This window comes from Canis lupus, chromosome 38 (assembly GCF_003254725.2).
Source record: "Canis lupus dingo isolate Sandy chromosome 38, ASM325472v2, whole genome shotgun sequence".
In the NCBI taxonomy this organism is placed as follows: Eukaryota; Metazoa; Chordata; class Mammalia; order Carnivora; family Canidae; genus Canis; species Canis lupus.
This window is the reverse complement of record NC_064280.1, coordinates 16,748,322-16,819,850: the sequence shown is the minus strand read 5'-3', so window position 1 is coordinate 16,819,850 and position 71,529 is coordinate 16,748,322. Positions and strand designations below refer to the sequence as shown.

Below are 71,529 nucleotides of genomic sequence, written 5' to 3'. Positions count from 1 at the left end.
GCTGTTATGAAGTTTATGAGGATTAATTGAGTTAATTTATGAAAAGCCCTTTGCAGAATATCTAGATAATGCTTAATAAATAACAGCATTAAAAAGGCAATGATGATGATGAACTGACTCAAATTAAACAAAAAATCCAATGAGAGCCAGCTTACGATCAATTATTAATTATGGTAATAATTCATTTAATTAGAAAATACTATTGAAGTTTTAGTATATGCCAATATCGCTGCAAGGGAAAAGCAAAGGTGGTAAAAAGCAGTCCCTATCCCTGCTTTCTTGAAGTTTATCATGTGGTGGGGGAAACAAATAGTAATCAAATAATCACTTTGAGATGAGCATGTGAAGAAAAGGTTGGGATCCAATGCGGAGCAAAGGAGACTTAACATCATTGGAGATTAGAGGGTTGCAGAATAGGACAGAATGTGCAAAGGCTCATCTGACACAGTGAAAGAAGCCTAGTATGGTGAGGTCACCATGCATGGTGAGGCCACAGTGCATGGACTGCATCCTGGAGTATTTGTATCCTCCTGTCCACTCCAAGTGAATAACTGGGTGAAATGACTGGTTTGGCAATGTTCAGGAATAGTTAATAATTTCCTGACAGCTAGGTTTAATCAACCAGTAGATTTTTGTTCTTGTTACTCAGTAACACACCAGGAATCACAGAGGGAGCAATGATTTTGCCAAAAAACCAAACCAAACAGACACAAAACTTTAACAGAATATTTGATAACAGGACACCCACCCTGGTTTTCCCAAGTGAAACATATGTTTCACTTGTTTGCATCTGCTCTAAGTTCAGGGTCTGTTACAGATGCTTCTACCCGGAGAGCAACACTTCAGACTGGAACCACACTCTAGCTTTACCTTAGAAACTTCTCCCACCATCCTCCCAGGACAATTTTATTTACTGTTATCCTCATGAGCACTGCAGGAAAAGGAAATAGACTTTTCTTTGGGGGATGATATTGAAAACATTGTATGTTTGCACAGACATGCATGCGCGCACACACACAAACACACACATTTCTAAAAAAATGAAATGAAAGAAGGTTAAGAACTATTACTATGGATTATAAAACCAACCAAACAAGCAGTAACGCATATGCAAATCTGCAAATTTGAGTATTAAACAGTGGAGTCTTAAAAAGTGATATGGTACAAATTCGAAGAGGTGATATTATCATGGAAATCTACTCCGTGCTGCCTCTCCTCAGCGAGGAACAAAAGCGCAGCCACTAGCAGGTCAACAGGAAAAGCTGCAGAAGGCAACAGGGCTGTGGTGCGACATTACCAGGTGGTTAGAAAGTGGCTCGCATTGTATGCTATGAGAAGCTATATCTATTTATTTTTGTTTTTTTCAAATCTTTCCAGAGGATGAGAAAATGAATTTAAAATTACTTTGGAGGGATGCCTGGGTGGCTCAGCAGTTGAGTGTCTGCCTTCGGCTTAGGTCATGATCCTGGGGTCCAGGATCGAGTCCCACATCAGGCTCCCAGTAAGGAGCCTGCTTCTCCCTCTGCCTGTTTCTCTGCCTCTTTCTCTCTCTCTCTCTCTTTCTGTGTGTGTGTGTGTGTGTGTGTGTTTCTCATGAATGAATAAATAAATCTTTTAAAAAATTAAATAAATAAAACTACTTTGGAGAACCTAATTCTGTTCCAGGAGGAAGAATATGACAGTGGGGGAAATGAAGGGACTTGTGTAGAGAGTAGATCTTATCTTTGTAATGATCTATAAAGGAAACTCTGAGAAAATGCCATGTACCATCCTTAGATATTTGGAAATCAGTTTTTGAGAAGTTCAAAGAAAAGATGATTGTGATGTTACTGCCAGAGAAACTAAAGGGAAATCACCAGGGTGAGAGCCTTGATTATTGACAGTAGAGTCCTGGTGATAAGGAATAGGTGCAAGGTAGTTAGAGAAGTAAACTGCACTCTGAGGGTAGGACAGAGCATGATCTGTTACCTACGAGGGGACAGCGGTAATAGGGTGGGGGGATGAGGGGATATGGATGGAGAGGAGCCCATGGAAGCCACCCAGGAACACGGGAGGTGACAGTGCTGCAGGTTTTCAGGATAAGTTATTATCCTGAAGTTACAAGCTATTACAACTTATTTCAAGATAAGTCCTGGAAGTCTCTACAGCATAATGTCTGTAGCTAATGATACACCATTGTCTACTGAGAACCTCCTAATAGGGTAGATCTTATATTGTGCTCTTATCACACACTTATCATGGAAAGTGATAATAACGTGGACAGGGAAACTTTGGGAGGTAATGGATATTTCTATAGCCTTGATGGTAGTGATGGTTTCATGCATGTTTATGTATCTCTAAATTCATTAAGTTGTATACATCAAATAAGTCCAGCTTTTTATTATCAATAATACCTCAATGCAGTGGTTAAAAAAAAAAAGAAGAAAGCATGATAATTTTTTTTAAAAAAAGAACAATGCAGTCTGGTATAAAAGAAGAATGCCCATGTGGTATGAGAAATACTGTATAGTAGTAGGAGTAAACAATTGCCAAAAGATAGAAGTTAAAGTTGCAGGTATCTGGAGATGGAAGGTTCTAGAAGGCAGAGAGGCAGTTGGCAAATGAGGAGTTGGGGCAGTCCCCCAACACCTGGGTTAAGGCTGTGGGCAGGCCCACTGACTGGGAATCAGGGTTGAGAGCAACAGCTCTGGAGTCAGATGGGGCACCTCCAGATTTGTGGGTCTTAAAACTTATACAATTTGGGGATTCAATTTAAGAACAACAGTACATAATTGCACACACGAAATACACAAGTGATTTCATTTAGAATGAGAAAACCACAATGCCTTACATAATTGGGAAAGTGGGTTGTTCACAGATTTCACAAAATACAGAAAAATAATGCAATTTCACAACTGAACTTGACTCAACTCTACGACCTCCAAAGCAAATTGCCTGAGATCCATAATCTCTAAAATGCTTTCTTTTTATGTGTTTTGGCTACATATTCTTTGATCACCTTTTCATATTACAAGGACTTTACAATATTAGTTTCTATAGAGTGGAAAGATAATTCAGTCTTTCCTCTAAGATGTCTGATCAGACATTTTTTAAAATAAACTTTGTTTTTTGGAACAATTTCAGATTTGCAAAAAAAACTTGTGAAGACAGTAAGTTGTTCCCATATACATGATACCCACATCCCTCTTTTGGGAGCCTCTTGCTTTAATATGGTACATTTGTAACAATTAATGAAAGGATATTAATGCCTTGTTGTTAACTAAAGTCAATATGTTGCTCAGATTTCTTTGGTTTTTGCCAAACATTCTTTTTCTGTTCCAGGATCCCTTTCAGGACACCACATTACATGTAGCTGTCAGGTCTCCTTAGGTCTTGGCTGTGACAGTTTCTCAGATTCCCCTTGCTTTTGAGGACCAGTTTTGAGGGGGACTGATCAGGGGTTTTGTAGACTGTCCTTTCATCGTGTTTTACCTAATGTTTGTCTCATAATTAGACTTGAGGTTATAGGTTTTGAGGAGGAAAACCACAGAGACCAAGTGTCATTTTCATCACGTATTGTCAAAGGTACATATCCTCCCCTTCCCTCCCTGTCCTCATTCTATCCTCTTTGAAAGAAAATCACTATGTGTGGCCCCCCACTTAAGAAGCAGAGAGTTATGGGGTACCTGGATGGCTCAGTTGGTTAAGCATCTGACTCGGGATCTTAGCTCAGGTCTTGATCTCAGGGTCATGAATTCAAGCCCCATGTTGGGCTCCATGCTAGGTGCAGAGCTTACTTAAAAAGAGAGAGAAAAAAAAAAAAAAAAGAAAAAAAAAAAGAAAAAAAAAAAAAAAAAAAAAAAAAAAAAAGAGAGAGAAGAAGCAGGGAGTTACCCTCTACCTTGAGGGCAGGGCATCTACATAAATCATTTTGAAACCTTCAACATGAAAGATTCATCTCTTCTCCCCCGACTTATGTATTTATTCAATCATTTATTTGTGTCATCATAGGTATATGGTATTTATTTCAGACTTTGGACTATAATCCAATGCCATTTAATTTATATTTAATTTTTTTTCTTGCTAAGATTGTTCCCACTTCAACCATTAGAAGCTCTTTCAATTGGCTCCTATGCCTCTTTGAAATACCCCTGTCTTTATGATTATGATTAAATACTTTGTTACTTTCCGACACTGCAGAATGCTCCAGGATCATCTTGTATACATCCTTCCCCAGTCCTAGAAGAAGCTCTGGCTCCTTTTTTTTTTTTTTTTAGACTGGTATTAGAAACCAAGATCGTAAGTACCAAGTGTACTCATTATTGCTAAGATGCACTTGCTCTAGGCTCTCAACTAACAAAATAAGGAAATACAGATGTACACACTAGCCTATATATATATATATATATATATATATATATATATTTTTTTTTTATATATAACCAACTGTATCTGTATTAAGCTGAACATTGGTTTGTACTTATGTCTCCAACCCTAAACTATTGTCTCATGAATCATCATTCTAACCTCTTCTCCATACTTATGTAACCTCCCACATCAATAGTGAGAAAGCTGGCATCCACTATCCACCATCTTTTGCTTGCCTAACCAGTTCCAGATATGCAGAGAATTGTTACCACTTACCCCTGTGGGATACAACTTTATCAGAAAGGGAGACAGAACATAAAGACTCCTAACTCTGGGAAATGAACTAGGGGTGGTGGAAGGGGAGGAGGGCGGGGGGTGGGGGTGAATGGGTGATGGGCACTGAGGGGGGCACTTGATGGGATGAGCACTGTATGTTGGTAAATTGAACACCAATAAAAAATAAATTTATTAAAAAAACAACTTTATCAACTAGAGTATAGTGCTTATGTACAGCTTGATCTGGCCATGAGTCCCTCACACTCCACTTATTCCCAAAGTTCCTTAGGTCAGCGCCTTTTTCTTCCATCCCTTTCAAGATGGTTGTTTCATGCATTTTTAATGCAGTTAGATTGTTTTGTCATGTTCTGCATTCCATCCTAAGATCTCCCAGCCTCCTAAATGGTTTTTACAAATTTGTGTGTGTTAAAGTTCACTCTTTGTGCTGTGAAATGCATAGAGCAATGGATCCATGATTACAGGAACTTTGTTTTTGCCTAATGATGGTGCAGAGAAGTTTCTTTCAGATTTGTTACTTATTCTTAGCAATGTCAAATACATTTTTAGGATCATCATCAAAATTGGGAAAACTCTATTGAGGTTTCATAAATGAGCTATAAGATTTGGAAGGACTTTCCACGACTTCCATCTGGTGCCGTGCATTTCAAGCCCGGTTTCTTCACACCCACATATTTCTGATGCCGCAGCCCTCCCTATTTGTGTCACAACAGCAAGTGAGCCCACATAGTGGGCAGTGGAAGTATTCTTGGAAATCAGTCTTGCTTTGGAATAGCTCATAGTGTCTTAACTATACATGTAAGTATTTGGAACCACAGAGAACACTTGTGGTGTTCAATACATAACTTTTGCAAATTTGTCAAAAATATTTGACCATGTGGACATAATCCTATGCCCCTTAAAAAATGAGGGGCCCCAGAAATTAAATTTATTGGCTTCATGGCAAATCTACCTCTGAGTCAGATAGACCATTCATTCATTCAACAGATATTGACTGAGCACCTAATATGTAAAAAGCTGTGCATTCAATGACAAATGAGACAGAGTCCCTGCCCTTGTGCCCTCATCAAAAACTCATGCCAGTAGAAAGAAACAGTACAGACTATCAACAAATGAACAAGTGATTTCAAAATCTTATTTGCCAAGAACACAATTAACAAGGTGCTCTGATACAGAACAAGAAGAGTACCCAGTCTAGAAAAAATTTCTAGTGAGGTGACACTTAAGCTCAGACGTGAAAGAAGAAATGGAGTCCGAAATGCAAAAAAGCTGGGGAAGAGCCTTCGGGAGGAGAAATGGCAAGCTGAAATATGGAAGACTGGAAGGAGGTCAGGCTCCTCTGGGAAATGACGGGGCTGGAATTTAATGACAGAAGAGGAAGGACTATGATTGAGACTGCGCAGTGAGATGGGCCAGACTTACAGCACCTTGCTGTAGACCAAGAAAGATCAAGTTGTCTTCAAAAGGCAGACAGCACTGAAGTTGTTTAAACATGGGAGTGACTGATTGAGACTCTCTCTCTCTTTTTTTAAATTTTTTATTTTTTTAGAGAGGGGGAGAGAAAGAGAGAGAGAGAGAAAGAATCTTAAGCAGGTTCCAGGTCCAGCACAGAGCCCCACATGGAGCTTGAGCACATGACCCCAAGATTATGACTCAATCAATTGAACCACCCAGACACCCCGAGACTCTCTTCTATCAAAGAAGAGTTCAGTATGGGAGATAGATCATAGATGCAGAGAGGAAGTAAGAAAGGAAGCAGGGAGACCGGTTTTCTGGGTTGAGAGGTGGCTTCACGGTTCCCAGACCCTGGGTAAATTCTTTAACCTGAGACTCAGTGTCCTAATCTGTGAAACGGAAACACACAGTTCTAATGCCTCTCAGGATTCTTGTGAAGACTGAATGAAGCCACGTGAGGACAACATTTATATAACACCGTGGCTGGCATACTGTAAATGCTCAAAAATTGTTAGCTATTATCACCCTTGGTATTGTTATTGTTAGGAGCAAAACACGGCGTCGTGCTGGGAGAGGACTGGAAGTTGACAGAGCAAGGATTGAGAGAGAGATAAGGGGTCAGAGCCAAAGCCCAGTTGCATAGATGCAGCCTCTGTGGGGGCAGGAGCTGGACCCACTGTTCTGAGCAGCGTAGGTGATCCGGGGTGTGAGCAGGGTGGTATCTCCTGCTCCCGGTCAGAATGATGCTGGAAACCAGACTCACAGTAACACAGCAGACGGCCCAGGGGCTGAGGGTGGGTGCAGCAAGAATCCGGGTCTCTCAGTCTGTCCTCTGCCTGCCTACGGTGTTTCCTGATGAGACGCACACCACCTGTGACACAAAAGAGTGACCGGAACTTGGAGACCTGAGAGGGGCCAGTCTCAGGCCTGTTTTCAGGTTTTTTCTCACCACGCCAGGCACACCATTGAGTGGGCAAATGAGCTAGAGTCTAACACCCAAAATGATCTGAAGTTGAGGAAAATAAACATTTAACTTTTATTTATTTCTACTGCTGTCGTGTTCACAGCAAGAGCAGCCAAGCAAGGAAGTAACCACTTGAACCTCTTCAATAATCATTTCTAAGTCAGGCATTTGGAGTCCCATCTTGGGCAGAAGATGCTAAGAGACCCCGGGGTTCTTTACCTGCTGTCGGGTGTCCTCTCCAGGAGAGACTATGCCCCATACTGGGATACACCAATGAGCAAGACCATAGAGTTGCTACCGACACAGAGTTTACAGCCCAGTGGTGACAAATTATAAAATTACAAAACAAGAGAAAGGCTGTATGTTCTCACAGTCTGAGGGACGGATCCTTATCCAGGGGATGAGGAGGGCTGGTCAGGAAAGTTGCTTAAGACAAGCAGACTTCCCCCAAGCTCTCTTTCCTGAGAAGCTTAGGGGACTCTCCTCCTTTTTCTCCTCCAGGACCTCCTCTCCTATTCCAATTCCTCGTCCTACCTCCCTCCAAACCTGGCCAAACCCTGTCCTCCCTTTGCCTCCATCTCATCCAGTCCAGCCCAATCCTGAACCCACCCCTAGAATCTGTCTCCTTCTCATACGGATTATCTGACCCTCCCTCAACTTCTCTAATTTGTATCACCATCTTCTGGAAATAACATTTATTTTTCCCCCTCTCGTACCATAAAAAAAATGTGTTGAGTATTTAAAATAGGTACCATGCGTTGAGCAATGTTTCACATTTACTTTTCACTTCTACCTTATGAGATACGTTCTGATGTCTTTCTGACTTTGCAAATAAGAAAACTGAGCTGTAGGGAAATTAAGTAACTTGCCCAAGGTTACACAGGAAGTTGAAGTTGCCAGACTTGACAAGGAGTCGGTTGATTCCCAAGGCCATGTTCTTAACTATTATGCCATCCTGTCTCCAAGCGATTGCGATTCGCCCTATAACTCTGGATGACCTTCACCCAGGTAGAGGGCATTTCTGACCTCATAGGGGCCCCGGAGAGGGCAGCTCTGTTCCCTGCCACCATGGAAGGGGTGTTTTTTACACCTTAGAGGTAAATGGAGACGTTCAGCAGAAAGAAGAACAACTCCAAGAAGACCTAGAAGATGGTCCCGGGAGCTAGACTCACCCATCTGACCTGCTGAACTGGCGGGCTGGTTGCTCAGGTCAGGAGAAGCACTAGGCAAAGCCAGGTTGTCTTTGGTGCCAGGACAGCAGGGCAAGGGTGGGTTGTAGTTGTGTAGCCACACTCCTCACAAGGAGAAGGAACATCTGTGGAGGTGGATATTGTGACAGAGGTGAGCCAAGGCTAGAAATTCCCTTTCTGAACATTAATTTATTTACTTAGTCATGAAATATATATTGTGCTCCTCCTGTGTTCCAGGCTGAGTCTAAGTACTGGGCATCCGGGACTGAACAAAATAGACAAATGCCCCTGCCCTGGAGAGGTTTGCTTTGTGTGCCTCTTGTGGCAAAGTGAATGACTCTGTGACCAAAATGCATGTGATATGGGACACCAGCCCTGGAGATCTGGTGTTGTCAAGAGCTGAGCTGTCAAAAGAATGGATCAAGCAGCAAACATTCACTGTAGGAAGCTTCTTTGCTTCGTAGCAAAAGTCTGGAGTCTTTTCAAAGAGGCACTAGAGAGAGATCTCTGAGTATGTCTGTGCAAAGTAGAATCTAAATCATTGAAAGGACACTTATGCCCAACTTTTCAGAAATTCACCTTACATAGAGAGCAGGATGTTCCAATGAGCAGGTACTAATAAGGTGGCCTCATTTCTATGTCTGATGCTTTAATACCTAGTGGAGTAACTGGTTCCACGAGTTTGTTAGTAAGGCTAGTCCAAACGTTGCAATTAACGAACCATCTACTAATGACAACCAGAAACGATCGTCTTTATTTTATTTTTATAAGATTTTATTTACTTATTCATGAGAGACACAGAGAGAGGCAGAGACACAGGCAGAGGGAGAAGCAGGCTCACCATGTGGAATCTGATGTGGGACTCGATCTCAGGACTCCCGGGATCACGACTTGAGCCGAAGGCAGACACTCAACCACTGAGCCACCCAGGCATCCCAGTGATGGTCTTTAATATTAACTTTGTGACTCATCTTTGTGTGTGTGTGTGTGACCTTGAATAAGTCATTTCACTTTTGCAAATTCCACATTCCTTTCCTGAATAAAAGGGGAGGGGGTGCATTAAACCATTTCTAAGATTCCTTCCCACCCCAACAGAGTATTTCTGTAAGGTTTCATGACAAAAATCATTCCAGGGGATTAGGATGAATGGATGAAAAGCATGCCAGATGCAGAAGGGAAAAGCACCAAATCCACCAGAGGGTCCGCTCTGAGAGCCTGGATCTGGGCATCCTTCTGGACCAGGAGCATTGGACGAGTGATTATGGAGACTGGAGGCATTGCTCACTCTGGGGAGGTTTTGTTTTCCTCCCCGAGGTCGACTGACATGCTGTTGGTGATCATTTCTATAAATGCCCGAGGTAAAGCAGCAGCACACGTATGGGGCCCTTAGAGAATGAGGTAGTCTGCTAGAGCGAGGTCCCAGGAAGCCCAAGCTTATTTCTGCAGGCACCAACACTCTCTTCTAGCATCTCACCTCTTTTCCGCAGGGCCGGGATGAGGAATACCTACTACTGTTCTGTGTTGAGCTACAGCAATACTCTGAAGCTCGTTCACAGGGGGTAGGTCTGGGCCCCAGACAACCAGGCACTATTTATCTTTAAGGCTATTATGAGTTTGTTTGTTTGCTTGCTTGCTTATTTGGTTTTGTTCTTTGCTCTGCAATCCACTCTCTCATCACCCTTGCTTTTTTGTTTTGCTTTGCATTTATGTGTTTATTTTCCACCTAACTGCTTAGTTGAGGTCCCTGAAGGCACCCTGTGCTTCCTGAATGTGTGTTACCTGAGCTTCATCGCAGCGTGTTTTTCTCAGAATGAGGCTTTTTAAGCTTTCTATCAGGATGATCTACAAGGCTGATCTTCATGTGGTTACAGGGTATAAAAAAGTCTGTGTTTAGAGATCAAGACTTAATTCATGAAATAAATAACTGTCTGCTTTAATGAGTCTTTCAAAGAGGGAGCCCTGGGTGCTGGGGGGCAAGAACAGGAGGGAAAATCAGATGTTGTCCAGCCAGGAAGAGTTCTTGCTCTGTGAAATGTGAAAGGCTGCCTCCTTCCTTGAGCTTCCTGCTTTCTTATCTGTGAAATGGGAATAGGAACATGCACCTCAGAGCTGTTGGGAAGTTCAAATGTGATAAAGTATCTGAGAGTACTTTGCAAAGGTCAGCACGAAATAAAATTGTAACCATTATTATGAGACAGCAGTGCACTGTAGTTACTCGTGGGCGTATCTCATCCTGTAAACTATAAGCTATTTTAGGACAGAAAGTTTGCCTTATAACCAAGGGTGACCTTCAAAATATTTAACCACTGGTACAGCATCAGCCAATTAGACGCTGCCCATAAACAGCCCGAATGCTTAGGCTAATGTTTGGATCAGGCCCTACTCGAACACGTGGGAATCCCACAAAGGGACTGGTATAGCGCCTTGGCATAAGGGATGCTCAGTGAATGGATTTAAAATATTATTTGCTTTGTGAGACATCTCTCTCTCTGTTTCCACAGGTTTCTTAGGAGCGTGTGATCTATCTCTGCCCTACTTGACTCTCCAATAGAATTTTTTTTTTCCCAAGTTCGGTTCCAGGTACTAATCCCTGAACACCTGAAGCCTCCTTTCTTTTACTTGAGTTACAGATTCATTAACCCAGACTTTTTAGAAATGTTATTATTAGAACTTTAATCACCCATGTCCTCCTTTTAAGGTCTTTCTAAAATTACTTTCTGGCAATAATAATTATGTCAATCAGGGGCCAGCCAAATATAGCTGTGGCCCTTGAGCCAAATCAAGACGGGAGTTTCCAGCTATAATCTATTATTTGGCTCTAAACGCTTGTGCTAGTTTGCCCCCACTCCTTCTCTGTCCTAACCATCCTTGTTTCGGCACAAAGTGACAACACAACAACGTACCAAGTGGAGTCCTATTCTACCAGGGTAGAACGTCGACCTGAGTCTTTCTTACCATCTACTGCTATGTTGGAATCTGGGGCCAGATTCTGCAAGTCATAAGTTACAGGAATGTAAAGGAAACTATGAGACTTTAAGTAATAGGGCAAAGGCCAAAATGTTAGTGGGGTTGGGGGGTTTGGGGAGGTAGTGATATTTGGGGCGGAAGAGAAAGAAACCAGGAAGCTTAGAAATAAAAAGTAGCTGACAATATGCACAGGTAGTAGGAGTTTCAATCTGAAAGATGGTCTTGGCCGAAGCCTCTTTTGATAGGATCCAGGAGACCTTTCCAGATTCGGTGAGAGAGGCCACAGCCCGTGGAAGCACTTTAAGGACTGGCCTTCCTCGTTCCAGTGCCCACCCCTGTTGCTGGAGTTCTGTGACCCCATCTCCAGGCAGTATTTTATGACCTTGCTTCATCACCTCTGCTCAGTACGAGGTCAACTAAGTTGTCCCTTTCTGCCTTGACATCATTCATTCATTTAGGAGAGAGTGAGGATGGAGAGAAGAGTGGATGGGAGAGCTATATGTAGAAGGGAATATCCACCAGGCTGATGAAAGAATGGTCAAGTTTGGAGAGCAGGATGGGAGATAAAACACCCTCCCTGACATTTCTGGCTTGGAAGACTGAAGGGAGACACAGACTCCCTGAGGAAGGCAGCAAAGGAGCAGAAGCAAGTTTGGGAGTAAAGGTGATGAATTCAGCATGGTGAGAGGTGTCTGTCTGTGGGGTATTGGAGAGTAGGAGACTGTACAGATCAGTGGTTACCCCCAAAGTGCCTTCTCTGTGTGCCATGATGAGGAAAGGAGTCCTGCCAGAGGTAAATTAATGCTCTCCCTCTTTCAGATGGAGGAAAAAATTCAGTGGAACTAAACAGCGTGCTTAGCAATGTTGTTTGTTTGCATTCGGACACCAGCTCTTTCTCTGAATTTAGATCATCAGCAGACAGTGTGTGGTCCAGCACTGGTCTTCCAGAAGCCTGGGTCTGGGTTGTAAGCTCAGGAGAGCCTGGGCTGGACATCCAGCAGAACACCCGCACATGATGCCCTCCTCGCTCTCCCAGGGGGGCCTGCCTCCTTCTTCACTCTCAAACCCCCTCAACACAGAACTGAATGTTTATCACATTCCCACTTAATCTCAGAAGCTAAAGTGCCCCACTTCACTTTCTTGAAGCTGCCGATCGCCCCTGTTCTGCTGACCCAGTCATCCATCCTCCTGCAGGACTTAGGGGTCACAGTGGCTCTCCTCCCCTCTTGTACTGCCTGCACCTCATTTCAACCAGCAAGTCAGCTCAGCCTCCACTGGCTCACGTCTTCTGTCCTAAAACAGAACAAAGGAAAAGCCCCCTGGTGCTACTGCTTCCTCCATGGAGCTCCTGGCTCTCTCCTCTTCTTCCTCTTAATCCCCTGAAAGACCCTCCTCTTAATCACCTGAAAGACCTGAAAGACGAGTCCTTGACATTGTGTCCACTGCCTCACCTCCACGGCCCCGTGGCCTCCACCTTGCTGCCTCTCTGCGATCTGGTCCCAGGTGGCCCCTCACTTCTCCGATTGCTTTTCCACAAGCTCTTCTCTGTCCACTGGTGCATAATAGACAGGACCAGTGTCTTCCTTTCCAGAGGGACTATTGACAGTGTGTTCCTGGGTAAGTTGCATCAGCTCCGGCTTCCAGCATCTTCTGCAAATGAAGAGGTTTGCGCTAGGGCTCTTGCAAGGTCTGTCCCAGGTACTGTTTGATTCCAGAAATGTTTCCTGAATGCTTTTTATGTGGAAAGTATTGATTTAGGAAGCATCAAGAAGTTTGAACTGCATGCAGAGTCGAAGTTTACCAACCACGGGCAACGTGACAACAATTGAACCAGTTTCTGCAAGTGCTTTGTGGAACAATGGCAGTGTGCTGGGGGGTTCTCCAGAGACACAGAACCGACAGGACGTATTTAGATATATAGAAGAGGAGATTTACCATAGGGTTGGCTCACGGGGTTATGGAGGCCGAGAAGCCCCACAAAGTGTGAGGTGGAGACCCAGGAAAGCTGGTAATGAAATAAAATTCAGTCCAACTTCAAAAGCCTAAGAACCCACCTCGTGGTGGGATGGGGAGGTGGAGAAGTCATCCCTGGTGTAAGTCCTGGAGTCAGGAGGCCAGAGAACCAGAAGCTCTGATGTTTCAGGGCAGGGGGAGAGAGAAATTAGCTCTTTTCCACCTTTTGATTCTTTTTGGATCCTCAACAGATTGGATAATACACACCCCTGAGGGCTTTTTTCCTAGCTGCTGATTCAAATGCTAATCTCTTCTGAAAACATTGGTCACAAACCACACCCAGAAATAATGTTTATCTGCTATCTGGGTGTCCTGTCCCAGTCAAGTTGACACATAAACTTACCCATCAAAGGGCAGCATATAAATAAGCCAACAAATAAATATGATCCGGGCTGCTCGTTCTTATTTAGCCGGTGGGCAGCTGTTCACTGAGCACCTACTCTGTCGGGCATAATGCTCGCTGCACAAATGTCATCATTCTTTCTAATCCTCACAAACCCCTGGAAGCAAGTGCTTTTATTCCCACTCCAAAAACCAAACCAAGGCTCAGAAGGGATCAGGAGTGTTCACACGTGAAAACAGGAGATGCTGGGATTGTACTTTGTGGTCTATTTATTCATGTACTTTCTGGCTTAATGTCTGTTTTTTAAACTTTAAGCTCTTTAGGGAAGGGAAGGTGTTAACTTTTGTTCACCACTGAATCCCTAGCACCTAAACGACACAGAGTAGTTTATGGATTAAGTAATCAACACATTGATCAAATTAAAATCCAGGGTCTCTTGGTTCTAAAGCCCATGCTCTTTTTGCCAAGAGACTTGGTCCCTTATGAAGAATCTCTGTATGTCACAGGCTTTTTGGGGAACACAAGGGAACCCCATCAGTGAATTTTTGAGAAGGTTTCTATGTCATTTCGGGCTAGGCCTTGCCAGACAGCACACACCCTGACTGATAGGACCCAAGATGGCCAGGTAGTCAGATGACCCATCTTTAAGGGGTGGAAAGAGGGATGCAGAAACAAACACTACAGCAATGAGAGCCGTGGAGCTGGATTCAGGGGCACCTGAGTGGCTCCGTACGTTGAGCATCTGACTCTTGATTTTGGCTCAGCTTATGATATTGGGGTCATGGGATCTACCCTGTGTCCAGCTCTGTGCTGGGTGTGGTGCCTGCTTGGGCTTCTCTCTCTCCCTCTGCACCTCCCCCCTTTCCTTACCACCCTTATCCCACTCCTGCATTTTCTCTTCCTCTAAAACAAACAAAAAGATGAATTCAATGCCCGGTGAAAAAGAACCAAAAGAGTAGAGAATTCAGTCCCTTACAAAAACGTCTAGGGCAGGCTCTGTTGACCTGGAGCAGCACTCTCCAACAGACACTTAATGTCAGCCACAAATGCAAACAATATATGTAATTGGAAATTTTCTGGTAACTCCATTTAAAGAAAGTAATTGTAAGTGAAGAAAGTGAAAGTAATTGTAACGTATTTCATTTAGCTCCATATTTCTAAAGTGTTATTTCAACATGTGATCAGATGAAATTATTCAATTATTTTATGCCTTTTGTCCTGCCGAAATCTTCAAAACCTGGTATGTATTTTATACTTAAGAGTCAATGTTAGGAATCCCTGGGTGGCTCAGTGGTTTAGCGCCTGCCTTCGGCCCCGGGCGTGATCCTGGAGTCCCAGGATCGAGTCCCGCATCAGGCTCCCTGCATGGAGCCTGCTTCTCCCTCTGTCTGGGTCTCTGCTTCTCTCTCTATATATATCTCTCATGAATAAATAAATAAAATCCATTAAAAAAAGAGTCAATGTTAATGCAAACTAGCTCCAGTTGAAATGCTCAAACAGCCACACGTGGCTGGCGGCTACTGAATTGGGCAGTCTGGGTCCAGATGTGCGATCTGTGGACCGGCTCCATCAAAATCCCAGGGAAGTGTGTAGAGTGGCAGGTCCCACCCCTGACCCAGTATTTTAACAAGAAGCCCTGGTGATCCGCATAAACTTAGAGTTGGAGAAGCTCTGGTCTAGAGAAAGGCTTCCCAGTCTACTAGAAACTGGGGAGGATGAAGCGGAGTTGGTAGATTTGAGATCAAGCTCCTCACACATTCCTGTAAAGAGCCAGGGAAACAGAAAACACGACGCAGCTGCAGAAATAGAGCACACTTTTGTCTTCCATGTGGTTTCGTGAGCTGTGACGTCTTCATTTTGAGAAGTCCACTCTTCACGCCCTTACGCTGAGATCTTATAATGATCCAATTGCGCTTGTATTACCTTGGAAGCGCAAAAGTAACAAGAATTAAGTAACTGCAATATTAATTCTGTGATTTAAGATGGCTCTTTCTTAGTACATGATAGAAAATTGGGAAAGCAATCTGTACTTACTATGGAAACTCCTGACAGGCTCCAATTTCAGGATGTTTGGATAAAGATTAAATATGCATCTGGGGGAAAGCAAACATATTCATATCTTTCTTCCTTCGGGCTAAATGGACGCAAATCAGGGGATCAGAAACATTAACTTGGAGTTATTTTTATCTTTCCAATCTCTAGATTGCTTTAGACTCCCAAAGCCAGAAGCCACACTGGATTTTCTACATTTTCCTAACAAATTGTGGAGGGTGGGGCAGGGTGGGGTGGGATATTTGTTTTCCCTCTGCATCAGTTATCCTATCTTAGATTATTTTTTTTTTAATTTTATTACTTATTCGAGAGAAAGAGAGAGAGAGAGAGAGAGGCAGAGACACAGGCAGAGGGAGAAGCAGGCTCCATGCAAGGAGCCCCATTTGGGACTTGATCCCAGGTCTCCAGGATCACATCCTGGGCCCAAGGCAGGTGCTAAACCACTGAGCCACCCAGGGATCCCCTTAGAATAAAATTTTAAAAAAGATTTTCTATCTTAGATTTATTGAGGGTGTCCTTATTACTTTTTCACTAGTTTTAAACTCTTGGACATTAAGGTACTCAGATGAAGATGCACTCAATTGTGTCTTTAGTAATTCAGGATAGGAAAGGAGATGTGTTAACATGTGACAAAATGTTCATTTCCCAGGCTTTCCTCTTCTTTGTCCATAAAAGGAAAGAAAGGTATATTGATCAGGGATGTTCAGAGAAATAGAATCAAAAGGTATATGTTTATATATATAGAGAGATTTATTTTAAGGAATTGACTCATGTGGTTAGGAAGGCTGGCAAGTCCAAAATCTGCAGGATGGGTTGGCAGACTGGAGACCTAGGAAGAGCCAACATTGCAGTTGAAGTGTGAAGGCCAGCTGTTGGTAGAATGCTCTCTCGCCTGAGGGAGATAAATCTTCATTCCATTAATGCCTTCAACTGATTGGATGAGGCCCGCCCACCTGCATTATGGGGAATAATCTGCTTTACACAAAGTCCATCAGTTTAAGTGTCAGTCTTGTCCCATCCACATAGAAACATCCAGAATCATGTTTGACTATCTTGGCACCAGAGCCCAGCCGAGTTGACACATGGAATTAATCATCAGAGGTGAAGATCACAGTAGCTTAAACACCAGAGGGAAAAAGCCTTGCATCCTCGTAGGACAGAGGCACGATCTGCTCCCTATACTTGGGATCAGGGAAACTTGTCTTTGGAGTTGTCCTGGGTTCAAATACAGTGGCTCTGGGCATGCACTTGAACATCGCAAAATGTCCCTTGGGTCAGCTTTCCCAGAGGGCAGGGACTAGCTGCTTACATTTTCTAGGCCCCTGGGCCGGGCACAGGAGCTGTGTGCTGCTGCCTGAGTCAGAGCTGTCCCTCGGAGATACCTCGAGACCCAGAGCCCTACCGCTTGCTTCCCACCCCAGGTGGGAGGGGACCCTGTATTGGCCGGGGACTACCAGATTCCACGTCAGTGCTCCCATGTTTTGGCTGCAAAACATTCAAAACTGCTTGCTATGGCCAGATTCTCTTGCTCATGAAAACAAAAATGCCTGGAATCAGCAACATTTCCTCTCCTTGTCCACTCTTTGCTCTCTCTCTGCCCAAGCACACACTCCCCAAACCTGCAGTCAAAAATACAAGCAAAAAAATGATAAACAAGACAAAAATCTCCAGCCATCTCTGTCTTCCTTTTGCCTTCTCTCCTTCCTTCTTTTGGTCCTTTTCCTCTTCCTTCCACAACTAATTCTGATGATTGGAGGGCAGGAAGTGGGGAAGCAGAAGTTTGACCTTCAGGAAAGGAGTCCAAAATGCTGGGCTGGCTGGAAGCAACCATCAGTGGAATATGCTGGGTGATCTGGACAGGTAAAATGTCTAAGTCTCCAATTTTTTCATCGAGGTTCTGGAGAACTCATGTATTACACGAGGCTTGGGACGATGCATGGAAAAGGAAATCAGAATCTGCTGGCTCATTTCTGTTCCGTGAAGAATATAGAGAAAACACTTCATTGGACTAATCCAATTTAAAGTGATCCTAGTTCCTAGGAATAGGCAGTGCAAAAGGAAGCATTGGTGGTGGCTAAAAATCCCCTGTGAATTGTGCATCTCACTGTGCTCCTTAGAAAGGGGACTCAGTTGCTCAGCCACACATGCCTGCTATGTCGCAGGCTCCGTGTGTTGGCAGATGAATGAAGCACAGTGCCACCTCTGGTGGCCACCTTCTGATCCAATCTATTTATCTTCTTTAAATTGTAAATTTTTTTGTGAACTGGAAGTTTATGGCATCAATATATTTTTCTTCCCTAAGATTCCTACTTGAACTACAAATGTAGCCAACACCAAGAGGGATTTTACTCTTACTTGTGAATAACTTGCAGTGACTCGGCCTGACCTGACCTGACCTGCATTCATTTGAGCATCTACTACAAGCCTGGGTGTTCCAGTGGGCTTAGTTCTCAGCCCACGGTGGACACTTCAATTCACCCAGAAGGGGACCCTTCTACCACATTTGTAACATTCTTAGTCCTTGCAGACCTAGAATGTAATTCTGAAGTGGTTGCTTTATCCATCACATAAATCAGGGGCAAAACTGAACATCCCCCATGGGGCACCCAAGGGGACATGAGCCACCTTCGCAGAACACTAGAAACAGGATTCCTCAGGTCATTGGTCCCCATCTAGTCCAGAACCGGAGCAGCAAGTTTTTTTTTTTTTAATATTTTATTTATTTATTCATGAGAGACAGAGAGAGAGAGAGAGAGAGAGAGAGAGAGAGAGGCAGAGACACGGCAGAGGGAGAAGCAGGCTCCATGCAGGGAGTCTGATGTGGGATTCGATCCCGGGGCTCCAGGATCATGCCCTGGGTCGAAGGCAGGCACTAAACCACTGAGCCACCCAGGGATCCCCGGAGCAGCAAGTTTTTAAGACCACATCACCCATTCCTGGCAGGATGAAGGACTTGTGGGCTTCCAGACACAGGTCTGGATGAAATGCCTCTTTCTGGAAAAAAGCTATCCATCAGCATCAGTGATATGCCGGAAAACAAACACTGGCTGAGCTGCCCCTCCCGGAGAGGAGCACATGGAAACGGATGCTGTTGAATGCTACAAAAAGGAAGATGTTGAAAGAGAAAAGGAACATGCCTTCGTTCTGCTGAAACTTGGTGAACAAGAAGGGGGAAATTTTCCAGAGCCTGGAAGACGATCCCAGTGCACAGAGTGCTGACAGATACAAAATTCGAGCACGATATGGATCATAATGAGATGGATGGTAACGAGAAAGATGTTATTTGCATTGAAGCCAGAAGAAAAAGAAATTGGAGTTAAACCATGAATGGGAGAATATGGCCAGCAGAGGGATGCGCAAGCAATGGGGCTCCATGGGGCTCCATTTACTTGGTAAATATCTGCATTAGTAATTCAGAAGAGGGCTGGATTTAGGGACTTTGGAGGGGCCTTAACTTCTCCCTGTGGCAGGAGGCCCAGATCAGTAGCTTCAAAGGCATCAGATGAGCCCTGGTGTGCAGGGAGAAACATAAGAAAAATGCGTAAGAAAAATGCTCAGTTCGTTCCTCTGATCGTTTATTCATTCACCGGGCACTTGCTGAGCTCACTTGTCCCAGGCGCTGGGAAGGGATGGTGAACGAGTTGAGGTCTGGGTAATGCAGCTGCCCTAGGCTCTTCCATGCTGCCTGCAGCAGTGACCAAAACACGGACCAAGTTTAGAGCACTACCTGGGAGCATTCTGGAAACAGGGGAGGTTTTGATCCCATCCCAAACGTGGAAGATCCAGCAGGGAGGGAGGCCATGTGAGGACCTAAAGGACTCCGAGAAGTTTCAGGAGAAAGCAGAGGAGAAAACCCCAGCAAATTCTCACAAAGAGGCAATTAAAAATATGCTGGCAGTCTGGAGGCGGAGGGGGATATGATAAAAGTTTATAAAATCACAGAGAGAGTGAATTAAATCACACAGAATGGTTAAAAGCAGATGTTCTGGCGCCGGATTGTCTGGGTTCAAATGTTGCCTCTGCTGCTTTGTAGCTGTGTGACCCGGGGCAGATTCCTAACCCGTCTGTATTTCTGTTTCCTCATCTTTCAATTAAGGCTAATAAAAGGAGGCTTTCTTACAAGCGGGGATGTGGGTGTGAAGCTTTAGATGAGTTAATGTGCATAGATCACTCAGGGCAGTGCTGGGCACAGAGCAAAACAAAACCTGGTACCTGTTATTACCACTTTCCCAAATACCAGATTTGTAAAGGTGGTTCAGGCCCTATTTAATTGTTATTTATTTATTTATTACTTATTTATTTATTATTTATTTTTAACTTAATTTATTTCTTTTTTCAGGCCCTGTTTAATTGTAAAGATAAGCACGGCACATGATGACACAGGGGGCAATGAGAAGGAGCGTGCTCCATCTGGGAGCAGCACAGGCATAACCCGCTAAAGGGTCCTGAGGATGTTAGGCTAATTCCTGGGCTTAGGTGTGAGACCTGACCCACGTCGGAGGGGCTTTACCTCTTGTCTCCGCGGCCCACCAGGTACCTTCACAGCTCTCAGTCACAGCCTCCTGCGGTTGTGCCACTGTGGGTCTGACGGCATTTGCTAATGAGAAAAGGATTGCTCAGCCTGGCAAAGGGGGAGATGTTAAGTCTTTGATGTAGCAACACGTGGTAATAAGAGGCCATCCATCGAAGAGCAACACCTTGCTGGAAACCAATCGCCAGTGAATTCTTTGGTATTTTTATAAAGAAGAGAAGCTTGTGTCAACGATCCACACACTCGGGGCCTAGCCAGAGTTGCCTTTTGACAAAAAGCAGGAGGCATTTCTGAGGTCACAAATGGAGGGGACGAAGAGCTAACTGCTTGGAAAGGGGATTGGTTCCCCTCAGTTGAGACAGGGAGTTTATTGATTTCCCAATGGGTCAGTCACTTCCTCTTCTGTAGATGCTACGCTGGGCCTTGACGTGAAGTGGTCAAGTCCTGAGGTCAAGCATGGCTTCTTTGGCCAGGTCATCTCCATTCCCTAGGCCTCAGATGGACTTACCCGTAAAATGGTGCATCGGGGTTAAAACAAAACAAAATAAAACACCAACCAGAATCCTTTCTTCAAAGGAAATCTTACCTCAGGGTCTCAGGAATAGAAGAATACATCTCAAGTCGGGGGTGAGGGGTGGGAGCATGGTCTCAGAGCTCCTCTAGCTCACCACCAGGACTCTTGTTTTACTCGTCCCCTGGCAATGGTGTCTCCACTCCCTGTGGCTCATCCTAACACAGTTTGAAAACTATTGGCCTAGATAAGCTCTAAGTCCCGTTCAGGTCTAACATTCTGTGGTTCTGGTGCCTTTGGCACCAAAGTGACCTCAAATCAAAGGAGCTCTAGAACAGCACTGCTCACAAAAATATGTAAAGTGCAGAAGCCTTTTCAAAGTTCCTAAAAGCCATAGTCTAAAAAGAAAAAAGAAACAGGTAAGATTAATTTCATTAACATATTTACCGGGACATATCCAAACAATTCAACATGTAATTGATGTAAACATAATTGAGATATTTCACATTTTTTTACATGAGGTTTTTAAAATCTCGTGTGCAGATTAAACCGACAGCACATTTCAGTTCCTATTTGCCACATTTCCAGTGTTCAGTAGTCAACACATGGCAAATGGCTACTGCACTGGAAAACACAGATACAGACCTTACGTGGCTCAGAGCCTTTTCTAGTCACAGGTGCAACCTACTCATGGCTTTAATGAGAAACATCTGCAGGCCCCCTGTTTCCAAACTCATGGATAGTGAGACAAGCAGATGGCCGGCTTCTGTCTCCACCACCCCACTAAACAGGGCAGTGTCACCTCTTTTTTTTTTTTTAAGATTTTATTTATTTATTCATGAGACACAGAGAGAGAGAGAGAGAGAGAGAGAGGCAGAGACACAGGCAGAGGGAGAAGAAGGCTCCATGCAGGGAGCCCAACGCAGGTCTCATCTCCGGGATCAGGCCCTGGGCTGAAGGCGGCGCTAAACCACAGAGCCACCCGGGCTGCCCCAGTGGTCACCTTTTTTTAATTAATTAATTAATTAATTAATTAATTAATTAATTAATTAATTTTTGGTCACCTCTTTTAAGGGATCTTTCTCACTAGGCTTTCTCTGGGCCTGGAAAGTGCTTTGGGATGTTTCCCCAGGCTGGCCTCAATGACCTCAGGTGCTCCACACGTCACTGTTCTATCCCTCAGCTCATGCCCCACTTCTTGTGGATTTATTATCACCTTTACAACCTGTGGTTTATTATTTCTAAGTTTCCTTTCAGCCTTTCTCTGCCTTAATTCTAGTACCTCCAAGAATCCACCTTGACCTTGAGGATTATTTTGAAAACCCAGCTCCCCTAGCCATCCTACCTTCTGCCATCATGCACGTGAAGGAAGTCATTTAATTAATATATTTCTCAATTGTTGGCCTAAATTATATCTTATATGTTGGCCTAAATTATCTTCATCTTTTGGATTTAACACATAGTGCGTTGCATCAAAACAGTATTTTCCTTAGGATGTTTGTTGGAACAAAGTTATGGCTCAGCATAATCATGATAGAACACTCAGATACAATGAAGATGCTTTGCTGTTTCTTCGGGACTAAAATTGAACATTAAGGCTTTGCTGGCTATTTGTAGAGAGATCAGGTTCATAGCCATTGGCTGGCTGGTATTACAAATTTCAATCTAAGGGCAGTACTTCAGATAGTGTTTTCACATTTATGACTCAAAAAAACAAAACAAAACAAAACAAAATCACCTCTTTTTGTACAAAAAAAGCTCAGAAGTGTAGCAACTGAAAAAAATATCCATCTGTAATTTGTTTTCTACCACTCTATGATTTGAACATAAGTTATACCTTTAGAGATGCTTAATTAACAAAAAATTACATGTTTATATATGTTAATGATCTGGTAATTTTTCCATGTTTCACGTTTGATAAATGATGAGGAATGTTGCCATTTTTCCTAATTTTTCAGCTTGGATGGCTTCGACTCTTAGTCAACTAAATTATGATAACCCACTAGCTTGAAAGCATAATAAAATAATCATCTCATTAAATGAGTTAAATTTGTTTCTCAAGTGACATTCCCCTCCTGGGTCTGTGGGAAAGCTGTTATAAACTCTTCTGCAATTGTATAAATCCCTACTTTGTTTGGGCTTAGATAGTGAAGCATTAGCCATGAATTCATAATCTAGAGATCACAAGTGCTTTTACACAGAGGCACCCAGTTTCTGGAAGCAAGGACAATGCTTTTTGACTGAATGCCTTTTATCAGCAGCGTCATCATGGTGTCCCCTCCCGACCCCCCCCCCCCACACACACACACACACACACCAGGACTTTTCCCTTTTTCTTCTGGGCTGGGTGTTACCATTTTGCAGATAAATGAACAATGTCTCTGGATGAACAGACACTACAGATGAGAGTCAGAATCAGGATTTATCTCCAGAATTTTCTAATCCCGAATTAGTGAACATTTTTTCGATAATTTTCTATGGTTAGGGAAAGGCAAGCTATTAAAGCTCCAAATAGACCCAGGGTACACCCTCTGGGAACTTCTTTTCTGGTTTCTATGAAATTACTCAGATTCCAAATTATTCCTTGGCCAGGGCCTACTGATGATCCGCAAGGCATTTGGACCAAAGGCTGTGTCCTAAGTACTCATTAGTTATCATTAAGGAAGGGAACGTGGATGTGCATTGGTGTGTGAACGCAGAAGGGGCTCCCCAAAACCCTTTCCTTTTTTAAAGATGATTGTATGCATTTCCTGCACGTGGAAAACACGGGTGCGGAAGCTGAACTGTGTATGTGCATGCACATGTGTAAAAAAGTATACATACCCCCTCCCTCCCCAACAGAAGGGGATTTCTCTTAGTAGCTCTTTGAGCGTGGCCATCCTTTGGCAACTCCTGATTTCAGATCTGCACTTAAAGCAATTATACGAATATGTCGCTGCCACTTAGCTTACTTACTCAGACAGGCGTGGAGCCCGAAGCATGTCTCCAAACACCTTCAATCTAGTAAGAGAGAAAACTCATAGCCGAGTATCCTATAGTGCTCCTCATGTAAGACTCTACTGTCCTTATCAAACTCCTTTGCGCCTGCAGGCGAGGGAAGAGGAAAAAGCTCTTATTTCTTTAGGGTCCTTTGATGCAGGCTCCCCGCAGGTAGCATCTCCACCCCTCTGCGTACCCCAAGACAACTTTCCCGCAGTTTCTCTGAGATTTTCCAGGCGCAAGCCAGCCTGCCTCGCCCCCACCCCCGCCCCACCCCCAGGCTCTTCCTCGGGGAAAAAAAAGTCTGGAAAACCCAGAGCGGCGGCGCCGCCCCGTCGACCTGGGCGGGTGGTTTACCCTCCGCTCCGGCTGCTTCTCCGCCCGCGGCGGTGTCCCAGGAGCGCGGGGCCCGCGGGCCTGCGTTCGCCCCGGGGCCGCGCTGGGGGGCGGGGACCCTGCGCGCACCGCGAGCCCCGCGACCGCCCGGCTACTGCGCGCGCTCCCTGCAGCTTCTGGCCGGGCCCCAGGCCGCCGCCTCTGAGCAGCCCTCCGGGCGGCGGGCCGAGCCCCGGGAGGCCGGCGGGGTCGGCGGGGGCGTGACCGCGCGCAGCTGCAGGCGGGCCGGAGCGCGCCGCTGCCGCGCGGGGTGGCACCCGGAGGGGCAGCGACATCTGCGGGCGGAGGACGCGGGGAGCAGCGCGGCTGGGCGGGCCCGGCTTCCCGGCCCCCGGCGCCCCCAGCGCGTGGTGGGCGCTCGCGGGGCCCCGGTGCAGGAGCGGCTCCCGGGCTGCGCGCTCCCGCCGCTCCCGCCGCTCCCGCCGCTCCCGCCGCTCCCGCCGCTCCCGCCGCAGGCTGCCCGGCGACGGCCGCGGATCTCGGGTTAGGGTCTGTCGAAGCACCTGGAGCGCCTGGGCGAGCCGGCTCCCCGCCGGGGACGGAGACTGCTCGCGGGGCCCGCCCTCGGAAAGTTACTCCGACTCTTCCGATCCTTGGTCCCGAGTAGGAGGGAAAGAGAAGACGCGATCCGCACCCCCGGGGCAGGGGCACGCGGGGGGCTCCGGGCCCAGGGACCCAGCCGGTTTGAGCCGGAGCAGCGATCCGGCCCATTGACACTTCGGCCCCGGAAAGGGTTAACTGCATCCAGCCGGTTCGGTTTACATGTAAATAGAGAGCAGCTGCTCCGCGCGGGCCCCGGCTGGCCCTTTTAAGTTTTTGATTGGTTGCCAATGACATCACCGCCCGCGTTCTAACACCGAGGACCCGGAGCGGCGTCGGATAAGCCCTCCTTAAAGAGACGAGGCCCCGCCCCCGGCCCCGCCCCGCCCGCTGCCCATTGGCCGCGGGCCGCGGCGAGGTAGCGGTCGGCTTTCTCCGGCTTCCTATTGGCCCGACGTGCCGTCGCTCGGCAGCCGGCCCGCCCCCTCAGAACCTTACATTTACAGTGTAGCAAAAGAGAAAGTAACTATGTTGCTGCTGGAGATCAATGAAGCCAAGTGAATGGGGGCTGAATGGGCGAATCCTTAGCTGAAGCGGAGCGCCAGATGGTGGAGGGCTACACTTATTTATGAAGTAAGTGGAAGTCAGCGCGGCTCCTCTGGAGAGCCTGGGAGTGTAAGGCGGTGTGAGTGTGAGTGTGAGTGTGAGTGTGTGTGTGTGTGATGCGATGCTCACGGGGGAGCCGCAGCAGGTGAGGGTATAGGGTTCCTGCTGTTGGCTCACGCTGCCCTGTGCGTTGACTCTCTCCGCAGTCGACTTGGATTTGGGGAGAAGAAAGAAAATGAGGTTTGTTGGGATGCTTTGCGGCAGTTTTAAATGCCAGGGGCTTGTTAGTGCGCTGTGTTGCGAAGGGGGATGAGCGCCCAGGAGTGGGGAAGTAGCATTCTCTAACGACTTAATTTTCTTTCCAGCCCCTGCCTAAGAGGTGGAAGGACGGCCAGCAAGGGAGAGGGGGCAGCTTAGTGTTTCTCTGGGAGGTTTCCTGGGCCGGTCTGGATGCTTTCATGGGCAATATAGACGCCCGACCCTCTGCTGCAGGGATGCAGATCTCTTTCTACACTCCGGCGTGTGTGTGTGTGTGTGTGTGTGTGTGTGTGTGTGTGTGAGCCGCGCACTACGCGTAGAGGTGGGGGTCCCAGCCTGTGTCTCCATGAACACGCTTATGCGTCCCTCACCAAGGAAATGGGCTGTTGATCCTGGGACATACCCTACCTGGTAACACAATAGCAGAGACTTTCACCGCTTGGTCCAGCTGGGAAACAGTTCTAGCTTCTGGAATAGTACTTGCTCTTCAAAAAAAAAAAAAAAAAAATACTACGCAAAGGAGGGAGGGAGAGTGGGAGGGCCGGAGGGCCAGGGATGAACCCTTCTCTCCCATCCAAAAGTGGAGGAGAGAAACCTGAGTCGGTGGGGATCTGGGAACGAGTCGGGTGCGTGTGTGTCTGCGTGTGTGTGTGTGTGTGCGCGCCCGCGTGTGGACTCTGCCTGTGACACTTTGGCTCGGTGTCAGAGAATGGTGACGGTCGTGTGTAGACGGATGATAGATGACATTTTTCCAGACATCTCTTAAAGTTCCTTTAGACGAGCGGCTCTTGCATGGGGTTTGGTTTCTTTTCTCGGTGCGTGTCTAATAGAAAAGGAGCTGGTAGGGTCGGGTGGTAGAGTGCCCCTGTGCCTATGGAAGGAGGGAACTGGTCCTTTGCAGGCTCCCTCTCCTGAGGCAGGAGGTGGACCCCGTGGGCAACACTTCACTGCCCCCTTTAACAGGGACCGGCTCATTGGGAAGTCCTTTCTACGGAATTCATCCTCTTGGAGGGGCGGGGGTCTATCTGTGGGGGATTGAGATCTTATCCATGGGGCTGCCTCCCATCCCTCTGGGATGCCCGGCCTCTGTCAGCAGGGAAACGAAGGAGGTAGCAGAGTCGATGTGGTCCTTTCCTTAAAGGCAGGAGTGTATGTATGTGTTTGTGTGTGTTTGGGGGGGGGGGGATGAGGTGGGCAGCAAAGGGCGATGGGTCTGCCAGGGTTGGGGGTTACCAGCCTGGCTCCTTAGCCTGAGGCTTTGTTTCAGGACATTTCGTTTGTAACAAAAGGGGAAATGCAGAATTAATTTATAAGAGACTAACAGGAAACACGGGAGGTTTTCATATGACTCTGTCGTGCTTTTCAAAGGAATGCAAAGCAAGAATAGCTCCCCGTTCAAGAGATTCACTTAGGGGGATACTCTCATTCTGATTTGCAGAAAGTTGCCATCCGCCCCTGATGTATATTTAGCTGCTGTATATTTTGGTGAGCCGGGCCAGCGCTCTTGGTCATTCCTTTGCCTTTGCAGTGAGTGAAGGAATTAAACGGAAAGTATGCACGGGTGGACAAGTGGGTCTTGCTCAGACGGTTGCACTATGCTTCTGCCCAGGAGGTGAGGCCCAGAATAGATGCCTCTTAGGAGCCTTCTTTTCTGTCTTCGGCTTTTCCCATTCTTTGTGCTTGTCCTTTCTCCAAGGCTGAGCTTCCACGTAGTACGTCCGTGAGAAGGTGGTTCATCAACTGTGTGGGCTGTACGTGTAACCTTGGACTTAGTGACCAAAGAGGAGGGGGGCCCTCGGGTTGACATCCTCTTGGAATCTGTAAAAAAAAAAAAAAAAAAAAAAATGAGTTTCGGGCTTGGAGAGCGGCTTGATAAAGGGCCCTTAGGACAACTTCACTCAGAGGGATGCAAAGGCCTTTCCTAGGGTTTGGATCAGACTGCCTTGTGTGTCACATGACTTTATTCTTTCTTTCCCCCTCCCCTTCTTTACAGACTGTCTTGAGTTCTTCAGTTGCCAGTTTTCAGCCTCCTCATGCCTCCGTCTCCTTTAGACGACAGGGTAGTAGTGGCACTGTCTAGGCCCGTCCGACCTCAGGATCTCAACCTTTGTTTAGACTCTAGCTACCTTGGCTCGGCCACCCCGGGCAGTGACAGCCCCCCTCCCGTCATTGCGACCACCGTCGTATCCCTCAAGGCTGCGAATCTGACGTATATGCCCTCATCCAGCGGCTCTGCCCGCGCCCTGAATTGTGGATGCAGCACTGCCAGCTGCTGTACTGTGGCAACCTACGACAAGGACAATCAGGCCCAAACCCAAGCCATCGCCGCTGGCACCGCCACCACCGCCCTCGGAACCTCTGCCACCTGCCCTGCCAACCAGATGGTCAACAACACTGACAGTGCAGGCCCTTTAAGTCCATCAGGTGGGGTGGGCAGCCCCGTGGCAGGGACCCCCAAGCAGCTAGCCAGCATCAAAATAATCTACCCCAATGACTTGGCGAAGAAGATGACCAAATGCAGCAAGAGTCCCCTGCCGAGCCAGGGCCCTGTCATCATTGACTGCAGGCCCTTCATGGAGTATAACAAGAGTCACATCCAAGGAGCTGTCCACATTAATTGTGCCGATAAGATCAGCCGGCGGAGACTGCAGCAGGGCAAGATCACGGTTCTAGACTTGATTTCCTGTAGGGAAGGCAAGGACTCTTTCAAGAGGATCTTTTCCAAAGAAATTATAGTTTATGATGAGAATACCAATGAGCCGAGCCGAGTGATGCCCTCCCAGCCACTCCACATAGTCCTCGAGTCCCTGAAGAGAGAAGGCAAGGAACCTCTGGTGTTGAAAGGTAATGCCCCTGTTCCCTTCCCAAGCACAGTCCTGGTTAGCCCGGGTTCACTTTGGGTTCTGTTCTAGAAATGCCAGCGCTCTCCTTACCCTGGCGGCACGAGACCAGTCCAGAACTTTCTTCTTCTCGCCTTCCCTTCTTTGCCCTTAACTGTTTTTGCTGTAGTGAGAAAAAAACAGTCACGTTGAACCCAAAGCCGGAAGACCTGGGTTCTAGTCTCGAGTCAGCGTCTCGTTTGCCCTGCGCCAGCCTTCCACCTCTCTGAGACCGTTGTTGGGCCTTTTGGAGAGGCGGTGTACCGCCAGACGGTATCTCAAGCCATAGCTGGTCTGGTGGCTCTGTTCCAATCAATAACCGGTTGGAAAGTTATTGTGTCTCAGATTTCACCAAAGTTGATGGAGCGGAGGAAGCAGCAATTATGGTGAACGACAAGTAAACCTCCAGGTACCAGTGCTTTTTATGGGAAATCGTCTTTCGCACCTCTCTGACCAGCTTGGCTTTTATTTGGTTTGTAAAGTGACCGTCAAGGAGGGCGGAGATCCCTAGTGTAAGGCCCCACAAAAAGCGTTAAGTGTACCAACAACATCTGTTCCTCTGCCAGAGCTCCAAGGGGACAGAGACATTTTTATGAAATACTCCGCAACCCGCTGTTCTTTCTGGCCTCATCTGACAACCACTGGGCATCATGGCTCCTCCCACGATGGGGTGGTAGGTCACTTGTCCCCCTACGATGAATGCAGAATAACTCTAATGTCAGTGTTCCTGAGCCTTGGGGGGAAGAATTAATTACCCCCTGTTTTCAGAGCACCTTCCACACAGGGTTGCCTAACACAGCAGGGGAGCCTTCATCTGGTGTCTCTCAGACTTGCTCCTCTTTGTCCTCAGCTATTGTCCTTTGGAGCACTACACACCACTCTTTCTCTCTGCTGTCTTCTGTCCTTTGATGGTAGCTAGAGTCATCGTCTCTCTCTTCTTCTCTTGTGTTTTGAGCTAAGGTATGCAGCTTCCAGGCCACATCACCACCAAGTCTCCTAAAGCGTGTTGACCAAAGGTATGGCTGTGTTCCTTTGAACACCTTGCGTATTCAAATTAGAACAGGCCATTGGGCAGAGCAGGTCAGTCGTTTTGCCTTTGCATGACAGCTCTGCCATTCTCCTTCTTGTCTTCCCAGGGATGCAGTCTGCATTTTGTTAAGCAGCGTTCTTGGAAATATGGTTCTGAATGACTTCCATACGTTCCCTCTGTCCCATCCCCTCCTGCTCCCATTGGGCTCAACTGCCACAAACGCACACCTTTTCCTAGGGCTGGTAGGCTCTGGGGGGAAGGAGAACATGATGGAAGTCATATCTGAAGAGTTTCTGTAGGGTCTGGGCATTTTTGTTGCGATTGGTGAGTTTTCTTAGGGTTACAGGTACATTCAGATTTCCTCTGTGTAGCTCTGTATTTTATGGTTTTCTATTCTTGTTTGGTCGGCTCTGAGTGATTCCCAGTAGGCTTACCCAGCTAGTGTTCTCTCACCATGATCTCGGCTTGTCTTGTCTTTTTTTGGATGAGAAAATACAATCCACAAATTTCCCATTTGTCATAGTTCATCTTGGGGGAGCAAAGAGAGAGGGTGGCCAGTGGTCTTGCGGGTCATCTCTTTGCTCATGTGGAGAGTTGGTGTTAAGAAAAAGACCTTTTCTGTCTGTATGATCTGAGGACAGGCGTCAAAAAATACAAATTAAGATGACCCTGCACTTGAACATGAGGGTGATTAGGAGGAGTTGGAAATCTCACCCTCTCGTTTGCAGTGAACATGGTTGTGTTTGGGGGGTACCGGTCAATCGCTGGGAAATGAATCTACCGCTGAAGGTGGGGTTCCTCTCCTGCGGATGCAGCTGAGAGTCTGGGCAGCCTGGGCTTGTTCCTCAGTGTCAGTGAAGTGCGATTGCCTCAGTGGGGCGGGGCCGGACATGCTGCTGACCTCACCACTGGGCACCACTGGGCACCCCGGGCGGCCGCGGAGAGGGCTCGTCATTTTCGGGTTGGCGAGACGCAGCGGCGGTCGACCTGGAAGACGCGCTGGTGGTAGAGGTTGGATTATTTGTAGCTTTGGGGGCTTTTTCTTCAAATATCTGGGAATTTGACTGAAGATAGTTTAGGAGCCAAAGGGTCCGTAATCTAGTTTCTTTATTATTGTCATTATTATTTTGGTCTCTTTGGGGGGAATGGCTTAAAATTGGGACCAAGATGGGAAAGGCAGGAAAGTGAACATGATTAGAACACCCCCAGAAGACCCTTTCATCTGGGTACACCACAGGTTAATACCGTAGCACCATGGAGGTGAAGAATGAGGTGGGCATCTCTCTCTCTCAGAAGGCATGGCCAGTGACTTCTCCCAAGTTCTGGAGTGGGTCAGACCATTCTGGTCTAGCCTTGCTGCTGAGCTTAATTATACTAATACTAATCCCTTCCCTTGGTGATGCAAGCTTTTATTTTAGCAAAGTGGTTGTGATACCATTTTGGAATGAGTGATGTTTTCGCAGGGAAGCTATGGTGGCAAAGGTAGTTAGAGGTTTCTACCTTAGATCCTAAGGACCCCTTAATTTATTTTCAGAGATTTCAGTACAATCTTGGGTAATTTATGGCTGACCCAACTGATTCTGTGGTTTATGTTTGTAAACACTGGTTGCTACCCTCCCAGTCCAAGTTTTATGTCCCCCTGTTTCAATGCCATGTTCTCCATTTTTGGTGCTGCCTGTCAAGGAGAACGGCTGCTCAGTTACCATTTTAGTAATGCTGTGTCAGGTTGGGAAGAAACTGATCAGAGGCACAGAAGCCCCTGGGATTAAGTTACTGTTCTAATTTACAGTCCCCTCCCTGTCGTGACCTACGTCTGAATCTGTGTTTTATTCTCATCTTCCGAAGAATAAATGGCATCAGACCAGTGCTTATCCTCATCCTGGTGAAAAGGATCCAAACGAATAAATATTTGGGGATTTGCAAAGTCTTTGAAAGAATTACAATCTGTTTTTCCCAAAGTTGATTTTCAGTATGATTTCTAACCAAACTGAATAAGAAGGCTAGATAGTTTGGGGTCTTTCATGACGAGAGCTACCATCTTTGTTATGATGTTTATAGGGTACCTTTTCTTTTCGGGAAAGCTGGATTCAGGACAATAATTTATCATTTGCTCCAGTTGGAAAGGATAGTCTACACTCATCTGCTTCCTCCTTCAAGACATCTATGCCTTTAAAACTTTCATTATAAGAATTTTCAAGTATATGGAAAAATAAAAAATGAGTATCAAGAGCACCCTATACCAATCACCCAGATTAAACAGTTGTTAATAGTTTTTCCTATTGGCTTTCTCTTCCATTTTTGGTTGTTGAAATAGTTTATAGTATAGACAACATTTTAATGTATTCAAATATGTTTCAGGTTTAAAGTTAGTGTTTTAGAATTAATAAGGCTGCAAATATTTTATAGTATGGACATTTTTATACCTAAATACTTTAGTATCGTGTGCCCATTTTTTAGAGTTTTTTCACATTTAGGTTTCTACTGTGACTAGCTAGCTCTCAGGTCTGTGCAGAAGCATCTCTCTCTTGGAGTCGGAGGGTTCCAGGCTCCTCCGGGAGACTGTAGCTCCCCCTTCCATGGATATGTCAGGGCCTATATCTGTACTTGTTCTGTGCTGTCACAAAACCAAGACTGACTGGTTTCATCCCCCATGGACCTACTGCTCCACCAGGCGTGTTGAGTGGGGAACAGGGCAGGAGAGAGACTCACTTCAGGAAGCTGATCCATATGAAAGATCTGATAACACAGGGAGTTTGATTTTTATACTATATAAAACCTTCCGTCATGATTCCTGAGAAATGAACCACACAGAGCACACATTCTTCCATAATCATAAAAGATTCTGAAGTCACAGTTACAGGCAGTATTGAGTTTGATGACAAAGTGAACTACTTTAGCTCAATAATCAGAGATCCTACGAAAATAGTCTATTTCTGCTTCCTTTCGTGGGGGAAACAAAAGTCTACCCCTTGTCTCTCAGGATGTTAGGAGGAACTTTTATAAAGATACATGAAATAAAGACATACCTATATTCACAAACTTAGTGTTCTTATTCTGAGCCTCTGCTTAACATCCAAACATGCCAAACATTCGTCTTGTAGCAAATGGTGGAGAAATTCAGGCAGGATTTTGGATCTGGTCTGTCTGATTCTAGTCTTGGTCCTCTCTTAATAGCCATGCACCCCTGGGCAAATTGCTTCATACTTTACTTCCTTAATTTCCTCATTTATAAAAGAGGATATAACAGTAGCTATGTCACAGTGTTAATCTAGGAATCGAGTGAAGTCATGTGTGCAAAGTGCCTAGACCAGTTTTCATATGTAGTAAGCACTCAATAAATGTAGCTTAATAATAATATTATTATTATTGGTTGAGCAGAAATGATGGTGCTGGTAAAAAGGCAATCTGGGCTCTTCTTCTAAAGGAGCTAGGTATAGCAGTGTGTGTGTGTGTGTGTGTGTGTGTGTGTGTGTGTGTGTTGCTATGGCCTAAAAATAACTTGGTGACTGTTCACTAATTTAAGTAGCATACGGTTGGAGTGCCAAGTAATTATAAAAACACGTTGGGTCAAGAGGCCGAAGTTATTTGGGCAGATCCTAGAATTACTTATTTGTAGGGGAATTTGTAAAAATGAGATGACAAATCTGTCCAACTAGTGTCCCATAACTCAATAATGAAAGTAGAAAACTATTAAGCTTCACTTTTTCTGGCCTCTCATCAGGCTGGTTTATTTTTGGAATAAGGATTGTAGTCTGACTATAAAAGGGTAGGTGGAAGGGGGGGGAGTGTGCTTCATTTTCAAAAGTTCTCGAAGCTTTGAGTTGTGACGAGATGGCGTGTGAAGGAAAAAGGAGGGAACCGTGGGAAGGCCCGCTCATTTCTGTAAGCGAGAGTTGACCCTTTTCTCTGAACTGGTTCATGGTTGCCTGTACTCTGAGTTTGTGGATATACTATCCTGCTTCCTAATTAAAAAGTAAGTGGAAAGATGTACGTGAGCTCTCCTCTATCCCTGTTCTTTCTCTGTTCCTCATTGACTGTGTGCTCAGCAAAGTGGGGTTTAGCCCACTTACACTTGAGTTCAAGTCTAGGCTTTTCTATCGATCAACTGTAGTTGCCCTTGGGGAGCTCAGGTCACCTCCCAGAACCCCACTTCTTTCTCCTTTGTAAAAGAGAGATAATTACAACATCACAGGATGGACTGAGACAATGGGAATCAGGTGCCTGGCACATAGCTCTCAATAAAGCAGCCACTGGGCCCTGTTCCCCTACCCCTGTCCCTGTGCCCTTTCGGATCCTCTTAGGTTAGACATTGGTCAGCGGGGAGGATGGCAGGTTGTTCTAAGCCTAGTACTATGGGAGCATGTTAAGTATCAACCACTTGTCCTTACCAATTCAGATCAGTTAAATTAACCACCTGGCTTGTCAAGGACAAGTTCAAGGAACTCCTTTCCTGACAGTAGTGGATAATGATTTTAGATTAGAAAAAAGAGGGTAAGGAAAGGGAGGTTTGACAAAAATCATGGGAGCTGAGAAGCTCCTGCACAGCCTGTGGCGCAAACACCGTCAGAAGCTAGGTGTGAGCCTTTGACCAGAAGCCAGGCCAACCCCACTTCCTCAGACTCGGCATTAGCAGCAGCCGGTTCCCTGTCCCAGCCTGGGGGGAGCTGTTTGGGCATAAAAATGTGTCGATTTGCAGTGCCGAGGCAATTGAATTCAAATAGGTAGCCAAGGGTATACTCTGCACTAGGGATAGAAATTCTGATCCCAGGAGAGGTCTTCTCCTGTTCTTTGAACTCAAGCATCCCCATTGTTAGAATAGAAAGGAACTTTAAAGGCCCCTTAGTCTAAGTTGTCCCTGCACAGTGCTCACTGGAATCGCTTGGGGCCATTTAAAAGCTATAATGCTCAGTTCCCACCTCCAGAGATTCTGATTAAATTGGTCTGGGGGTACAGCCTGTACATCAAGATTTTTTAAAAGTGTCCCTGTGACTGTGATGTGCAGCAAAATTTGAGAACCATTGATCTAGTCCAGTTTTCTCATTATGCAGTTATTGAAATGGGCCTAGAGAAATTTAACTTGCCCAAGGTCACATGCATGATTAATTTTAGAGCCTTGGTCCTCAGTGCTAAAATAAGTCTTGCCAGGTCAATAGAGAGAGAGAATGTGTGTGTGTGTATTAATGATAACAGGATCTAATGTATAAAATACAAATATGAAATGATATATTTAATCAATCACTTTTAGTACTGATAAATTTTTTTTTTTCTGAATTTTGAGATTTCAGTCCAGAACTATCGGGACCTAAGTCTAAGCTCTTTTGAAACCAGCAACTCATGGTCCCGATATTTGCCTGGGTCTCGGAAATAGAGGATGAATGTTAGCATTGATTTGAACTCATCTTCTGGGCAACTTAATGGTTTAAGAAAGAACTGGAAAACACAAATCTAAATGCACCCTTGTACCAAAATGTCTCAGGTTTCTAGGGACTTTTTGATATGTTGGACTCCACAGAGGTATAGCCTGTGAGTAGAGGAGATCCATTCATTTGTTCGACAAATAACTACTGAATGCATTCTGTGTGCTGGGTACTGGTTTTTGGGCTGGGGATCTGCCCCCATAATCCTTATAATCTAAATGCGTGGATGGAAGCCTTTGCAGAATAGGCCAGCATTCCAGATCTTTCTACCTTGGAGATCATGTACCTGTTTGTATTCTTCATCCTCTTGTCCTACACAAATCTTAGTTTACGGAGCAGTTTGTCTTCAGGAGTGCCATTCTCCTGGGAATGTTTGTGAGGGATTGGCCTTCCTCTCTTTTTCCCTTGCAAGATGAAGTCTGGCCTTTTCTAAGCATATCTTCGTGGACCAATAGAATTTCTTTCCAAAGACTTGATCTAAAAAGACATTTTTTTTGTAAATTGTTGTTTTTTAATGGAAAAGGGAATATACATTCTCTTTCTGCCTTAGAAGCTCAGGGCTGACAGGCCTTCTCTGTGCATTAGAGTGGAACTTTGTAATTTGGACCTCCCTAATTTTGGACATGTTGCGGATAGGAACACGGCTGGTGTTTATTTTTTCCTGCATGCTATCTATGAAAAGAGGGCATGCTAAGCAAACAAGCAAGTAAATAATACTTCAAAGACAAGGTTTTAGCCTGCTCAGGGGAAAAAAAAAAAAAAGTTTGCAAGTACAATTAAAAACTACTCTAGCAGACAGGGGTGGGATAAAAACTTAAATCTGTCTTTTCAAAGTCTGAATTATTTCCCCCGAACCATACAGGTTGCTCTTGGGCAAAGTTTCTTTGGCCGCATTTCCTTATACTATATACTCTGCATTCACATTGTATAACCTTGCTAATTCGGAAAAATTGGAGGGAAGAGAAAACGATGAGTATGAATCACAGTCTGAATTTTACTGTACATTTAGGAATGTATGTTTTATATTGAAGTTGATGTGTCTTTTCTAACTATGAAGTCTCTGACTCTTGAGATGTTTTCATCCATAAGCCAGGAGGAAGATAGTAGAATCCTTTTTTTTTTTTCTAGTGTGTCTGTTTCATAAGTGTGAGGATTCACGTACACACACACACACACACACACACACACACATTCTACTCCCCCACTCCGTCAAGATCCCTATTTTGTGTGCAACTGAAAGGAAAAGGAACCTTGAGCCTTTGCTCTTGGATGAGGAAATGAGCCATGCAGCCTGGGACTTTTATAGAAGATAAAGGCTGTTACCCCAAGCCCTGCCTCTGGCAAAGTGGAAGATCACTAACAGGAAGCAAAGGGTTTGCAGATTCATCAAATTATCTGTATTGCCTTTATTTCATTTGCAGTGAAGGCCTAGGCATCTTTTTTTCCACCTTCTAAGACTCGGATTTCATGGAAAACAAAGCGAGGCCAAACTTCCTCAGGGCTCCACCAAAGGGTTTCATTTTCTTTGTCTCCCTGCTCCCTACCCCCCTGCACCCATGGGACCCCCCATGGGCATCTGTTGCCCAATTTCTCAACCAGGGAAATAGATAAAACTGCCTGATCCAGGGGTCACGCTGGGCTGCTGCCCCCTTTGAGGTGCATAAACCTCTCCTGTTATAACATGAGCTCAGCTGATCTTAGCTGGTGGCCCCAGGTGACAAGGCAGTCACCACTTTGTGTCAGAGCATTGTTCTCCAGTTCTTTTTTTTTTTTTTTAGTTTCTATCTGTCTATCTATCTATCTATCTATCTATCTATCTATCTATCTATCTATCATCTATCCATCCATCCATCCATCCATCCATCCATCTATTCACAAGAGACACAGGCAGAGGGAGAAGCAGGTTCCCTGCAGGAAGCCCGATGCGGGACTCGATCCCAGGACCCTGGGGTCATGACCTGAGCCCAAGACAGATACTCAACCACTGAGCCACCCAGTGCCCCTCTCCAGTTCTTTAATGCTTTATAGTTATTCTATGGAGGGAATCATGCCACAGTTTGAATCCTGGCCCCAAGGTCTACAACCACTGGGCTAAATATTAGAAGCTGTTGCTACTGCAAATGAAAACACAAGAGTGGGAGGAGCAGGGGCAGAGACAGTGGACTAGAGGAAACAGAACAGGGTGAGGGCAGAGGAGCCCCTCGAGGTCACAGTGATAGGATCTTCCATGTCTTGCACTTGAGTCCTGGGTTCTAATGTTCAAGACAGAGAGTTATTGGCATTAGCTATTAGAGTGTCTGCTTCCTTCTTAAAATAATATGTCTAGACACAGACTTCTAAGGGGAGGAGCCTTCCTTGGAGGGATGGGGGCATTTTCTTGGGTCTTATATTTCTAGTCTTATTAAAATAGCACATTTTTATAATAAGACTTTATAAGAATGGTTTCACGGTTCATCTTGAAGTGATATTTTAATTTGACAGCAGAACACCATTTAATCACATATGACTACTCTGGGTCTGGCCAACCTATCATCCCTGAGATTAAAAAATTATTTTCCAGGGGGATCCCTGGGTGGCTCAGCGGTTTAGCGCCTGCCTTCGGCCCAGGCTGTGATCCTGGAGACCCTGAATCGAGTCTCACGTTGGGCTCCCTGCATGGAACCTGCTTCTCCCTCTGCCTGTGTCTCTGCCTCTCTGTCTCTCAGTCTCTCTGTCTCTCATGAATAAATAAATAAAATCTTTAAAAAAATTATTTTCCAGATAGTTTTGGGAAAAAAATTGATAGCTATCGCATGCTCTCTGTATGTTGGGCATCAGGCTGTGATATCTGGGTCTTATTTTGTTCTCAGTGCAGCTTCATGAGAGAGGTTTCCAGATCCCTGGTTTTACAGATGCAGAATCTGAGGAACAGATTCAGTTTTACTCCCATGGTATTAACCAGTGAGTTGGTGAACGAGAATGGCAACCTAGTTCTCACGAGGTTGAGGCCCAACTTCCTTCAAAGGAAGGAAGGAATGCTTCCACATGCTTATTTATAAGTGAGCTATAGATCTCATTCCTTATGGTTGCTTTAACTGTGCTTTATCTCTGAGGTGCCCTAAGTTATAATACCTCCCCCTCCCTTCCATTTTCTCATATACCCTCAAAAATGCCACCGCTCAGAACGTTGGCCCACTCTGTGTCCTCAGAGAAGAGCTGTCTTCCCTATGACCTCTGCTCTGAATTATATCTCAGTTTTTGGCAACTTCAAAGTTTGGTGATGGCAGAGGCTTTTAAGGAGTCACGGGCTGATTAAAGAAACTTTGAAAACTGTAATAATTGTCTCCAACATTTGTGAAATGTTTATTATATGCCAGACTCGGTGCTCGGAGCCTTATATCTCTTGATAACACTGCAGCTCATAGATGAGTAACTGAGACTCCGAGAGATCCAGGCCGGTGTCCAAGGTCATTCAGCTGTTAGATCCTGGGCTCAGCACTGATACGCTTCTGCTCGTTGCATTTTCAATGTAGAGAACCTTTGGATGTATTCTCCTAGTAGCCTGTGGATGTGGGGGTGATGTTCCTTCTGCACATATTAAAATACTTTCTGGAGGGGCATATAGGTGAGTGGGAAGAAAGACAGGTACAACGTTAGATTTTATAGCAAGAAGAATATATGATGGAATATATGATATGATGGATGGTACGAGATGATGTGTGACGACATCTCAAAGACTCTAATACTCAAAGGCATTTGATTGCTTTATATTCATTATCCATTCTGTAAGCTGTTAGTGGATAATAACATTAACTATAGATTTTTTTCCCCCCGAATCATGTGAGGAAGGAATTTCTAATAGGGTTATCAGTATCCTTTGAGAAAGTTCATTCTCTAGGATAAGGGAACAGAAATCTTATCGAACTATTTATTATTTTTCACTTCGGCTTTCTTCCCCTTTCTCTTTTTTTTTTAAATTAATTTATTTACTCATGAGAGACACAAAGAGGGAGGCAGAGACATAACAGAGGGAGAAGCAAGTTCCTTGCGGGGAGCCTGATGTGGGACTCTATCCTAGGGCTCCGGGATCATGACCTAAGCCGAAGGCAGATGCTCAACCACCGAGCCACCCAGGTGCCCATTTCTTCTTTTTTTCTTATCTTTCTTCTTCCCTTCTACAACCTAAGCCTACAAATACAGCTAATCAGGGAGTATGGCAGAGACGGACCCTGGGAAAAGCCTCATGGGCACCCTTGAAGGCTAGCAGAACAGACCCCTGGGAACCTGGCCCAGAGGAAGCATTCATTCAGGCGGAATTAGTGAGCATTTGTTCCAACTGTCCCATTTTACAGATGTGAATGCTGATCACTTACCCAAGAACATCTAAGCAGCTAGTAGCAAAACTGGTATAGGATCCACGTTCCCTCCCCCGTGATTCAGTAATCCATTACTTCCCAGTGGGAGTGCTATCCTTTGGTTTGTATCAGAGTCATTATCAAATAAGAGAATCTTGGGAGTCCACTTGTTTGGTCACATCGCTCCATGTTCATCCTTCCCTTTCCCTTTGTTGTGAGCTTGGTAAGTGACTTCTCAATGAATCAGTCTGCAAATTTGTATTTGTAGTCACTCTCCTTCAGAATTTAAATCTCTCCTATCACACCAAGTATAGTTGGGAGGTTAACTCCATGGATTCTAGAACCAGACTGCTGAGTTTGAATTCTCACTTGGCCGCTTATTAGAAGTGTGAACTTGTAGGCATTGAATTTAATGTGCCTCGGTTTTCTTATCCTTGAAATGGGGAGGGTATTGATACTTCTCTCATGGGATTAATTGAGGATTAAATTAGATAACACACGTACAAGTGCTTTGAACAGTGCCAGACATGTAACGACTAGCATTTATTAAAAATGTCCCATAATTATAATATGAAATAGCCATAAGAATACTTCATCATTATCTATTTATATCCAAAGGATATATGAGTGATATAATTTAGAAAAATGGATTGACATTGCCCCTGGTACAGCATAAATAGAAACAGCTCCTTGATATTTGGTAGATTTTGGTTCAAAGATTTGGAAAAACGCAGTGGCTTGGATAGATAACTACATCTGTACTTTTTTCTGAATCAGTGCCATACTGGAAAATTATATACTATTTCTCTTTAAGAAAATCTTATAAAATTAAGTCTTAGCAAAGACTTAATTATGTAGCCATTGTTGGAATATCAAGAAAATTTTAGAAAGGAGAAAACAGATGATATACTCATCCCCCTGCCTGGCCTAGTTTCATTTTTACATATTCTCTTCATTCTTTTCCCATATATGTGCATATTTTGCAGAGTTTCTCATATGGAAACTGAAATTCATTTTCGCTTTATATTGTATGTAGTTTTGCTTTCCTATATCGCCATCAGATTTTCTTTTAATGTTATAGCATGTCTTATTTTATGGATGCCTCACGTTTTACTTAACTAATCTGCCTATTAATGACATTAAGATTATTTCCAAGTTTTTGATATTATAAGAAAAACCTCTTGAGGGAATCCCTTCTCTGGAATCTTCTTTACAGTGTCCCCCCCAACCTGCTTCCCCATAACCACCACCTTGAGGAATGGAGGCTGGGGCCAGCTACCTTGGCTTTATATTCCTACCCCCACCCCCACCCCCATTCCCTTCCTGTACATTCCTGCTTTTCTCCTCAGAATATGAGGGCCAACTACCTAGCAAAGTTACTGATTTTTAGGGAAGTCTTTGTCCTTGATTATAGGTCTCTGCACACATTTCAGCTGTATGTGTGGCACATATACCCTGATAAGGCATGTGTGTAAATCTTGGGCTTTGGTGGGCAGAGTGAGAAAGTGTGGAGGCCCCACTCAGTGCTATTAAAAAACAGAAGCCATCGTGGAAGTGGATGAGCTGACAGGGCCAACACCACCTCATTTCGTAAATATGAGTCACCCCCAGGACACTTTAAAAGGGACATCATGACGACAACAGCACGAAGTGTTAGACGTTGTGAGATGCTGAGTAATATGTGTTTGTGGGCTCCCCCTTAACCCCCCTTCTCAAACCCTGGGGTTTTAGGGCAGTGTGGAAGCCTTCGGAGTGTTTCAGCAAATGCAGTCAAAAGAATACATCAGAATGGAAAGATAATTCCCATTAGTTCTTTTTGCCAAATTGAGGTAAAATGCCCTTTAAATAGGAGCTAATTCTCTGACAGATAATTAGCTTGTCTTCCTTGATAAGGTATGTGAATTGGATTGCATTTATTATAATTAATCCTGCATATTATGTAAAAATGCATTCGTCTGCCCTTATTAGGTGGATCTCTTTATTCCTACCTTGAGGGTGGCTGGCACCCCCCACCCCAACTCCAGTGAGAATTGAATGAATTGGATGAATGTCAGGATGTTAGGCAGCTCTCCCTCACCAAAGTTAGGACCCACAGCCGAATGTGGGGCGCCACCATTAAAGGAGACAGAGCTTTCATATTAATATCTGCATCATTTCAAAAAACAAACAAACCCTTGAGAATGTTTTGGGACTTGAGAACTGGATGCTACAGAGCTGCCTAAATAATTGCCTTAAAATCACTCCCCAAAGGGTGATATTCTTCTGGATTTACAGTGAAGAACTTTTTCCAGGGAGTGAAGAGTGGGGTTACTGGTTTAGTATACTTAGCTGGTGGCTGGGCAGTGACTCTGGGGGGTGGCCCAGGATGAGGAGGGACTCCTCAGTGACTCAAGGAGCCAAAGCTCCTTGCTGTGGTTCCCCCCCCTCAGCCCCGGCCATTCACAGCTCCTTGCCACATCCTCGTCTGGCTGCAAGGCGTTTTGGGGCATCTTGTCCCAGTGAAAGCTGTTGCTCATAGTCACTTGATTTTGCCCATTTTAAATATGTGTTGGGGAGATATGGGAGCATGGGAATAAAAGAGCAAAAGGATAATATGGATTATCTAACTGAGAGTCTCTAAGTTGAAATGTTTCTTTTCTTGAGAAGGTGGGGGCTGTTCCATGTTCTGTGGAGTGGAGCCAGGCTTCTGGCATCTTAGACTGTAGTCGTTTGCCACGGCTCCTACCTGTGTGTGAGCGTGTGCACGTACATATTTGAGTTCACATTTATAAAAGGGGGTGGTATGGCACTGAGCTTTAACTCCTTTAGTGGAAATAACAACAGCCATGATCTCTATCTGTGCTATGCAATATGGCAGCCGGGAGTCACATGTGGCTACCGAGCCTTTGAAATGGGGCTAGTCCAAATGGAGGTGTGCTACACGTGTAACATATATATTGGATTTCAAAGACTTTGTGCAAAAAGGGAATGTAAAATTAATAATTGTTTTAACATGGGGCACCTGGGTGGCTCAGTCAGTTAAGTGTCCGACTCTTGATTTTGACTCAGGGGCATGATCTCAGAATTTTAGCCCATTGGTAAGAAGTGTGGGTAGCCTGGGCCTCCTGAACTTGTGGCTGGCATCTGAAGGGAGGACAGTTTTGTTGGGGACTGTACCCTTAACTTGTGGAATCTGTGCTGAGTCTGTGTTGTTAGTATCAGGATTGCACTGTAGCCTTCCAAGAATACACACCTTTCATCTGGATATACAAGTTAGGGGCGCCGTGATTGGGAAAGTAAAGGACTGTACCTTAACTCGCTTGGCTCCCTAAGCCCCATATAATGGGCAACAATGGCTAGTTCCATTCTAGACGTGTGAAATGACTCAGCCTTTGAGTCATTAACCACTAGTCAACGCTTTTGACCACCAGGCTCAGCCTGGAGACAGGGAAGTTTCTGACACCACCACCACCAGTACCCTCCAGCCTGCAACTCTTAGGGTCCTCCCTGTGTCTTCATTACCCAGATAACACCCCATGGTGGTGACATACATGGGTACCAGCACTTCCCTGATACCAGAGATTCCTAAATAGTAATGTTGGGATGGAATTCCTTATAGGAAACTGATATAGGGTGATGCTATGAGTAAGGGGTGTTTTGTGGGTTTCTTCGTTTCTTCTTTTTTAACAGTGTTCATTGTCTAGAACCATACTTTTGTAGTATGTGTTCCATTACATCTCATAAACAATGTATTCAAATCAATTGTCTTTTCTTTGGAGGCTTTTGTTTGGATTTTTAAACCATGATCCCATGTGTTTTATCCATTTATTTTTGTTTGGTTTCTCCTTCCCTGCTTAAAATAGACACTGTCTCTTGCTTGTGGTCCTACGAACCATTACCCTTCTGCTCATACTCAGGCCTGGCCGTTGTCCTGCAAGGCCTCTTAGGTCACCAGCTCCTAGAAAGTGGAGTCTTGCAAGGGCATCTTGGGGCTGCCCTCGAAGGCACATTTCTAAGAAAAGACAAACTTAAACTCTGTAGTGATTGCAAGGGAAGATTCCTTTACCAGTGAAAGCTGGGAATGGGACAAAAAGGGTGCTAGAGTTCTAAAAGAGTCTTTTGAAATACCCAAGATGACTCGATTTCTATTTAACTTGGACCAGCCCGGAGCACTTCTCATACTGCCACTATGCCGGGCTTGATCTTCAGAGCTGTTCACGTTACCTCTTAGGCAGCTCTCCCCACCACCCTCAGTGATTGTGGGGTGTCCATCAGTCCCAGTTTCTAAAAGGGCAATTGGATCCTCAGAAACAACTAAAGAGGTCCAAAAAATTAGACATTCTATTCTCACTCATTGCCCCTCAGCCTCTCACCTTCTAGAGGACTAGAGGTTGTGAGGCCCCTTGTCTACCTTCCATAATGTTACTCCTGTGAGAGAGCAAGGGTTGTGACAGCTCTTTTTTAGAGAAGAGGAAACTCCTGTGTTTGAGGAAAAACCTCTGATGATGTGATCATGCTTTAGAATGACCATAAGATTAAGTCACTTAACCAGATGCACATGGTTAATGAGAGGGGTCAGAGGAACCCAGAATTCCTGATTTTTAGATCCAGCATTGTGTCCCTTCAACCTGAGGCAGAAGAAACAGCCCTCAGGGTGGTGAAGACCCTCTACCTGAATTGTCTATCTGCTCCTTCTCACCATGCGCAAGTGGGAGGGCAGTTAGTTCAGAGAGGGCCAGGTCAGAGCCTGTTGAGATTTGTATGCTGGGTACGGAGCCCCCGGCCCATATTCAGTGCTTGGTAAATGTGTGTGGAACTGAACTGGGGACCCCTTCCATGGTCCTGGATATCCTTCAGGTGAGGCATGCCCTCCTGAGCTGCCTTTTCTCCTTCATGGCTGCTTTCCATCTCTACTGCTCATCACTCATATAGCATGTCCAAGCGGGAGGCATGGGGAGGAGAGAAAACAAGTGGAGGGCCAGAGGAAGGGGAGGAAGAAGCAGACTCCTCTGCTGAGCGGAGCTCAATCCCAGGACCCTGAGACCATGACCTGAGCTGAAGGCAGACGCTTAACCGACTGAGCCACCCAGGGGTCCTCTCAGTAGGTTTTTAAAAGATTTCTGCCAATTTTTTTGTTAAGTTTCCTTTAAAGTTTCTTCATTTTTCCTTCTTTGTCTTGTTAATTTTCAGAATACACACACACACACATAATTTTTTTTTAATCTCTCAAATCCCCCAAATTATGCTGAACCACACATTATAGGTGCTTGTCAACTAACTGGCCTTTTCCCATGTCATTCATTTCAAAGGCTATGTAATCTAGAAATATTTCACGAGCACCTCCACAAATCAGGTATTGCTCCAGGGCGCCAAACAGTAAATACCTTTATAATTTCCCTTAAAAACTACCAGCAGCAGCTCATTAAATTCTTGCAATAACCCTATTGTTGCCTGTTGGCACTATTATTAGTCGCATTTTACAAATGAGGAGACCAGGGTACAAGAGGGGTAAGCAGCCTGGCCACGATCCTACTGCTGGAAAGTCGTGGAGGCAGCTCGGGCCCAGCACAGTGGATGGTCAGGCTCGGTTTCCTCGAAGACAAACAACGTGTCGACATTCTTGGGTGGGAGTGGGCTCGCCACCTTTATAATAACAGTACTCAAGTGAGGGAATAACCAGTAATTTCAGGTTGTGATAAGTGCCCTGAAGACAACAAAACCTTGAAACTTGATGCTGTAACAAAAGAGCGGCCTGAGAAGTTCCCTGTAAATTGGACATTGGGAAGAGCCTCCCGAGGAGATCACACCTGATTGAAGGCCTGAACCACCTACATGAGTGAGGATTGAGGGGAAGAGGGTTCCAAGAAGAGAGAGCAGCAGGCCCTCAGGCCCCCGATGAGGGGGGCAGACCACCCAGGCCTCGCAGCTCTGAGACAGCTTCTCTCTCCTTCTTGCCACCATCCCTCCATAGCTGGTTTATCCAAGCTGTGTTGAAGTTAGAGAGTGCTAGCATTTGGAGCACAGATGATCCAAACTCCTGATTTCATAGAAGTGGCAACAGAGGTCTCCGGACTAGAACCCAGGATCCCTTCAATGTGGAAAGAAGGGCTGTGCTTCAAGGGCTGGCTGTTTGGACATTTGTCACCCTGAGCGATGTGGGGCATTGGCATGGCATTCAATGTGGCCGGGACGTCCGATGGTGCCAGATGTGGGGTGCATCCCAGGCCAGCACCCCACGGCACATGTCCCAGGTTGAACTGACCACTCCTTGGCTGGCCCTCCCATGAGCCACAAGTCCGGGTCCGCAGTCTATCATCCCAGCCCCCCTCCCCAGGGATGCACTGGTCTCTTGGTTCTTTCCCCCTTAATTTCAGAAGGTGGCCCACTAAGTGGGGATGTGCTAGCTTTGACCTGAGGCCACTTCGTGTATCTCTGGGTACTCCCAGGCCTCCCCTGGCTTCCGGCCCACCTTTCCGAGCTCAGCCCTTCCTCCGTGGTCTGAGTGTGGGGCACGGTGGGCTGGGTGGAATCGGTTGCAAGTGGAGCTCACGCCTGCTCTTTCTGGCAGTTGATTGTTAAATGCTCGGGCTTGCTTAGTTATTCTTGCCAAATATAGAATTCAGCTCTGTGACTTGCGGAACTTGTTGCTATGCCTTTCGTGAACTGAAACATTGGTTCTGTAAAACAACTCAAATTTTGATGTTGACACTTGATCTTTCCCCCTGCCACTTCCTGAATTCCCTAAGCTACAGCCTTTGACCTCCAGATCATATGAAAACACGTTGCCAGAAAAGCTGTTTGCTTGGACGTGGGGCTCTCATTCAAAGCAAGCTAAGATGTGCACGGGACTGTCGGCGAGGTGCTGTCCTCCCCGATGGTAGTGAGGCCACTCGGACTTCACTTGTGTAACTTTGCCTTGCTTCCTGCTTCTCCTCCCCTCCTCTTGTCATGGATGTTTCTAGATGACCTTTGGTGAATGTAATTTCCAATGAGAATGTTTCACAGTAGAAATATGCTTTCCCTTGAGGCTTGCTCTTGATATTTCTAGAGATTTATTTAATTGGACTCTCCTTAAATCCCATTGGAAAACATACTTTTGCTGTGAAGTTGTGATGTGTTTAATTTGGGGTCTAAGACAAATGTCGGTCCTCAGGGGAGCTGGACTGTTAGCAGCAGGGCTCCTTTTGTACAGTGGGGTTGTTTAATGAATAGCTTCACTGGGCTTTCCTCTGTTTGTTTGTTTAGCAATGCTTCATTATTTAAACTTCTGCACTGAAAAGCAAAGAATGTTTTCCCTCTCTTCAGAGAATTAAACAATAATGGAGAGTATCTGGTTGAACTCTTGGGAAAAATATGGCTTTGTGTTTTATAGCACTCTCCTCCTGTTAACATTCTTCCCTCTGCAGCCTTCCAGTATGATCTCATGGATTTTTTTTTCCCCTCCCTTAATCCGCCTTGATGGATTAACCGGTATTGAGCTTTTTAGCGAACAGAGAAGGTGTAGCCCTAACATGGGAGAGAGTAGCCTCCCAAATATGCAGAAATTGTCCATCAAAAATGTTCTTCAGCCCAGAAAGGTGCTGCAGGGAGGCCCTGGGTCAATGCTGATCCACAAGGAGTGTGTAACCAATGACGTTCGTGTCTTTGGGAAGGGAGTGGGGTGTCTCTGCTTGTGGCTGGCTCATGGAACTAAGGTTCTGGGTGGTTCCATGGACTTGATTCTGATGGCCATGCTGGTCCTGTAGGCAGCATCCTCATCTTGACCTTAGAATGTCTCAGGTTTCATTTTAAGATGTGATAAAACTTGGTTTGGCTCCCGGGGGCCAGGTTCCCAAATAATTCACAGGCTTGGGTGTGGCTCTTCGAAAGTAGGAATTATAATTTATATTTTTAAAAAGTAAGCTATATTGGTGGTTAAAAGTGGAACCATATTAGTCTGCAAAATATCATAGGCAGGTGCATTTAAATGCTTTACTCTCTCACAGTTCTGGAGGCTGGAAGTCTGAAATCTAGGGGCCAGGATGGTCAGGTTGTGGTGAGAGCCCTCTTCCTGGCTCGCAGACAGCCACCTTCTCGCTGTGTCCCCCCCCCCCGCCCCCCCATCATCGTGGATGGAAAGTCACCAAGCTCTCTGTCTCTTTTTACAAGGGCACTAGTCTCATCATGAGAACTCCACCCCCATGACCTCATCTAAAACTAATTACCTCTCAAAGGCCCTATCTCCAAATACCACCACACTGGGTGTGGAGGGAGCCCTGGGGGGTCTGACTTCAACATGTGAATTTGGGGGCGTGGGGTGGGGGACACGGTTCAGTCCATAGCAGGTACAAAAGATGTATTTTGGGAAAGAAACGGTGTGATTTTTGCCCAGGTTTTGGAGTATAGGTAAATTGCACCATCTGGTAAGTTCATTTTTTCCCCCCTTTCTCTCTTGATGCCTTTTTCTTTTCAAACACATAATAATCCCGTATTATGGACTTCTGAACAATCAAGAGCTTCCTGCTGAACTTAGAATAAAATCCTCACTGCATAATGTCCCTAAGAGGCCCTCTGCAGAGTTCTTTGACTTCCGCTGGTCACTCCCTCCCCTTGCCTGCTCATTAGGCTCCAACCATTGGGCTCCCTGGAGTCACCACTGGGCTAGGGAGTGTCCTGCCCTTGCCAATGGTGTGGCCTCTCTGCCCTTTACCCGTTCCCCAAGCTAGCCCTTCCCTTCTCATCCCCAGAGAGGCCCTCCTGGAACCCCATCTAATTAGTTCCCTCTCACAGCACCCAGAAACTGGAGGCCACCTCATGGCCCTTATCATAATTAATCATTACCTTTTTCTTTGTGTGTTTATATGTTTATCATCCATCTCCTCCCTTGGACCCTGACCTGTGGGGAGGGTGAGAGGTGGAGAGAGGGAAGGGGCATCCACCGCATGTCACTCAAATCCCAAAATGTTCTACAGGGCTTGCTCTTAGATAAAAGAGATTATAAAATGGAAATGTGCTAATATCTCTGGCTTGTCTGCTAAGGAAACCCAGAGACTTGAGCTGAGTGTTTCCATCTGGTGTGTCTTTCTCCCTGGGAGCTGGTGGGTCTGTGCTGAGACTTGGGGACGGTTTAGATGTGGAGGGTTAGAGGAACCAGAAGGAAATCTGACCTTGCAAGTCTCCACTAGGAACATAGGGCTGGAACTCGGCTGTCCTTGGGCCACACCTTAGGCCCCACACATCGAGCCTGTGTTTTGACAGGCACACTTATTCGTGGAAAGCCACTCACCTGATGGACTCCCAAAGCCCTGTCGTGGAAAGAAAACAATTCCTTTCCCTCTGGTTCATTGGCATGTTTGTTAGTGGGAGTGAAGTTCGTTCTAGAGGCAGGTGGACTCCCTGTGAAAATGAGATTCCGCAGGGGGGCCCTTCGGACGGAGTGGGAGGCTGCAGGGGGCGACTGGACCCACCAGGGCTGGTGGGCCGCTCTGTCCAGTCTGGGCCAGGCTGAAAGGCTGACTCCCAGCAGACGGTGACACCCACCCCTGCCTTCCAGGTGGTTCTTCTCAAACCATTCTGACAAGATGGGGAGAGTGGGTGTCAAGGTGGGGTTCTCACTAGGTGCGGGGAGAAGGGGCCGGACCTACCCTGGATTCTTTGAGCATAGGTTTCAAAAATAATCTGCGGATTCCTTGGCAGGCCAGGCATCACAGATGTTCCAGGTAGACTCTTCCCTCCTTCTGGTCTTCCTCCCTTATTCTCCTGTTGGGTTTCTGAGAGAGGGAAGGGGTGGGGGCGGAGGAGGCGGGGTAGGGGGGATGCAGAGGGAGCCAACAGGTGCTGGCGGTGCAGAAGAGGGGCCGAAGGTGGCCCTTCCTAGTCCCAGTGACTCCTGCAAAAACCTGAGGGGGGTTCCGGGGCTGTGGGAACTCTGACATCTTACAGTTTGAATCCCACTCACATGAAAGTCATCTGCTCATTAAGAGAACATGAAGCTGTTTAATTGTTGTCTTTGTGGAAAATTACATGACTGTCATCAGCTGTTGCTTCTGGCAGCCCTTTCTGTTCTAATGTAAATACATGAGGTCACAGATTTAAGGAAACAGGCTGTATTTATGTCCTTGTGAAGTAGCCTCCCAAACAATCCGCTCCTGTTATTCAAATATGCACAAATTAGACTTTGAGGTATCCTAAACCCTGGTTGCCTGTGAAAGCCTTAAAGTGGGGGTGGCAGGAAGGGGACATTAGAAGTGCACCTCCCGTGGTGGGAGAAGGTGCTTTTTTAGCACCCTGGAGCTCTGGAAGCAGCCAGTAAGAAGGTAACCTAATCCCTGGCCCTGTTCTGACCCATCCTGCAGTGAGGGCATTTGGATGCCTCCCCCCCGCCCCCCCCCCCCGACAACCCCTAAGGCAACTTCTGAGCTGGGAAGTGTGGAGACAGAGATGGGGACAACTGGGGACAGAAGTGTGGCGACAACTTCTGAACTGTCCTCTGGTGGGGACAGAGGGAGAATCTTTGCAATTTGGACAGAACCGTGCCAGGAGCAGCGTTTCCTGGAAGGTGTGTGATCAGAGCTTCATTTTCAACTTTTTAAAAACACGGTTCCTCAGTCCTTGGATCCTTCCGACTCGGTTCTCGTTTTTGAGATAACTATTTAGGCAGGCATTTATACAAAATTCTCTTCCACTGAGGACATCGCAAAGATCTTATATATCAAAGAAGGAAGCAATGCATTTTAAAACATAGGAAGGAAGAGCCCCCAAACAAGTGAATGATTGCAAATAGCCGTAGAAGTCTATAGAGACAGAAATTAAGCTGAGAGCTCGTTGCAAATTATACAAAGACTGGGAAGGAGCAAGTTCTTGGTATACATTATAGTCAAATGTTAGCTTATTTCCAGAATGCTAGATTTTATAATCTACCAAATTGTGGGAGCGATGGCACAGAATCTGAAGGACACACAAATACGTAAGTTACTTGTGTTACAGTGACTATACCAGCAATGTTTATTTGGGGTAAGCATCAGTGATCTAAATTATGATTTCTGTCCAGCAGAAAATCCAATGAAAGGACTATATTGTTCACTCAAATTTTGAGTAAATTCTAGTAGAAACTTTTCAGGAATTTTCTTCAAAACATAACTAAATACCACGTGGTTAGGTTAAATAATATCGAATATAAGAACAAGAGTGACCTTCAGTCTGTTATAGGAAGATGGTTTTGTGAGGGGCATTCTTGAAATAATTTCTACCTACAATTTGTCAGTAGGTAAAGTTGACACCAGGAAGCTCCTTTTTTATCTTTTAATGTTCGTAAGTTATTTCCAAAAAGGAATTGATCATTTATCTCAATATCTCTTCCCTACAGTGTTTGGTGTCAAACATATCAACAAACCGCCTGCCCTCCTGTGACATTTGGTGAAACCTTATGTACGGAGGGATTTAAATAAGACTATCCCTGTTCTCCAAGAACTGAAAATCTATGAAAGCTATTCATTTAGGTATGCATAGGAAGAAAAAAATGAAAAAAAAGTAAATATTCAAAGTGCAGTTTTAGTTGTGAAGTGAGACTGCATGTGTACATATTACAAATGCTTAAACTAAGATTTTATACAGTGACCCTGAGCAAAATTTTGAACATCTCAACTAATTGAGGAATTATAAATAGAGAAAAGTTATACATCCATGCAACACAATTTTTCAAGATCTCTGTTTCTAAAATTTCTAGAAATCTCTATATATGTGTATGTATATATGTATCTCCAGAAAATTTGCCAGGAATGCCTTTAGCCCATTTGGATAACCCTATTTATTTTCGCTCTCCATTCTATCGAAAACTTAGAACATGAATAACTAGATATAATGCAGTTTCCAGTGGAGACCACCAACCACCAGACCCTGTTCTGTGTGCCATCTTCACCTGTGTTAGTGAAGTCTGAGCTGAGACCCAACAGCACAGCATATGACCTTTACGAGGGCAGAGCTGCAGGCAGTGTGCCCTGTGGTCTGTGCTTTGGCACCCTTTCCCTTGCTCAGGACTGGCTCTGACAGATGTTCTTTTCCCCGTGTCTCTAAACCAACTGTACCTTCCTTCAAGGTCCCACCTCTAGCTCAACCCACTCCTTTGCACTAGAGCACAGTCATCCTCCTGCACCTGACCACCTGGGTGCTCCTTATCTTTGCGGCCCCACTGACAATCCTTATCCAGATAGCTACAGGGTTTGAATACCTTCTTAAAGACCAGGATGGATGTTTTACTAGCAGTTTCACCAAATCATTACAAGCTAGTAGTTATTCCTGTTTTAAACTTAAGGAAAACGAGTCCAGAAACACCCAGTAACTTTCACAAAGCCACACAGCTGGCATGGGGCAGAGCCAGTATTCTGAATCAAGGCAAAGCTTTCCCCCTGCTGCCTTATATATCATAGACCGCCTTCTAGAGTTGGCTTTTAAAATATATCTGTAGAAAACTTATATCTCCTATCAAAGACACCAGACCAGGAAAAAAACAAAACAAAACAAAACAGGTCATGAGGCAACGTAAATATATCTTCCTGGAACATTTAACAATATTTGTCCAAATCATCAATATGTCCTCAGCTGGATTCAAGATCCTGATGTTGTTAAGAATGTTAAGCTTAATGATACCTCTTTGTTTATGTCTTTTCACACATTGGACATTTCACATGTAAGTGATGAAATGTCGTGATTGTAGAGATCACAGGGAGACTCCTCACTGACTCATGGTCCCACCGACCAAACTTCTGGACCCAGCGTCCCAGCTCTGTCTCTTCCCTGGATAACAAAAGTGTTTCTTAATCCCTTTGTTTCTTTGTATACCTACTTACATAGGGCTCTCACTTGACTCATCCTCGCGCTTTTCTATAGCCGCCCCATGTTGCCCCAGGGACAGGATCATAAGGCGGTTTAGGGGACACCACCTGGTGTCATTGAACTTGAAATCATTCCTACTATAATATACAGTCTGTGGACTAAAAAGACAATTCCATGTAAAACAAACAGTAACAGTTTCCTGGGTGGATCTAGCTGGTATCCCAAATATTTCTAATATTTCTCCTATTAAGGTGGGTGATTTTCTGCCTTGAGTATGAAGTCACCATGACCCTGTCTTTGAGAGTTTCAGTGCAAGAAGCCTAACATCCACTCCAGTTTACCCAGGCTTTGTTTCTTCCACAAGGATCCTTGAGTATGTACAATCTTGAGAGTCTGCTTTGATGTACTGCGGTCTCCATGGAGGACCCACCAAATGGCCCTGTGAGGACCCATTTTACATTAATCTCTCTCCCAGTTGTAGTAATGATATATAACTCATGTAGCACTTTATCCATGTGAAGAGACCTATGAGGTAGATACCAGGGTGAACTATATATTTTGGATGTAGAGACAAAAGGGCAGAGAGATACTAAATAATTCGCCCAAGGTAACACAGCTAGGTAGCGATGGCAGCCTGGATTTTAAACCCCAATCGTCTGGCTCCAGAGTCTGTGTTCTTAACCACTATCATCAAAGTACCATTTTACTTCATATAAGACTATTCAGGGGCAGCCTGGGTGGCTCAGTGGTTTAGCACCTGCCTTCGGCCCGGGGCCTGATCCCGGGGACCTGGGATCCAGTCCCATGTTGGGCTTCCTGCGTGGGGCCTGCTTCTCCCTCTGCCTGTGTCTCTGCGTCTCTCTCACTCTCTCTGTGTCTCTCATGAATAAATAAATAAAATCTTAAAAAAAAAAAAAAAAAGACTATTCACCCAGGCTCAGTCGGTTGAGTGTTCAACTCTTGATTTCAGCTCAGGTCACAATCTATCTCAGAGTGGTAAGATCGAGTCCCACGTACAGCCCCGTGCTCAGCACAGAGTCTGCTGGAGATTCTCTCTCTCTGCCCTTCCCCTTGCTCGCACTCTGTCTCTCTAAAATAAATAAATACATCTTTTTTAAAAATTAAAAAAAAAATAAAAGACTAGTCACCCACTAAGAAAAAGTAGACCAAAAAAGGGGGTGATCAGTATGCTCTCAGCAAACTTGTAGAAGAGCTCCTTTTTATCCCCCCTCCCACCTCTCTTTGGGTTTTTGGGTAATTCCATTTGCTGACCTTCAGTGAGAGTTCTCCTTACATTTCTGTAAGGAGAACATTCTGGAAAGTTCACTTTCCAGCTTAGCATGAAACCAAAAAGCATGTGTGTGTGAAAGTGCTGTCCATCTTCAGAATATGGAAATCTCTTGCTCATAGATTTTGCATTTGGATGCGGTTCCTTAATTTGCCGCCCAGAGCACTGCTCCCGGTCGCATTACAGAAGGCTCTTCTGTTCCTAGGACTGCAATAGCCAAAACAGCACCAGGAGCTGAAACCAATCTACAAAGAGCTTTCCCGCTAAGACTAGCCTCCGTTGCTTCAGTGGGACCGCGGCCTTGCTGTTGGAAGAACCTGGGACTTGTGTGTCTACAGATTTTTCTTTAGGGGTGGAATATTCTGTGTTGTCCCTGTTCAGAATCAAAGTGCTGACCATGCTCCCGTTGGCAGAGAACCTAGGTTTCAGATAAGGTTTGAAATGTTTGCCCCCGGCGATGTGGCTCATGCCTTGAAAATATTTGCACAGTAACTGCAAGCAATCGTGTGCGTAAGAAGATCGCCCTGCCTGGTGGGGACGGGGGTGTGGGGGGAAGGGATGGGCCAAGACCAGTTTTATTTAAAACACACTCCTCCTCTGGAAAACAACAAAACAAAAAAAACCAAAAAAAAAAAAAAAAAAAAAAAAACCCACCCCACACAGGAATTCAAAAAATATGCAGTTTTTATTGGGAAAGCCAAGGCAAAACAAATGAAATCAGATCTATTTGCTTAGGAAGGAGAGGGTGCTATTGTTTTCTTTATGATAAAAGTATATTTTTTAGATGTTAAAACTGCTCAGATACATTGTCCCTACTTCTTTTTAAATTTTAAAAGTAAAAACTCTAGAACATTAGCTTACTGATCATTTAGAGGCTTTATTAAGCAAAGGAATTTTTTTTTAAAGATCTTTCAAATGACAGTTTCCAAAAAAATAAAAAATAAATAAAAATAAAATGGCAGTTTCCCGAAGTAATGCAAACCAAAAAGTGCTCACTATGGATAGATGTTTCAAAATACTTTATTTTTACTAACCGGTCTGATCCTCAAAACAGTCGTGTGAGGTAGGGATGACTATTCTCCCTGTTTTATATCTGGGGAAACTGAGGAACCAGGAGGTAGGAGATTTGCTCAGGGTCTAGCAGCTAGTGTCGCCCGTGCTGGGACTCAGACCCAAGCCGTGTGGCCTGAGAACCACTGCATAGCACTTCGGGTTCTCACGGACCGCAGTGGGGACCAACTAAAGGGAGACAAGGACAAGGATGGTGAGGAGAGCAGGGAAAGAAGACTTTATTTATCAAATGCCTAGTTCTACATCAGTGTGTTCACATAGGCTGCCCACACCGCAACTCGAAGGGTGGGTGACATTATGCCCACTTTGCAGATCAGTAAACTGAGGCTCAATGAGAGATGGTGATTTGCACCAGGACTCAACAGCTCTTATGGGGCAGAAGGAACATTGCAGCCTGGACCTGTCTGCCTCTAACATGTATGCTCTTAACCACCAGCTACCCTGTCTCCACCTCACTTGTTAGTTATCCCATGAGAATGTTCTTATACAATAATAAGGAACAAGACGTAATCAAAGCCCCTTGTCAAGTGACCAGGCAGTTTGGCATATGGTGGGGGAAGGTGGGGCGCAGGTGGTTGGAAGAGACAACCACATTAGCCTTAGGGTTCCCTCCTGGCCTTCCCCAGCTTCCAGTTCCAATCCCCCAGGAGAAGGAATCCATCCTCCCTGCAGACATCTCTATTAGGAAAAAAAAAAAAGAAAGCCACCATGGTGAGACTTGCCAGGTTGATTTTGCTGGAAGCACCATCCCGGGAGCCTTGTGTACCTGCTGGTTGTGGATGGTGCGACCCTTACTGAGAACTGATGCCCACGCTGGTCAGCGGACCGACAAGTGAACTGGCCCCTATTTCTTCCTGCCCCTCAAGGAGAATTGCCTGGTGCAAGCTCATGCATTCGAGTCACAATATTTCCTTTTCTCTCCTCCCTGTCTCTGAATATTCTATGAGCAGAGTTCCCGCGTGGCTTAAACACGCAATATACATGTACTTCTGCACGTGAGCACCCCCTGGGACCCGGAGCATTCTGTGTCTGTCTGTCTCAGATTCCTTCCTCCCCTCCCCCAAGGGCTTTTTTCCCCCATTAGGCAAATGGAAGGCCCATGCCACCTGTTAGCATTACATCATTGGCTCCCCAGAACACAGTTGCACCAAGGGCCTTAAACAAAGTAGTTCTTCTTGTATTGTTTGTACTCAAAGAGCTGATATCATGCCAACTGATGTCATTGTATGTCTTTGTGTAACTGCTATGGCAACTGGGCAGGTGGGGAGCCTCCAGCTGATGTCATTGGGAAAGGAGGTGTAGAGACAGAATTTTAAAAAGCTGTATGCTGCTTTTTTCTGTGTGTGGGTTTTTTTGGCATGCACTTTTTTTTTTTTTTAAACTAGCTGCTTTTAAGACAAATTACAGCTTGAGTACCCTAAATAAGAACGGACAAAAGTCCCCCCCCCAACCCCTTTGAGACTTCTTTTGAGTTTATTTTGTTGTTCTTTCCTCTCATCTTATATGAAAAAGTGTAACCACTGCCTTTTTTTAAGGGAAAAAAAAAAAAAAAAAAGCAAACGAGGCTCCCGTCACAGAGTTGGTGTGAATTGTTTACTTGGATTTTATGGGGGCAAGGCTGAGCAGATTTTAAAGTAACGCTTTGAAGTCTCTTTCGTGGAGTTTGTAATGGGGACAGTGGGTAATTTCAATTTTCTTAAAAAGTAGTCACTACTGAAGTCTTTCTGGTTTTCCATTTCTTTTGTCTACTTTAAAAATAACCTCTTAGGGCCCAGACAAACTTTTCAATCATGATTTCATAGAAGAGTGAGCTAATACTATGTAGAGGCAGAGTGTAATTCTAGAAATCCCTGAAAATGAATTTATAGCTCTTGTTTTTCTTCTCAAGAAGCAAAAATAGGGTTTGACACTCACAGATGAAGTGGCCATAATATTACCCTCTTTGAATGATCTTTGTGTCATCTCTGGGTCTTAATGAAAATATGAACTACCTGGTCTTCATGCCTAGCTGGATGTGTCATGGGTGAGCACAGCCCTGAGACTCGGTCTAGGCTATAGTCTGGAGCTTCCTGCCTGTAGATGCCAAAGATGAGGCTTGAAATGGGGAAGAGCATGTGCTAATGTTCAGAATCTAGTGGACAGATAGACTTCCTGTCTTTATTTCAACACAACCGTATCCTGTCCACACTTTGTGTTTCCGGCCTTATCTCCTAAAACTATCAAGACAGATATCAGGCGTCTCTCAGACGGCATGAATGTGGTCTTCTGGAGGCTTTCAGCTTACGGGAGGTCACTAACTTCCCTCTCCTTTCAAAAGAAAGGCAAGAGTATGTAGTTGTTTGATGAGAATTAGAGCCCACTTGGTAGGAATAGTATCAACTCAGATCTCCTAGCCCTTACGTGTACATTGTGTCATTTGACCCTTGTGATAATCCTTTAGACTTATCCATGTGTGCAGTGCATCCATGCATCTAGCAAATATTAAAGGAAAAATTGAAACCATAAAATGTGATTCATCAATTTCCCAACTTAAGCAAGTGTTCTTTTTCGCACGGTCCTTGAGCTTTGGATCTTGTGTATGATGAATGTTTTTGAGTTGGCTTTGTTTCATTTCACATTAAACAGAAACATTTTCTTTGTTTTCACATCCCTCTCACAACTTTTAATGGCTACTTAATATTCCATGGGAGGAATGCAATAACTTTTACTTTTTTAAAAGTCGTTTTTTGTTCTTGGCCTTTTGTATAAAACAGGTAATGTTGTAGTAAACCTCTTTACGCATCTAGCTGGGTATCTTTGACCAGATCACTTTCTTAAGCTATATTCCCAAAAGTGATGTTGCACTTGTTGATGGGGAGGTTTGCTTACTTTGCCTGCATTCATTCATGCCAGACTCCCAACTGCACTAAGAGGTAGATGCTATTACCCTCATTTTACAGATGGGGAACCAAAAGCACAGACAGAGAAATTAACTTGCCTAAGTCACAGAGCCAAGAAGTTGTGTTACTGGGACTATAGCCAAGGTAATCTGGGTCTTCCAAGGTCCCTGTCCATAGCTGCCCTGCTGTACCGGGAGCAAACTTGTCTTTCTGGGTGAGGTAAGCTTATGGGAGAGTGCAGGACACATGCCTGTAGTGCCTGAGGAGGCCGGCCATGCCTTCCCCGGCCCCCAAAGCACAAGGTTCTATGTAGGCCACTGAGCATATGGCTCTTGGAGGCAGATCAGATCTGCTGTTGATGAAATTGCCTGATGCTGCAAACGAACTCTTTCCAGGGGAAGGAACATGCCACGGTTTGCGGAAAGAGCACATTTCCAATGTACTGCATGCAGTGAGAGCCTCTGAAGCTTGTCCTGGATCCCCAAGTGGCCTTGCATTTTTGTTCTGATCTTATTTTTAAAAATGTGCATCTGCAACAGTGCACACTTACTTCTATGGGGACAGTGGCAATTTCTGCTGGCTCTGAAGTTCGAGGGATGGTCATTCTCACTCTCTTTTGTGTTTGCTCCAGGTGGACTTAGCAGTTTTAAGCAGAACCATGAAAACCTCTGTGACAACTCCCTCCAGCTCCAGGAGTGCCGGGAGGTGGGGGGCGGTGCGTCTGCAGCCTCGAGCATGCTACCTCAGTCCATCCCCACCACCCCTGACATCGAGAATGCAGAGCTGACGCCCATCTTGCCCTTCCTGTTCCTTGGCAACGAGCAGGATGCTCAGGACCTGGACACGATGCAGCGGCTGAACATAGGCTACGTCATCAACGTCACCACTCACCTGCCCCTCTACCACTATGAGAAAGGCCTGTTCAACTACAAACGGCTGCCGGCCACCGACAGCAACAAGCAGAACCTGCGGCAGTACTTCGAGGAGGCTTTTGAGTTCATCGGTAACTATCTCCCATGGGGGCCTCTCATCCTCCACCTTCCTTTCCCCTCCAGCTTTTGCTTTGAGATCAAGGCCAGGGTTTATGCTGGCCTTGCAGAAAGCCTGCCCTGGGGTGTTTCCAGGCTCTTCAGAGTCACAGCCCACTGAATGCATGGGAGCCACTGGGATGGGTGTAGAGGAACAGTGATTCGGTTTGGTGCTGAAACCCATGTCCCTCTAGCTCTCATGAGAAGGAGGGAAGGGATGAGTGTGGATGTGTTATGTCTCGGAATTTCAAAAGAAGTGATAGAGAGGAAGGCACTGGAGGCCAGAGCTGGCGCTGGGGCTATCTGGTCTATTCCATGTGTGTCGGAGCCTTGCAAGAAGTAAACTGCAGTGAAGACACCACCTCCAAACTCACCCACGCCTCCTCCTCCTTGGGTTGAATTAATTTGCGGTTGGTATGGCTTCTTTACACGAGGTTGAAGCCAAGGTGGCATTTGCTGGAAGGCTGCCCCTAAAGAAGGTTTTTCAGTAAAATGGTGCTTAGTGAACATCGTGACCTGTCACATCAGCACAGAGGAGGCAGGAGTGGAGGGCTGAGTTGTTTTTCGCTTCCACCTGCTTTGTGTCCGGTCTTCAACACTGGGTAGCAGAAGGGCATGAGTGTGAGCATTAGCGAGGTGGTACTAGATTTCCTAAGACTTGCCCCAAACTCGCTGAAGTAGGAAAGGTCAGGTTGTGTAGCCTGAGCAGTTCCCAGGGAGGGGAATCCTAAAAACAGCAGACTTTAATCTCCGGGAGGAAGGAGCCACCAGCCGAGCCCTAAACCTAATGCCAACTTTTGCTGCTTCTATATAGCCTTGGACTGTTTTAAGGCTCAAGTTATCATTTAAGGGAACACCTGGCACTTAGCAGACACTCAACAATTTTTTCAAGTGACTCCAACCTTTGTTACCACAAGAAGGTGATCCAGTACTTTTCCTAAATATTGTAGCAGGTCGTTACTGGCCTCTGTCCCAGGAAGAATGCACTCATGTTTGGTGTTCCTTTATCCGAAAAACGCCTTGGGTCTGATAGATTTGCTGTAGAGTTGGCAGTTCTGGTCATGTCACCTGGCTGTTTTCCTTGCTAATTAATTGTGCCTTCAGTGCGGGATCATGGACTATTACTATTCAATCTGGAAGGAAATTCTGAGTGGTCTCTGAACTCGGAAAAATAAAATGACTCCTCCGAGATTGTAAGAATTTTAGTGTCAAAGAAGGGAGCAAGAGTGAAATAAGTCAATCGGAGAAGGACAAATATTATATGGTCTCATTCATTTGGGGAATATAAAAAATAGTGAAAGGGAATAAAGGAGAAAGGAGAAAAAATGAGTGGGAAATATCAGAAAGGGAGACAGAACATGAGAGACTCCTAACTCTGGGAAACGAATTAGGGGTGGTGGAAGGGGAGGTGGGCGGGGGGTGGGGGTGACTGGGTGGCGGGCACTGAGGGGGGCACTTGATGGGATGAGCACTAGGTGTTATTCTATATGTTGGCAAATTGAACACCAGTAAAAAATAAATTTATAAATACATACATACATACATACATACATATATACCAAAAAAACAAAACAAAACAAAACAAAAAAAACAAAGAAGGGAGCTCAAAACCCAAAGAATCCAAGGCTCTTGACTCTGAGGCCTCTCTACAACATGTTGGGCTAACATTTCCAATGCTCTGATAGTTCCCGAATGGCAATGCTTGTGGATTCAAAGACACTTTAGATTCTTTATTAATAATATTTGAATCAAACCTTGGGCCCCGAAGAAGAAATATTTGTCACCAGGTAGATGAGGAACTTTCTGGTTGATATATGATGTTATAACTGCAATTTTATCTGACTTGATTCCAGCTGGGGGAAGTTCAGAGATTGTTTTCCATTTAATGAGTAGCATCAGACATGCTTGTCCCAACAGGATTTCAAGCAAGGCACCTGCATTCCTTGTAGGTTATTCAGGCTTATCTGATTTTTTAAAAGGAAAAGCAAACAAATAACAAATAGCAGTTAACCTGAAGAACAATTCGGCATCACAGCCTGCATAGGTGCAATTTGATTTTTGTTGTTTTCTTATTAGATAAACTGAAATTGTATAGTCTGACTTTAGGGGAGACAGCAGCTTTTGGAACCATAATGATGTTCACTGAGGGTCTAATATAAACTAAGCAGAGCGTATGTTTAGGGCCTAAATGTGCCAATGTATTTATTCCCGAATTGGATGATATTATTCCCATGTTCCCTGAGCCTTGTTAGTGAGTATTACTCCCATTGTGCAGACAGGGGGGTTGAAGCTCGGGGGAGTTGGGTGACTCACATGGAGTTACTCATCTAGCGTGTAGTAGAAGCAATAGTCAAACCTAGCACTTTGCAGCTCATCTTTCTGCCACCATGCCTGCCAGTCTTGGTGTGGAGGTCAATAAATAGTGTGTGCTGAAGAGAACAAATTGCAAAAGGGAAACACTTCCTTCAAATACTATTATCTATGAGAAGTAAGCTTAATTCATAGATTTTTAAGATGGAATTTTGCATGATGCTTCTTTTCTTGGTCCACTGCTGGGTAGCCAATAGAAGTAGTTTAAGTTAGGGGCACCTACCTGGCTCAGTTGGAAAAGCGTGCAACTCTTGATCTCGAGACTATGAGTTCAAGCCCCACATTGGGTGTAGAGATTACTTAAAATAAATAAATAAACTAAAAAAAAAAAAAAAAAGGTTTAAGTTAGATCACTCCTCCTTACTCCCTTTCTCTATTCTTTGTCTAATTGGCATTTTTTCAGGACTGCTTTCTTAGGATGCCTTTGAGTCTAGAAGTGTCATTAAGAATCCATTTAGGCAGTGCCCACAAGCTACTCTCCTGAGCTTCTAATATATCTGAAAAGTATATCCAGGGTTGCTTCTTTCAATGGCTCTGATTTCTGGGCCATCACTAGAATTCCTCCTTCTTTGTCATCATCACCATGTTGGAACAGCATTCATGGATACGGGGTGCAGGTGGGGGGGGTTGGACAGTTCAGATGTAGGTGATGCCTTCTGCCTGAGCACTGCACGTCTGTAGCTACATTTGCAACAGTAGGCTTTTCTGGTGAGAAGCCAAACATAGCAACTTTCTGGTTGGGTTCTGTTTCTTTAACCTGAGAGTTTAGTAAGACTGAAATCCTTATCCATTTAATACCAGTTCCTGATACAGAGAAATTCTATAATAGAAAGGAAGAAATGTTTGTTTCTCTATCCCAGCTGGGACAGACATTGTTAACAACACTAGTTTTGATAAGCTGCACAATTTAGGATTTGGAATTATCATCCTTAATCAAAAAGGTCTACTTCATCGGTGGCTCGCTTAACATGCAACGTAACTGTGTTGTAGCTCTGGCTGCAGTTAGTTGCCATCACCTGTTAACTGTTAACTGTGGTTTCTTCACCTCGTCCTCTCTTTAAAGGTAGAAATGTAAACTCTTATTCATGCTAATATTGCTTTTAGCCAGTTCTGGAGGTTGGTTGCAGCATAGATCTACACAATTAACTTGTCAATTATACTTCATTGTAAAGCCATTTGAATTTATTTATTTTTTTCTCTCTACAAAATATAGTGTTGTCAAGTCGGGGTCAAAGCTAATCGCTCTTTTTCCATGTCTTTCTTCTTTCCTGCACCTCTTGGCTTTCTCCCTTTTCCCAGAGGAAGCTCACCAGTGTGGGAAAGGGCTTCTCATTCATTGCCAGGCCGGGGTGTCCCGCTCTGCCACCATCGTCATCGCGTACTTGATGAAGCACACTCGGATGACCATGACTGATGCTTATAAATTTGTCAAAGGCAAACGACCAATTATTTCCCCAAACCTTAACTTCATGGGGCAATTACTGGAGTTTGAGGAAGACCTGAACAACGGTGTGACACCGCGAATCCTTACACCAAAGCTGATGGGCGTGGAAACGGTCGTCTGACAAAAGTCTGGATGGAAAGGATTACTGGTCTCCATTAAGAGATGAAGAGAAAGAAGGATGGATTCTTTCTTTTCTTTTTCTTTCTTTCTTTTCTTTTTTTTTTTAGATGGGGGTAAAGTTTGTGAATGGAAACAAAACTTGTTTAAAAAAACTTTTTATTTTTAACAAGTGTGAGAAGAATTTATCTTTTGATGCCATTGAGATTTACTTCCCATGAACTGATAAAGCAGGGAGGCTAAAAGAATAATTTTTTTAAGCCAACAATAAAAATATAACAAAACTTGTTTCTTCCCCCTTTTCCTTTTAAGCTATTTGTAGAGTTTATGATTAAATAGTCTGTGCAGGTTCATAGACCGAAGATACTACAACTTAAACAAATTAAAAAGAACCAAAAGTAAGAGACAGAAAAGGCATTGAATCACGAAGGCCCGAGAGCTGCCTGGGCCATCCACACAGGAAACAAAAACCCAACCAAACCAAGCCCTGTTGTGCTCACTGGTGCAAAGAGAAAATCAGGGCAGCTTAAGTGGTCTAAGAACCCTTCGCATTCTTTAAAGAGACAAAAGATACTGTTGATTTTGTGTGTTTCATACTCTGGATTATTTTTCCCCCCTCTTTGGGTTTAAGAGATTTTTTTTTTTTTTGAAATAGCAAGGAACTGACCATTATACCATATGCCTTCACTGGCTTCTTGTGCAATAATACAGTGTTTTGAGTGTGCAAACAAGTTAGAGCTGGCAGCCGGATAATAGACAAGTAGTGCAAATTTGCCAGCTTGGAGATTGAAAGGAATTCAATAAAAAATCAATTACTTTCCTTCCCACCTTTTTTCCTTTTTTTTTTTTTTTTTTGGTTTTGATTCTGGTTACAGTGCCATAAACCTTGTTACATATGTATATCAGAATGTAAAAAAAAAAAAAAAAAAAAAAAAAAGACAAAAATTTATTTAAAAATATTTTTCGCAAAAAAACAAAAACAACAACAACTTGACGTGTTTCTGTTGATTGTGTAAAAATTTATTTTCATTATATAAATGAAACTCATTTTGGGATGTGTCTTTTTTCCTCCTCTTTTCTTCAGTCCAGGGACAAGCATCTCTTACCTCTGGTAACTTGTATATGTAACATAATATACACATGTTTTTATGGGGGGAAAGAGAAAATACATATTTTGAGAAAGGGAAAATATTCTCTGTTCCCAGTGTGAAGCAGAGAGAATTAGCAAGGAAACCAAATTGCCCCGGTTATCAATCTGCCCAATCATCATCCCCTCTGCTCTCACAGCCCTCTACCCTCTCCTGCAAATGGAATTCCTTCTGCCTCAGGAGAACCTCAGGTGAAGTCACCTTAGAGGTAGGAGGGAGGTTCTAGCCCAGCCTTTGGGCCCTGGGGAACAGGTCACTGCCAGACTGATTGGTTAGAATTCCGTGGACTTTCCAGCAGCCCTCTAATAATTATTTGTGACCATCTGCCATTTAAATGGGTCTTGACGATCCCTCCCCTGCCCCCTTGCCACTCCCCTTGCCACTTGCTCACTTGACATCTTTGGGAACGTGTACCTCGGAGAGTGCAAGGCAGCACATTGCTATTTCCTACTCTTTTGCCAGCAAATTGAACTCAGCTCCAGTTCCTATCACACTTGGTTAATATATAGCTAGTGTTTCATGGGTTCCCAATCCACAGAAAAGAGGGCGTGGGGATAGGGGAGGAACATGATCTCAATGTTTTCTACATTTTATTAAAATACATCTCTCGAGGGACTTGGCCATAGGGAAGAGTCACAGCAAACTGAAATTTGCCTGGGGTGAGTAACAGAATTGATGAGTTTGGGCACGTCCAGTTCTAGATGACTACGTTTGACATATTTTTGTGAACATTGCTTAGAAATATATGACAAAATATTTCTGACATTTATGTTTTTAAATAGCTTTTCTACTGGAAGTGAAAAAGAAAAATGAAGACTGAATTTTCACAGGAATTAACTGAGAGCTGTTTGAATTATTTTTATGACAATTAATCAGGTGAAAAGTTAATTTCTCTTACAGTGTTTTCTATTCTTCAGACTAACAAGTTCCTTGGTGCTAGAGTATTTTAAGAACTCAGGTTGTTATATAATTAGTGATTTAAAATACATGGTGATTTACTAGGCATTTCTTTTCATTTATTCTAGATCCAAACGTTAAATTTCTGATAGAGCGTAAGACTTTTCCTTTCCTTTCCTTTCCTTTCCTTTCCTTTCCTTTCCTTTCCTTTCCTTTCCTTTCCTTTCCTTTCCTTTCCTTTCATCTTTCCTTCTCTCTTTCTCTCTCTCTCTCTCTCTTTTAACAAAGCAAGGAGAGGAATCAGGACAGTTTCTGTTCTTTAGCTACATGGAAATGATTTATGCTTTTTGAACTTGATGATTTTGAGAGAAACACTGTCCTGGGGCAGACAGGAATCCTGCCAACCCGCATACCAAGAATTCTGAGAGAGACTCTGGTCTTTTTTGCTAATCTGTTTTGAGTCACTTAGCCTCTATTTCTTCATGAGGAATGTGAACCACTTCATGAAAATAAAATGGATTAACCAAGCTATTGCTCTAAAAACCAGACTCCCCAGGTTTCTGGGCCTTGCTAGGTGCCTTGGCTAACTGGGATATAATTGAATGTTGTCTACCTGAGAAAGCAGAGTGTCTAACTGACCATGCATCATTCCCAGCATCCAGCAGGGGTTGTTTTGTGCTGAATGAATGTAATGATTCAATAGAGTTAATCTGTTATATATAGATTCAGCAGATACAGCCAACACTGTTACCTTAAGTTGAACAGAACAACAGTTCCAGCTCCTCTCTATACATTTATTTCAACAGTTAATACTTTTCTACTCAGTGCATGTTAACCAGGATATGGAGCTCGCATTTCATTGAAGAGCTTGTGCTAGCTGCTTTTGGGTCAGGACAAGCAGGCGGGAGGTGGGGTAGGAAAGCTGACCAGTGGAGGAATGGACCAGGGGAAATATGAAAGAAGAGACATACACAAGCCAGCAATCACACGGTGACAGTAAATGAGGAAAGACGGCCTTCTGGAAAGGTAATAAAGTATGAGAAAGAGAAAATTGGAGGTTACAGTAAAACAAAAATGAAAAGCTCTATTAGAATAAAGAACCAGGACCTGAATCACACTTCAGAGGTGGACTAAGATAGAACACTGATAAATTGCTCTAAGTAGATCTTCTGGAACGAGCCAAATTGGCTAGAGATAAGCAATATGGCTTTCACCCTGCTTGTGAATGGGCTTTTTGTGGATAAACCACAACATATTATATTTATATTTTAGTTCCCCAACATATAATACCCAATCTCAGGAAATACATGTGGGTTGACGTTTGGTTTCAAGCTCTAATTGGAGGCAGTCATTATAGATGGATGTGAGCAGAAAATGAGTATTAAGCACTGGTTCCCAGAAGAATTGGCAAGAGTAAAGCATTTAGAAAAAACTGCCAAATTAAACGTGTCTTAGAAGACTTTCTGCCCCTCCAGAGGCGGCAGACTGTGCACGCCAGGCCTTTCTTTTGCCATCTCTGCGACAACACTCCAGTGTTTGGTGGAAGACACACGTATTGAGGTTTGATCAGAAGCAGAGGCACTGAGGGAGAGAAAATGAGTTTATTCTAGGGGTTAGACAAGTGTGGGTCTAGTGAAGTCATCGGGAGTATGTAGCCTCCATGTCTGACAATGGGCTGAAATCCCTGTAGGTCAGTGGAGTCAACAGTCAGGGAGAAACACTGGCCATTGAAGTGGAGGAAGGCAAAGAAGACGTGGAATTCGGAGGAAGATCTAGAACCTACATTTACCTTTTACCAACCTCAGGGATACAGGTGACTTTGGGGAAGGATCTAGTGCCCTTTGCCAGAACAAAGCTGTACTTGATGCAGGACTTGTGGCGCTGAAGGAGGAGTAATGCAGGAATCAGAGCCACTGCCGTAAGCCAAGGTGAGCCATCAGATCAATGAAACTGCGTGCTGGCTACCATATTGCCTGGTGCCCTCTTCACAGCATCGTGGTGGCTGTTTCACTTCCACCTGCCAAATCTCATATAAATTTCTCTTAAGGCTGACCTTAACCCAGTGTGAAACACCAAAGGGAAATGCAGTTTGCCATTTAGCTAAGTTGATACTGTATGAAACCACCGCACTCCATCCTTGCCAACTTGGCATCCACCCACACTTCTGTTAGCCATACATAACTACCAGGCAAAGACATCAGCAAGGGATGATTTGTCTCATAAGATGCAACTGTCACTTCTAGGTTGAAAACACACTGACCCTGTCTTTAAAAGAGGATACATAGCCCCATGCGTTGTGACTTTATCCATCTTTGGGTGAAGTTCTTTTATCCTCTGGTTGAGATCCACTCTGTCTTTGCTATCCTATAATTTAAATACTGAGATAAGGACATTATACATTGGATTAGGTTTGCCAAGAAGATGCGCTTTGGAAATTTTATTTACTTATTTATTTATTATTTATTTTTTATTTTTTTATTTTTTAGTCTCTGTGGTATTCCTTTTATTTTTTATTTTTTTATTGGAGTTCAATATTCCAACAATAACACCCAGTGCTCATCCCATCAAGTGCCCCCCTCAGTGCCCGTCACCCAGTCACCCCCACCCCCTGCCCACCTCCCCTTCCACCACCCCTATTTCATTTCCCAGAGTTAGGAGTATCTCATGTTCTGTCTCCCTTTCTGATATTTCCCACTCATTTTTCTCCTTTCCCCTTTATTCCCTTTCACTATTTTTTATATTCCCCAAATGAATGAGACCATATAATGTTTGTCCTTCTCCGATTGACTTATTTCACTCAGCATAATACCCTCCAGTTCCATCCACGTCGAAGCAAATGGTGGGTATTTGTCGTTTCTAATGGCTGAGGGATATTCCAGTGCATACATAGACCACATCTTCTTTATCCATTCAACCTCAGACCCCTTGTAAATGTGATCTTATTTGGAAATAGGATCTTTGCAGATGGAGTCAAGTTTTAAAGAGGTCGTATTGGGTTAGGCTAATCCAATTACTGCTGTCCTCACAAAAAGGGAAATTTGGACACACAAAAAGGAAAAAATGCCACAAGATGAGGGTGGTCGAGCTTGGAGAGAGTCATCCCAAACCAAGGAACACCAAAGCTTGCTGGGTTGTACCAGAAACTGAGAGAGGTTTGGAACAGATTGTTACCCAGAGCTTCCCAAAGGAGCTAAACCCGCTGATACCTTGACTTTGGACTTCTAGCCTTGACACTGTAAGAGGATAAATTCCTGTTGTTTTAAGCCACCCAGTTTGTGGGACTTTATTATGGTGGCCCAATGAAACTAAAAGAAATGGTAATCACCATTACCACAATTTATGTTCAATGGTACCTAGAAGAGGAAAAAAAAGGGGGGGGATTAACTAATATATAATCAAATATATTTTTATAGAAGAAATACTTATAACTCTTATCACCTTTCTACAACTGATCATGTGGTCATAGCTGGTTTTTTAAAAAGATTTTATGTACTTATTTCTCAGAGAGCAAGGGAGAGAGCGCACAAGCAGAGGGAGAGGTCGGGAGAGGGGGAAGTAGGCTCCCCACTGAGCAAGGAGCCTGATGCAGGGCTCAATCCCAGTGGCCTCATGACCTGAGTTGAAAGGAGTTTACTGACTGAGGCACCCAGGCATCCCACAGCTGATGTTTATAACTGCCTTCTTTCACTACCCATTCCATATACCCATTGTCCTCAGTAAGTACGTTACCTGGTCATGGTTTCTTTCCTATTAGGGTGACCTACATCTTCATCGTTGAAGATCTGAGCTTTTGGCAGTCCCACCTGCATAGAATTATTTTCCATTTGCTTCTGTTTCAGGACAGGAGAGTGGAAAATGTGCCCTTCATCCAGATACACTTCTTACTCCTATAGTCTATTAGTAATCCAGTTTCCCTCTGAGGGTCACAATTACCCCAGCCAGTTCAGTAACCCATGTCTGTTTGTTGGTGCTTTAGTATGAGGAGCCCAAGGCGATCAGCACAGTACCAACTTTCAGTTTAATGGAGCTATTGCTGGATCTTAGAGCAGAAACACCTGTCCCTTGGGAACTAAGCCTTCTAAACCAGCAGAACCCAAAGTTGCAAGGCAGGTAAAATAAATGTGGCAAGTGGATCATGAGAGGTAATGGTAAGAGGCACTTTTCCCATTTCCAGCCCTTGGTTTTGGGACCCATAATCCTGGATAAGGGAGGCACAGCAACGTATATTGGTTGATGATTTAGAGAATTTGCTGCACCTTGCAGGAACATTACCCCATTCCAAAAGAGTCTATTCATATAACACAGAAAGTGAATTGTCAAAAGGACCATTCCCCCACTTCAGAGTGAGGGATAACACAGCATGACTAGTGAATTCCATGAGCATGAGCTTGTTGCCACACTTCATTTGCTGCAAAATAAGTTCCTTGGCCAGCAGCAAAGCATTATGAAATACCATGATGGTAAATAAGACATAAGAATTCTCTAAGTCCACAGATACTGATTTTGACAAAAGGACTGCAGGCCAGGAAGGCAAATCCATATGAAGAGTAAGTTTCTATGGGGTGAGAATAAGAGTTCCCCTTCCATGATAGAAGTGGTCCAATGTAATTAACTCACCATCAGAGGCTGCCTGATTCTCTAGAAATGGTGCTATTTCAGGGGCTCAGTGTGGAGCTCTGCTGTCAGTGGGTTGGATACTCGGCAGTAGCTATCACCAGATCAGCCATGAGTAGGAATTCATATTGCTGAGTCTACACTTACTGTCCATCTTTGCCACCATGGCTACTTTGTTCATGATCCCATTGGTCAAAGACAGTCACTAAAGAAAGGGACTGACAGAGATCCACAGAATGTGTCGTCTTGACCACCATCAAGATCCTTCTGTGCTGAGTTTGAGCTTTATTGAGTATTCACATGGAACATTCTGTGCCCACTAAGACAGTTCCATTCCATCTACTTCTTCCCTAGACTTTATCACCAATGTTCCAGTCATGTTTCTTCTAAGTCCCTGATCATCCATCTGAACTTTTAGCCACTGCCCATGAAGCAATATGGATTCATACCTCTGGCTATCTTTTCTTTTAGACACAATGAACAACCAGAGGCATTTCTAGAATTTCTGCCCACTATGGAAATTCTCCTTCATTACTGTCCTCCTGGGCCACCCTGAAGTATAGTGGTAGTGATATAGCCATTCATTTTTGGATGATACGAAGATACTACATGAAACTTTCAAATCTTTTCTTTTGGGTCCACTGGTCACAGAGAAAATCCCATGAGGCCATAAATGTGACTTCCTGCAATAGAGGCCACAGGGATCTGGATCACTGGCTCATTTAAGTTACCTGATCTCATAGATCCCACATCAACTTGATAATGAAACATTGTTATGCATACCCAGCTTAGAGGGTTAGTGGATTGACAACAGTGTTCCAAGGTCAGTTCCGGTTGCAAGATAACTTGATGGTCCATGATCAAACCTCCAGTCTCAAACCACAGTTCAAAAGAAGAATAATTTTTCTGAAGAAACTGTCACAGTTTGGCTCCAAGGTGCAAAATATGTGCTCTGTGATTTATCTAACAAGTGAATGACTCTATATAGGATCCCTGTCTAATACACACACCTCCAACACCATGAGATATACTAGATCTAGATAGAAGAGCAGCTTACATGACAGTCTTGAACTATTGCAGAGACTTTTCCTGTTCTGTACCCCATGAAAAATGATCTTTCATGGTACTTGTAAATGGATTGGACTAGCATGAGTTATATGTATCCTCAAAAATCCCAAAAGCCCGTCAGACATTGTGCCTTTTTCTTAGTGCTAGAAGGAATCAGGTGCAGCAACTTCTCCTTCACATTGAAGTGATATCTTGGCATGTTCCAAATCACTAGACCTCCAGAAATTTTACTTGATGTTTGCCTCTGAATTTTGTGAGATTTCTTACCCTCTGGTATGTAAGTATATTAACAACATATCTAGAATAGTTACCTCATCCTCACCACCAGGTATAGTTAGAATGATATCATTAACATAAGGTACCTGCATGATGTCTTGTGGAGTGGATAATCATTTATAGCCCCTATGGACTAGATTATGACATATTACAGTTACAGTTACAGCAGAATTACACTACTTCTGAGCTGGGAGAGTGAGACACTATTACTGACGATGCCAGCTGAAAGCAAATTGCTTCTGATGGTCTTTACCAGGGGTTAGCAAACATTTTTATTTCATTTAAAATAAATATTTTCAGCTTTGCAAGGCATATCGTTTCTGCCATAACTACTCAACTCTGTTTTTGTAGCACAAAAAGTCCAGAGATATTACATACATGAATGCATATAGCTGTGTTCTAATAAAACTTAATTTACAACAAGCTCTGTAGGCTGGATTTTATCCATGGGCTATAATTTGTCAACTCCTGGTCTTTATTAACAAGTATGCGGAAATAAGCATCTGTCGGATCAATAGTACTTACCTGGTTCCAGGAGCTGTGTTGATTTCTTCCATCAATAAAATCACATGTGGAACAGCAGGTTTAATTGCAGTCAATAGCTGACTGGGATCTTAAAAACCCACTATCATTCTTCAAAATTCATTTGTTTCTGCATAGAGAATATGTGAGAAATAAATGGGGACATAGCTGGAATCACCATCCTTGGATTTTTGGTTTTCTTTCTGTTTTTTAGTCCTTGTTAGTGGCCTTAATCTCCACAATCACTTTGAGAGCGCAATATTGGTTTTTGTTTACTATGTTGGAAGGTAGTCTATTGCTGTATAACAAAGAGCTCCAAAACTTAGTGACTTAAAACATTAACAATAATTTGTTGTATTCATTAATGTGAAATTCAGTTAGGTTCAACAGAGACAGCTCATCAGGATAAGAAATGTCCTCTGGGGCTGGAGTATATACTTTCAAGATGTCTTGCTCAAGTACTTCTCATATTTGGCTTGGATCTCAGCTATGGCTGTCCACTGGATATCTTGGCTCCTCTTCACATAGGCCTCTCCATGGGAATGCTTGGGCTTCCTGAAAACATGGCAGCTCTTTTTCAAGAAGTCTGGAGGAAAGCTGCAAAACTTTCTAAATCACCTAGACTCAGAAGTCCTGTTATCAAGCGAGTCACTAAGATGAACTCAGATTCAAGGACAGGGACATTATACTCTCACCTCTCAATGACAAGAATGACAAAGAATTTGTAGCCATCTGTAATCCGTCACAGTTCCTTGTACAACAAAGCCAATATGTGAAAAAGTAAAGAAGCACTAATGCGATAATGATGGTAAAGAAAGGAATGACATTAATTTCCTTCATAAAGTACCTCAAATAGTGTTGTTTAAGGATAACTTGAGAACTCCACTCTTGACTCAAAGATTATCTTTTTCC

General features: G+C 44.4%; 1 protein-coding gene and 2 long non-coding RNA genes across 5 annotated transcripts; 1 reads left to right on the top strand and 2 right to left on the bottom strand.

The window, feature by feature from the left end:
- Positions 1-16,352: 16,352 nt before the first annotated feature.
- On the bottom strand, positions 16,353-24,892 carry LOC118353559 (uncharacterized). Its single transcript, XR_004812741.2, has 3 exons — positions 24,546-24,892; positions 23,623-23,751; positions 16,353-21,065 (listed from the first exon to the last, which is right to left on the bottom strand). It is a non-coding gene; the product is annotated as an uncharacterized LOC118353559 (long non-coding RNA).
- Positions 24,893-25,054: 162 nt separating this feature from the next.
- DUSP10 (dual specificity phosphatase 10) lies at positions 25,055-63,139 on the top strand. Its single transcript, XM_025420956.3, has 4 exons — positions 25,055-25,215; positions 27,440-28,290; positions 57,765-58,136; positions 61,831-63,139. Exons 2-4 carry the CDS (start codon positions 27,480-27,482, stop codon positions 62,094-62,096), a joined length of 1,449 nt encoding a protein of 482 aa, XP_025276741.1. The 5' UTR covers positions 25,055-25,215; positions 27,440-27,479; the 3' UTR covers positions 62,097-63,139.
- Positions 59,872-69,015, bottom strand: LOC112643107 (uncharacterized). 3 transcript variants are annotated; one of them, XR_007409173.1, is made up of 5 exons: positions 68,755-69,015; positions 67,867-67,940; positions 67,344-67,490; positions 60,755-60,849; positions 59,872-60,125 (listed from the first exon to the last, which is right to left on the bottom strand). It is a non-coding gene; the product is annotated as an uncharacterized LOC112643107 (long non-coding RNA). The 3 variants fall into 3 exon arrangements; XR_007409174.1 differs by lacking the exon at positions 67,344-67,490; XR_003125630.3 differs by lacking the exons at positions 67,344-67,490; positions 67,867-67,940.
- Between the last annotated feature and the right edge of the window lie 2,514 nt (positions 69,016-71,529).

Excerpts from the sequence above, each read along its gene's own strand:
- DUSP10 (XM_025420956.3), top strand. The coding sequence starts at position 27,480 with ATGCCTCCGTCTCCTTTAGACGACAGGGTAGTAGTGGCACTGTCTAGG. Across the intron at positions 28,291-57,764 it reads GGAACCTCTGGTGTTGAAAG|GTGGACTTAGCAGTTTTAAG; the intron begins GTAATGCCCCTG and ends TGTTTGCTCCAG. Across the intron at positions 58,137-61,830 it reads GGAGGCTTTTGAGTTCATCG|AGGAAGCTCACCAGTGTGGG; the intron begins GTAACTATCTCC and ends CCCTTTTCCCAG.